We start from the raw sequence: 58544 nt of genomic DNA, 5'->3' as shown, positions 1-58544 counted from the left end.
TTTTAAAACATATTTCATTTTTTAATCTAAAATGAAATTACAGTCTTAAAACTAAGTATGAAATGAACATACTGTTTTAATACACACACATACATACTGTACATACATACAATAGAAAAATGATAAAAATAAAATACAGACATTTTACAAAGTCTTTACTCAAGCTTTTACATCATAGGATGATTGATATCATGATGTTTTGTCTAAAATGTTCATTTTGGCATGCATATTAACACAGATGCTTGAGTCTTTTTATCACTTTTCATATAAAGCACTTGCTACTGGTCTCATTGTCTGTCCTATTCACATTTGTGCATCTCTTTCTGTTATGGCTTAAGAACATACAATCCCCACCCCTCCCCATGTGCACTTTCGTTCGTGTAAACCACTCCTTCCCCGACTGTATAGTATAAGATGTTTCAAGAAGTATGTTCTTTTTTTGTCAAAAACAAGTTCACCTGAAAGGATGTGTGCCACATTACCCTTTTCCTCTTCTCAACAGGAATGCATTTCTCCATTTATAAAAAACTATAAATTCATTGTGTCAATACAGCCACCTCACACTCAAAAATAAAAAAATTAAATCACAATAGGCGATGGTCACTTTCTACAGTCCACTTTCTACAGAGTCGAACAGTGTCATGCCACAACTATGGGTCAAATGGAGAGAAACAGATGGAAAAGCATTCACTCTTTTTTCATCTATACACAAGTCACTCAGTGTCATTGATTCTTCGAGACTTGGCTCGAATGAGGTTGGTCATCTTCTTCTAGAGTTCATTTTTATTTAGATTCTTAGGAATATTTTTTCTTTTTCATCGTGGATTCAGTTGGGAATGGGATTCTGGAACAAACAGTATAAGAGGATTGTGAAAATGTGTTGATTATATGTAAAACATTGGAAAAGGCTGCTCACCTGCTGTGCTTATCTTTTAACATGAATATGTTCTGACGGACCCCGACTCTGCTCTTTGACCAGAATTGGCTGACAGAAAGAAAAATATACATTAAAAAGACAGTACTTGGGTCTGAATAGGATTTAGGAGCTGGTGGGCTCACCTTCACTCTGCACTTTCCTCAGAGTGACTGACGGAGTAGCTATGGCCGAGGCACGGAAGTTGGCAGGTAACGTCTCAGCGGAGTCTGCAGTCACCCCGCGAAGGTCCTTCTCTCGGAACATCTTCCTCCACGATGGAGAGCGCGTGAATGTTTTTGTGCCATCCTGCAGGGACAATCAGATAATACCAGCTCTTTAATAATGGGGTTTAGAGTAATTAGTACTATTTGACAAAGTAAAGACATGTTGTGACAGTGAGGCAGTAGTAGTTAGTCAAATGTAAACACAGCTGAACCACTTGGCTTCTTAGTAATGGCATATGCCACCAATTCTCTACAGACAAGAGCCTAATGTTGTTGCAGCAATTTGACAATCAAATCAATCGAATACCCTCCCCATGAAGACATGAAACCTGCGTGTATAACAAACCCCATTATGTGTGTGTGTATAACAAACCCCATTATGTGTGTGTGTAACAAACCCCATTATGTGTGTGTGTAACAAACCCCATTATGTGTGTGTGTAACAAACCCCATTATGTGTGTGTGTGTGTGTGTGTGTGTAACAAACCCCATTATGTGTGTGTGTAACAAACCCCATTATGTGTGTAACAAACCCCATTATGTGTGTGTGTAACAAATCCCATTATGTGATTTTAGTGACCACTGTCTATTGGATGTATTCGAAATAAAGTGAAAAAGACACATCCATGTGTAAAGGTGATATGAAGATTTCAATGAGCAGGCCATCATCTGTGGCCTGTATTACAGTGATGTCAGGTGAACATCAGCATTCCCCGAAACTGTGGCCTTAAACTTTTTTTTATTAATACATTTAATGATAGAGCAGACTGACATGCACCTAAATTAAAAATTAGAATGAAAAACTATAATTTGAATTGAATTTGAAATTGAATTTGAATGAAAAACTAATGAATGTTTATTTGCAGTTAGAAAGGCATGTCTGTGCTGATAGAGAGTCACAGAACTCTGGCAAAGTTCTCGAGGACAGTAAGATTCCTCTCAGATCCTAATATTCATACATTACCAACCAATATTTTATTATATTCAGCTACTGTAAATTCTAAAGAGGAAACACGTGATGCTTTCAATAGGTATTTTATCTCTGCATGTGACATTTTGGATAATAATGTCATAATCAAGATCAGGATAATCCTTCTGATCTTGATTATGTTGAATCTGAACCTCAGGCAAATAACAGTCACATTTTTTTGTGAACACCTTTCACTTACATGGAGGTCTTAAATGCTCTCCGCTCCATAGACCTAAAGAACTCCATGGGAGCTGATGATCTTGATCCAAAACTTCTATTATTAGCTGCCCCATATTTATTTGAACCTCTATTACATATTTTTTATTTGTCAATTCAAACGGACGTTACACCAGAATTATGGAAAATGGCCCATGTTTTGCCTTCACATAAACGTGGGACAACTAAAACTGCAAATCATTTCTAGCCAATATCTAAATGACCTTGTCTTGCTAAAGTTTTAGGAAAGTTAGTTGCAAATCAAGTTACAATTTATCTAAATTAATGCTCCATTTTGAAGTCTTATCAGTCAGTTTTTCAGAAAAGGGCATAGTACTGTACCTGCAACCACAAAAGTTTTAAATGACATTTTCTCAGCCCTTGATGACAAACAAGACTGTGTAGCTCTGTTTATTGATTTGACTAAAGATTTTTGCCTCAGTGGATCTTAGAGTCAACTTGAAGCGTCTGAAGTAGATTGGATTTGACAATGCTACATGTAATTAGTTCCAAAATTATCTTTCAAACAGAACCCAGGCAGTAGCAGCTGGTGGGTTTAAACCAGATTTCCAACTTTAAGTAAAGAGTGCCCCAAGGCTCAATTTTGGGCCCTCTACTTTTCAACTATTTTTATTAATTCCATTGGCTTCAATTTAAAAGAAAGCCTCATACATTTCTATGCAGATGATGCTGTTTTGTTTGCTCTCTCTGCTGATCAGGTGCTTTTAAAACTGCAACAATTTAATGAAATCCAAAATTCTGGCATAAATATTAAACTGTCTTTGAATGTAAATAAAAGTGAGTATGATTTTTTTTCTAAACATTTAAGTAGCGTGCAAGATACAAATCTTTATACATTAAATGGCACATTGATTGAAAGAGTCATCAGTTAAAAATATGTTGGATTTTGGCTTGACAAAACTTCCTTTATAAAAATCCTTTAAAAACATATCTTGGAATTATATAGCAATTTAAAATCAAAAATATCATTTTATTACAGAAACAAATATTGAATCCCAATAAATTACACACAAGAAATTGCGCAAGCGACCTTCCTCTCTGTACTGGGTTACGGGGATGTGGTACATGCAGACTTTGGCTTCTGCTTTGAAAACTGCTGGATCCACTATTTCACTCTTTTTTTTCTGCTTGTATTGCATTTTAAACAGAGCACCCATGAACAAGAAAGCCCAAGTGCTCTCATTGTGTTTCCGCTGTATAAATAAAGATAAATAAACAAATAAATGTATTCGTGTCCATACTGCTGTACCTCATCTGGCCGCCTCTCAGTTCCCATGGAGATGAGGGCATTGTACTCTTTCTCAAGGAGTTGCCTTGCCTGAAAAAAAGTTTAAAAGTATATTATAAGTTATTTATACTGGTGTTATTTGTTATGATAGTTCAACATTCAATATCATTAACATACCTGTGTATTTTGATTTGGTATCTGCAGTAAAAGTGCCAAATCGGTGTAGTCAAAGGTGTCGTCCAGTGCCAGCAGTGCCCCATGGACCCCACTCTCTAACAGGTTGTCTGCAAACTCTTTTAGGCCAATAGACTGAACCCAGCACATCACTCGCTCATTGGACCACACCATCACATCTGAGAAGGACCATAAAAGTTAAAACAAAAACAATAGGAGTACACTATAAATAGACATTGGTCAAAATTGTAGACCTTGATTCTGATGCTGGCTCTCGTCTCTTCTTCTCTCCAGCTCCTTTCTATCATAGTTCAGACGTTTCAAACACATGATGCCATAATGGAGACTGACCCTGAACATGAGGGGAAAAAAGTAGTTGAAAGCTTAAGCTCTACTACATATACAACTCATTAAGAACAAGTATGCAGCAACAACATTAGATTTGTTCTGTCGATGGATCCGGCTTGACTAACTCCCTGACAATAATAAAAACAAATTTCATTCATCCTTACCGGTGGAAACTGTCCACCATTTTGAGTTGTCCCCTCAGTTCTTTCTTTGTGAGGTGATCGAGCATGCGAGCGTCCACTAAAGATTCCATGAAGTATGAACGATACTGTGGGAGACCCAGACTGGGCAGCCATTCATTTCCAACCCATTCATGGTTCATGTCTCCATAGGCCAGGATCTGACAGGGACACAGGGGGAAATTATGACAGTTTGAATTGCCTGTCTTTCCCGCTCCCAGACTCCTGTGTACATGGTTCCTGTTATTTGGTGACTCATACACTTATTCTACCCGAGATGAAAGAAGCCTCATGTCTGAAGCCTGTGACATTTAGCTCTTTATAAATATTTGTTTTAGAGAGGCCCCAGAAAACACACGCAATATAGGTCCAGTCATGTGGTGTGAACAACTAACCTGATCCCAGCTGAACTCCTTCTGCTCCTGGTGGCCGTGGCGGAGAGGAAGAGTGAGAAAAGGGGACAAAGAGTCGCAAAGAGAAGCAAGGGTCGCCAGGAGGGCAGTGTTGTGGTGGCAATAGAGGTCAGTGTGGCACAATGTAAAGAGCAAGGAAAGCAGAAGGAGAAGTTTTGTTAGTCAAGTGAGAATGAGAAGGAGAAACACTACATCAAAACAGAAACTGAGGGAATAGCAAGGGAAAGGTGTAGCCAAACACGCCTAATCAGAGACACAGACAAAGAAACAAACTTAATCAAATGGCAGGATAGAGTGAAAATTCACTCAAAAATGATTTAAATCATTGATGAATAAAATACATACTATTACCCATAGCACTAAGATTTTATCCCAATAAAAAGATATTTATACAACATTTGAGTTTTGAGTCTTACTGGTTTGGTGGCAGCAGCGAGGGACTCCATCTCAGCATGTGTCATCCAAATATTACTTGTAGACTGCACAGACAATACACAGATGTTTTGTTAGATTCCACTTTGACACAAGAATGAATGATGTCATTGTGAATGGTCTGTGTTTATTCTGTTTTTATGAGGTGGACCCTTACAGAGCGTGTGCTTGCTGGAGCAGACGGGCTGGTGAGAGACACCATTTCCTGGATGGCCAAACGCAGTTTGAGTCTGTGCAGTGGGTTACTGATGCCAATCTCTCTCTGGATCTCTGTGTCAGAAAGGTTAGCCATGATGGCGCCACTTTTCACGTTGGCACGACATGCTGCCACATACCAGGCTGGCATCCCAACCCACAGCTAGGAAATGGAAAGCAGTGTACAGTTATAAGTGGAAAGTAATTCAAATGATGCTATTTAAATTAACCATGCAGCCTATTAGAGTAGTGCCAGGTTATACCTCAAGCCATGTAACTACAGTGGGACCGTCCCACGAGGCAAAAGGCAGACCCTGACGACAGGCCTCCTCCAGCAGATCGTGTCTGGCACAGAGAGTGGAAAGCCAAGTTTGACAGATTACTTTAAGAGATTAGGCTGTAATATCTCACCCCTACTTTCATAAATAGAACTTCACAGACCACATTAGCTGCTAAAAACTATGGTATTTGTTGGCAATGTTCATTCATATAATGTAGAGGGTTTATATAGTAACAGTAAATATTTCAGAAATGTCAAAACAAAGTACAATCACAAAAGGCCTTACTTCTTTTTGCTTCTGCGATCTTTTTCCACAGTTCCTGTCCCAAGTTTGGCTAAGCCTAAGGGGTCAGCTGATCCCAAGTCATCGGATGGAGTAGATGCTGAAATATATTTTATGAAAAATATATTTTCAATATTTCTTTTTTGGGAATTTGTAAAAAAAAAAAAAAAGAAAGGATTTGCAAACCTAGTGAGGAAGATTCCCGACCAGGGGCACCCATTCTTCCCTTTTCCTTTTTACCAAAAAGGCGTCCAATTGATGACTTAATGCTTTTCTTTTTGCTGGCTTTGTGCAGGGAATCTTGACTAGCAGTTGTAGCTCCATCAGCAGAGAGGCTACACAGAGACAACATCAAAGCCATTTCCATAAATATTTTATTTTAGATTCATATATTAATAGGTTTCCTTCATTAATTTACCTGCGAAACTCTCTGTGGTCATCTAGGCCTGCACCTGGATGAGTGTGTGTCATTCTGTCCAGTCTCAGAGCTCGGGGAACAGGTGGAGGGGTGGAGTCTATCAGGGCGAGAGCTCGGCATTCCTCACCCTCTTTGCTATTCTACAAAGGCCATTCACAGTATTTTAATAGTGAGCAGTCTTTTACATGCAATAAATCTCCAAAGCAACGTCTGTCTGTACCTGTCGTTCTGTCTCTCTGGCAGGAGAATGGGGAAGGCGAGGGGTGGAATGTCCTGAACTGGGAGGTGAGGGCGAGGCTAAGGTGGAGGAGGTGATTGAGGGGGTGATGTACCCCCTGCCGCCTAGAGAAGAGGGAGGCAGTGCAGGGGTGTCTAGAGCCACACTGCTCACACGGCTCTCTATCTCCTCTGCTCTCATCTCCGTGCTCTCCTTCTCCTCCTGGATCAGTCTGCAAGGGAAGAAGTTCAAAATGTGTTCTTTAAGAAGGCATTAAGAAGAAGAAGCAAACCCACTTAATCTCTTTGTTGATGGCCTCCAGTTGCTCCTGAAGCATGATGGCCAGTGTCTGGACATCTGTCTGTCCACTGGGAGACAACAGCTCGGAGCCGAACAGTGTCTCCCTGTCGTCCTCATCGTCAGAGCAGCCTCCCTCCACTCCACCTTCAAATCCTGGAGCCAGCATTCCACTGCTATCCCAGTCACCATACTGGAAAACACATCAACAGACCACATGGGTTCTAGAGAAGCTTATATCAATTTATCATACTCACAACAAAATAATAGTTTTATTAATGGAATCTAAATAGATTTTAGATTAAATCTGGCCTTACTGAGATTACCTTATTACTATCATCTCTGCTGCCCCATCGGCCCCGGTGTGTCCTCCTGACCACCACACTTCCTGAAGAGTTGCCATAGCCTGCCGGCAGGGAGCCCCCTCCTTGGGGGTACCGTAGCTCGGACGAGCTGCCAGGAAGAGATCTTCGGAAAAGGGTGGAGGGGAGAGAACTCACGCTACCTGCCCTGAGAGTACAAGAGCACAAAATACAACTTAAACACACATGTGGCCATACCTGCTTGTCGATGCCCAATGTGATGAGATCTCTGAAACTGAGCAAGGCCAAGCCTGGTTAGCACTTGGAGTACTTGGATGGGAGACTACTGGGAATACCAGTGGGGCAGCAGTGGCTCGAGTGTTGTTGCATCCTGAAGTACTCAACTTTTTTTTTGTTATAAATTATCATTTGTTTTCCCCTCCACAACATGTAAGCAGCAGAGGAGGGACCAAGTCCCTGTTGTGCAAGTCTAAGTTGAGTCCCGAGTCAGTGGCCCACAAGTCCAAGTCAAGTCCAAGCCCTCTCTGCATTAAGCTTAAAGTCATTTCAAGTCTTTAAACTGAAGTACCATATACAGCTCATATTTGTGCAGTTATATTATTAGTTGATTATATATCCTTTTTCAAGTAAATTGTATTATCTAAAAAAGTCATAACAAATAGATGCAGCAATATTCAAATGGCAAGATACTGGGAGAGGCTAACAGAATTGTAGACATGCTTCATCTTCTTTTTAAATGCCTCAAAAACACCTTAGTGCAGATCAGTACTGTCATAATCCAAAGAATTAAGATTTAAACATGTTAAATAACAATAATTTTATCCAGTGTCTGCACTGAAATGGAGCAAAGGATCATGGTCTATGTAGTTCCCTCTGTTTGTTATCGGTTGCTGCAACAAAATTACGCATTTAAGCAATGGATCTAATTTATTGTGACAGCCCCGACATTATTGTAAGACAGTTGACAATACAATATCACACACATTTTTTTTTTTTTTTTTAGGAGAGGTATCAAGTCTCAGGGCCCAAGTCTGAGTTAAGTCCCAAGTCAATGGCCTTCAAGTCTAAGTCGAGTCCTAACTCTTATTCCACTTTATCACCACTTTTAGATCCTCAAAATAGTGGTCAATCAAGTCCAAGTCATGACTTGTAAGTCCCAATCTCTGGTAAAAAGAATTTTGGGACATGTCAGACCACTATAAACTGGATTTGTCTAGTTAGAAAATATTTTGTCTATTGCAAGTTCCTAATAAAGAGTCATGTAAGTCACTATATGATTTTGGGATAAGATCTGATTGGCTATGTAGGGGTTGTCCACTCTGCCTCACTTTTGTGTCAGAAAAACCTGTACTAAAGCTGTGATGATCGCCACAGAATAATGCATGTAAATATTAGTGATGTGCCAAAGGGGTTTGTGAGGGCTAGGCACAAGTTAGATAGCTTTAAATGCATACTTGAAATGCATACTACCTGTCAAAGTTTGAAAATGAGCTACCCCAGCATTATCCACCTCACCCACATCATCTAGTATGAATATTTTGTGTGCATGAGCGATTTGTGGTTGAAAAGGGCTGAGATTGACATCCTCACTTCCATCAGTTTATCCCAGGGCAGCTGTGGCTACAGCAGTAGCTTACCACCACTGATTGTGTACTGAATGAATAATGCAGTGTAAAGCGCTGGATGTCTTGAAAGGCGGAATAAAAAAACAATGCATCAACATCATGAAGTCATGTTTTAGAAGATTATAGGACACCTCTCATATTTTCATAGTTTGAAGATGACATTATTTAGGACTTCTGCACCAACCTGGAATAAGAGGATCCGGGCCTGCCCCTCAGCTGGTCCAGCTCTAGTTGGATGCGCTCCAGTTCAGCGAGGAGCTGTTCCTAAAACAGACACACATCTATCAGCACATAGCCTCAGCTACATAATGCACAGGACAGGGATATTCATTAGTAACAAACAGTAATAGAAACTTCATGTGGGCTTTGGCACCTTCAAAGTTGGAAATCACAGCTAATAAGTGTGAGAATAAACAGAACATCAAGGATTTTAAAAGAAGACCTCACATACAAAAAATACAAAAAAGTTTAGATACCTTATTTGCAAGAAGATCATCCTGAATCTTCTTCATATTTGACAGTTCTTCTGAAAGTGCATTCTGTTCATGAAGTAAATATTCATGTTAGCGGTTCCCTTAGTGAACAAACAGAGCATGAATGATGAGTGAAGCACCTTCTCCTCCAAAGCAGCCATCCTCTCTTTCAGGTGCAGCTGCAGTCTCTCATTAGACTCAGACAGGAGCTTGTCCACAGTGTCTGACAGACGCTTGTTGTGCTCGTCATTCATCTTCTCTCTCTGCCTAGCCTGGAAGCACATGGATTTCAACGCTCAAGAAAGGACAGAAACACGCTTGAATTAAACAATTATGCCTTATATACAATGACGCCTTATCATTTTACCCTCTGAAGTTCCTGGTTCTTTTCCTCGAGCTGGGCCTCCATTTGTCGAAGTCTTTCCTCAAAGTTCCCATGCCGCTCCTCAGCCTAATTTATATTATAAATAAAGAATATTTATAGTTCCAATAGGTTGATGTGTAGGGCCTCTACAGCCACAACCAAATGTTTTGGTTCAGAGGGGGCTATACCTTATTGAGGGCTGCCACTCTCTGGGCGAGCTGGGCCTCGATTTCAGGCAGGGTCTCAGCCCTCTGCAGGGTCTGCTGCAGCTTCTGTTTGGCCTCATCCAAACGCTCCTGAAGCTGCCGGTTTTTCTCTTCACTCTGAGGATTATCACAGGGAACAATTGTTAAAATATCACTGGGTGTAAGATATCATCACAATATAATCAATATTTTTCTTGTGATTACTTAGCATATATGTTACTGTAGCTTACAATTAATGCATACATATTGGTAAAATGTGATGCCATTGCATTTAAGAATCTAAATGCAACCAGTAGTTTTTATTCAGATTAGTTTTGTTTTCTACGTACTACTGTAAATTCAACGGCCCTTACCTGTCTGTACAGGGATTCTTTGCTGGCCAGCTCATTTTCCAGCTTGTCTTTAATATCATGGAGAGAAGTCGCCTCCCTCTGGGCACTGAGGTACCTGCACAACAACATTTAGCAGACAATGGTTGAGTAACTAAATTTGTCTCAATGTGTAACAGAAATATATGATCGAACAGTGTCTTACATGGTGAACTCTGCCCTTTTTTGATCATTAGCTCTTCTATATTCATTATCGACAAAGTGTAATGTAATTTATGTACAACAAGATTGGACTGTATAATTAAGTGTCAAGACACCGTTGCAACATTTTGTCAGCCAACAGGTGAAGCATATGGCCCTTCTCTTAGTGCTTTGGATAAATTAAGGTGTTCAAATGTGGTGTTCATTATGTTGTTCAAATATAAAAACAGATTACAAAACAGAAAGCATACCTGCGTTCTAGTGTTGTGATTCTTTCCTCCATATCCTCTCTTTGGCATAGAGCCTGAAAACCACAGATACACATATTGCAGACATTGATTTATTTCCATACATTTTTGTAAATACACATGCCTTTACATGTACTAAATATTTAGCGTTGAAAGCCTAAATAAAAAATTACATTTGTCTGATAGATATTATCTGCCTAATTATAAAACACTGGATTTTGGCAGCATAAAGACAGACTGGCTTGACAGACCTCCTTGACTTCCCTTTGCAGTTTCTGATTGGCCTCCTCTGTCTTCGTCACTTCTCTCCTGGCGGCCGCAAGCTGTTCCTCTATTTCACCAACCTGATGGGACGCCGCGAATGGACACAAGACAGCAGTGATGGAGAATGTATGAGTCAGTGCTGTCGTAGTGTAAACACAGATGTAACACTGAGTGATTACAAAGGCCCCTGTGGTAAATCTATTGTTTCAGGGCAAAAAGACTGATGCAATAGACAGTGCACACACTGTTTTGGGAAAATTGGAATCTATCTTGTTCTTCTGCCCAGGTATTTGAGCCTTACACTGCTCTATCAGTGCTTATAACCAATATATTACCCATGTTTATAACATCCAAACATGCCCATCCCAATGCCTGAAGTTTAATTGTGACTACAGATGTAGTAATCTAAATGGCCACCAGAGGGAAGAGAAAGCCAATACCAAAAGCACGTTTGGCCTTATTACTGTTCTATCTCCTTCTGGGATCCATAGTGGTGAGGACACTCTTTCTGCTCTCACCTCACATCAGGTACAATAGGGGGCTCACCTGTCGACACATGAGGGCTAGCCTCTCGCGGAGCTGGGACAGCTCAGCTCTCTGTCTCTCTATCTCTCCCTCTCTCTGCCGCTCCAGCTCTCCATCCTCCAGGCTGGAGGAGGGGCCATTAGGAAGGCGCTGAAGTGATGACAACACACAATGAAATGCAAGTGATAAAGAGAGATAATCAGTTAGAATCAGTTGAGCTTCCACATGAATAGTGAGTATATTTAGAAGCACATTGACACACCATGATACCCATACATCTACTGCTCTACTGAATGTGTGGACGCTAACACAATACACAAACAACTGGAGCCAACATGCATGGAGCCCTCCCTTACATCTTTCCCGCCGTCCACCCCTTGTTGACGTCTTTTAATTTGGTCTCTTAAAGAGATTACCTGCAAGACAAAACAGACCATATCGATTAGTGTACTTTCTACATATAGACGTAGACTCAGTAATGCACAAACACCTATAAAATTATGTTACCTCTTGAGAAGATGCTGCAAGTTGATCTTCTAACATGGACACTCTCTCAAGGGCCACACGCAGCCGCTCTCGGACCTGTAAGTTACATTGAAAACCAGAAATAAAATACAGTGTGAGAAGTAACTCTAAATGTGAAGTTCGTATTGTTTTGTATGAGACATGACAGCACCTTTTCATCCAGGGCCTTGTGGTGCTCAAACAGGGACTTGAGGGCCTTTAGGACTTCTACCTCACTGCTGACCCCTGCTGGAGACTGGGCCTGTCGCTTCACCACGGTCATCCTCAGACTGCGCTCATGACGGGACACCAAACACTCCAGGTGCTCCAGCAACAACTAAACATACGAAAGAACATTATGACAAAGGTAGAGAAGAGAAAGCGGGGATTTCCAATTACTGACTAGAAATAAAACAAACCACTTATTACCCAAGACAGCAAATAGATTGAATATGATATCTAAAGTAGTCAAGTGAATTAGGATTTGACTAATTTGTTTTCTCAGTCAGGGTATCTAGCTAATATGTGTGACACTTTTGTAAAATTGCAATTTTCCCCCAAATCGTAAAATGTTATATCAGAATTATTAAGAGTTAAAAGAAGTGTACTAAATTTTCTAGTGTAGTGCTGCTGCTTGTCACCATGGAGATCTTGTTGCTGTTCCTGGAATATTTCACAATAAGGCATTAAACTTACTGGGTACTCCACAGAGCTGATCTGAGCATCAACTGAAGTTTAATGCCATTCTAGAGAATATTCCAGGCAAAGCAACAACATCTCCATGGAGACAAGCAGGTAGCGGACCCTCCACCAGAAAAGTTAGTGCAGCTTTAAATAAGGAGGAAAAGCACCAAGGTAAAAGAGTAGAAGAGTGTTGCACCCACACAACCAGAGTGGGTGAATAAGCTAACACTGAGGCTGTTACCGTGCAACAAAGCAAAATGGCGCCTAAACATCTTACACGTGTGTTGTTTCTCTCCGCCTTAAGCTCGGCGATCTCCTCCTCTCGCTCCAGAAGCTGCTCCCGGCAAACGTTCAACTCCTTTGTTAAAACAGCAAACTCCTGTAGAAAAGACACGTTGCATTTTAGGTGTGAACCAAACAAATTTACATTCTGCAGAGATGGGTGTTACCTCATAAGTAGAAAGAAATTGAAAAGGTTTGTATTGATATGGCAAGTTTTTTTTAACAGTGAATATTTGGTCCTTATCTAACCGCTAGGGGCATGAATCAGTGCACAACATTGGCAGTGTTGACAGAGTAAGTTGCAATTATTTTGGTAATAAATGTCTTCTACAAACAAGAAACAGTCTTCTTTAACTTGTAAAAGGGTAGATTAGATGAAAAAAGATAAATACATTATTCAATTACTTCTCTCAAATGTGTACTACTATGAACTAGGGCTGGGAATTTAATTAAATTTGAGATCACGTTATTTCAGATTGTCAGTGATCTTGGCTCTTTTGAGGCTCTTTGAGAGGTCTATGGCCAATCCACTGTCAGTAAAAGCATGTGGTTTGGAGCAAAGTTCAGTTGCAATCCAAATTAATGACTATTTTTTCCCTAAAATTGCACAGTCCTAGTACACAATAGTCACAGTCGTGGCATTTTCAACTTTGAACTACAATCAGAAGAGTGACAACAATGATGGTGTGGCCCAAAGTCCTGATGTAATGAAAAACAAATCTGTTTTTGAACCTTGGGGCTCTAGATGGATATTAAAGGTGTGCTATAAGACATACCCTGGGCCAGCTAGAACTACATACATATATTGATAAAAATATACAAATAAAAAAATCCTTATTTTCTGACAGAGAAAACTATAACCTATAAAACTAAAACTTTCTTTATAAATTTCCTACTCTTCACAAAAGATCCGTGTAGAATTTGTTGAAGATAGGTCTTATGGAAGGATTGAGCCCAGTTTAGACACTGCCTCAGGCCCATTGTGAGTTGATTACTATCAATCCTAAAAAAAGCACACTGACTGCCTTTAAAGGCCACTCTTGATTGTAAAGGGTAAGATGGAATGAACCACTGAGATGGAATCACACAGCATATATGATGTAAAGTACAATAAAAAAAAAACATGTAAATCGCTGACACACTTTCCCCTCCTGCTCATCTGTGTGTGAGCACTTGTGGACGGATTGCATCACAGTGTTACACAATGGCCCAGCTCAACAGAGCACACCGCATCTCAGCGTCATTCACATCACCACCAGGAACACATTTGCAACTAAATTAAAACAGCATCTTAACACCCATGATCAAGGATTTAAGTTTATTACTGACACTAAGCCAATTAGATGCATTGAAACACACGATATGTAAATATAAGTAAAGATGGAAAAAGAGCATTAGAATCACTGTCCACATATGGTGACACAGTGGGCCCATTGGCTCTTGGCCTTGTGGAATTGGTGTCTGGTTTGGATAAGGGTCTGTGTGACAGTTAGTGTCCCTGTCCATCCCTTTAAACTATATACTTCAGAAACTTATGGACAATAAATTGCATTGCAAGAATATTGTTCATGTGGTACATCTTTGATAAAAATGTTACTCTGGAAAAACCTAACAATATAATAAGTACTTTTTCATACTATGTTATTTTTGTCATGTAAAGTGAATTTAAACAATAAAAGAATGGGCCAATGGCAGCAGCTACTAAGACCTAAAGCAAAAGGGAGATACAAGTGCGCTCACTGCATTAGTGAGGAGACCAACATTAGTGATGAAATGTCTTCAGACATGGAGCAGGAAGTATTTAACATCCACTCTGTGTCTCAGTATGAACTGTCACTGCTGAGGCTTACTGTCTCATAATCCCCCTTCACAAGAGCCCACCAAACCAGTCAGGAAGACACAGGAGCAGGATGCTAAAGGCTGCTCTGCCCAGATTAAATGTAAGAGAGCCATACAGGGCTACCATCATTCCATCAGTGATATCCTAGTTAGTGTTTGGTCCATTTAATCAAAAAATAACTCACACCATCTTATAGACTTAAAAAGACAACACGCACAACATTTGCACAATGTAGCAGACATTTTAATGTCAAAGCAGATTGTTTTTGGCCAAATAATCTTAAAAACTCTCACAATTGAGGGACTGCATTTCTGTGACAAACATGTAATGGTTTAGGGTTTTAATTTTCAAGTTGAAGATAATAGTTTGTCATTTATTTGAACAATTCTCAGTGACATTTAAGCTTTTTAATATGAAATACTAAAGTAAAAATTCAGTTAGTCAGGCTTCGCCATTTACCTTTTCTTTAGTGCAGACTGTTTCAAATTATAATCAGGATAATTTGTAGTTCTGCTATTGGATTTAAGTTGGCTGTCCGGGCTCTTCTTGGCCTGAAAACTGCTGACAGAGCCAAACCTTTGCATCTGAATGGTTCGCAATGACAAAAATAGCCGTGTGTGCCTTCAGAGAGTGCGTACCTGTGGCAGTGCGATGGACAGCTGCCTCTGTAGAGACTCCTTCTCGTGTCCCAGCTCTCGGAGGCGGAGCTGAGCTGTCCCCAAACTATCCTGGGTCTCCCGTAGATTCTCCAAAAGGCGTTCTCGCTCCGTCAGCATGTTGACCATCAGGGACTCCAGGTTGCCTGTGCTTCCTCCTTCATCCCCACCCCCTCCTCCTCTAGGGTCCCGGCCGCTGAAGCCCCCACCTCCCCCCATGGCACCCCCGGGACCCCCACCTGCCCCGACCCCTGGCCCACCAGGAGAGGTGGGCCCGCCGCCTGTCCCGCTGCGCCCATCCTCCGAAATGGTGGGCATCACTTCGCACATCATCATGAGATCGTGGTGTTTGTATTCGTTTGTTACTTAGGAAATAAATAGGATTGGGATTGTGCGTGCAAATGTCGTGCCTTGTTTTTTCTAAAGTACAAAATATAAATCATTACTTCTTTTCAAAAATAGCATTCCTTTGGTCATGTCCGCATCATAATCTTATTGCCTTGAGACTTTTATACTTTCTTATTTACAGAACAAAAAGCTGTGTATTCCTATGTTACATAAGTATAGGACGGCTCTATGGGGAGATGGTCAGTGGGTGGCTGGGACTGGCACAGGAGAAGCAGGGAGGGGCAATGGGAGCAGAGGGGAGAGAGGAGGGAGGATGCTACTCTATTGTGTCCACAGAGCTCCTCAGTGCACCATCGGAGGGAGCTGCCAAACAGAGAAGACAAGAGACAAACAAATGTTAGGTCACTTATAACAACCAAGCCAATGCATGTTGTCTGATAGAAAATTATTTACAGTCAAACTGGCCAGGTGATTTGACATATTTCTGTATTTTTTTAAATAATCCCAGTGATCCTGTACAGAAATGATTATGTCAGCTCATCAGAAATGTGCTAAAATGTACCTTAGGACTGTGCAGTTATTACCTTTTACCTTTGCTTCTCTTATTTTCTCTTATTATTTTCAATCAGCATTTTTAATAGTACATGAGGTATTCAATATATTCATTTTGTGTATCTCCCAAACAATTGTTATAGTATCATACAAGCTGAAAACTGTTTAGATAGAGAGCAACAAATATATTAGACATTACGGCTCAAGAGTTATTTTAGTATATGTAAAACAACAATGTATACTGTGTGGGACTGGGCTAAAACCTGTATTACTGTTTTTTTACCTCATATTTTCCATTTAGATGTTCTAAAGTTTAAATATCTGATCGCGATTCAATAAGTATTCAATTAACTGCAGACACACAGCAAAGCTAAACAACAAGCAATCGTTTGACAACATGTTTATCGTCTTCATTTAGGTATTTCATAAAGCACATACCTTTGTTACAAAACTATTCTAAGCAAAACAGTGTTACTTTGACAGGTTAAAACAGTAGGTCATTCAGATTAAATTCAACCTGTGCTGCAAATAATAAGAAACTAGTGCCACAGTCATGTTTGTTTTGATTCTCCTCACTCAGAAAAAGGATTTCTAAATTATAAATCTTCTAAATTACATTTTTTTAGTAGACAAAGCATCTGTCTCTCCCTCCAAACCATGTGCCAGGGCTGTATAGATTCAGGCAATCAACATTATTATAGTGAGCTGAGCCTCTCTTCTCTCCCATATTCTTCACTGTCTAGTCTACAGTACTCCGGGGCGCATGCTGGCCTTTATACTTTTAAGTGCTTTGGACTGATTTAGTGCCCCATGCAGGCCCGGGTACGTCAGAGAGACTGGGCAGAGCTATAAAAATGCTTTGTCCAACCAAAATCATCTACTGTATGAATCAAAACTAGTTACAGAGCTACCTGGTCAGAAGCTATTATTACATGAAGGCCTGAGTTGGACATAATAAAAATAACTAGTGATTGAAGTCCATGAAATGAGCGGCTTGTGCAGGAGAACTGGCTCAAGCACTAAGAGGGAATCATCGTCCAACTAAAAACAAGGAGAAAATGGCACTGACTTTCTAGCAAAGACAGTAAAGACTCTGAGACAACTACAATGTGAGCTTCAGTTTGTAACTTTACTCTTTGTTACTTTGCAATGTAGGGTCATCTTTCATTATTCAGCTTCAACCACTGCACATTGTCATTACGTCCTTGGGCAAGACACTTCTCCCACCGTGCCTGTGTGGATGTGGTGTGCGAATGACAGGTGGTGGTGGTGAAAAATTTATTTCGCTGTATTGGTCAGACATCAAGAACAAGCTTGTGTGTAGTAATGGTTATAAGAAATGACTAATGACCAGCGTATTACAAGTTCAACAAAGCATTGTACAGCCGTGATACAATTCAAATAAAGCCAGTAAATAAAAATATAAATGTGTGTATATCAGTTGGATAAAATAATAGTTGACAGTCGATGTGCTGTTTTACCAATAAAGACTCAAAACAGGTTTAGACTTATTTACTCTGATCAGAGAGGATCAGAGGGAAGGAGCACAGAAGAAACTGCAAGGACTTGCTTCCATGAAGTCTGCTCTGTCTTCTCCATCGTTCCTTCTCAGACCAGCCTTTTTATTAACAGTTTGACATTCCAACAATTTCCTTATCTGTCAGTAGGACAACATCCCAGACCCCTCCCCACATTCACACAGCCTTTCTGTTATCTTAGGTTACTCATTTGTTGACCTTTCTCAACTAATCACTCAGTTCAATCACTTTAGGACTTGATTACTTTACAACTTGTTGAAACAGACTTATAGTTTCTTAATCACACCTGGTTAGTCTGTAACACAATATAAACACACAATTCATTAATGATAAAAATAAAAGCATCATTTCATTCACAATGACCCTCACCATTTGTTACCATTCATTTGTTTAGCTGAGGCTCTTTTAAACCCAGACTGAAACAGGTGAGCTTTATATCCATATAATCTATGACTGAAGTCCTCACAGGTCTAAGGGCAGTCAGTGGACAAAACCAGAGGTAGTCCAGGTCTGAACAAAGTCTAAACCAGTATCCAACCAGCAGAATGTCCCCTGTAGCCCTGGTTTGATCATGGTCACTGTTACTAAAGGATGTGACTAGAGCTTGTCTTAAACCAAGAGGAAGCTTCAGCTCTGCAACAGACTGACTTCAGCAGTTCTATTGGTGTCCACTCTGTTGTGTGCGTTGTGTCTGCACATGTGGGTGTTTTGATTATCCACATCATCAGTCCAGAAGCCGCCTACTCTAGACTCAACGCGCTGGCTTTACACCCTATTCAGTGCCACCAATTAATACTGTACATGGCATCCAATTACGCATGACATCCAATTACGCATGAACAAATATCTAATTCGAGTAATAAAAAAGACACTGCAAGCTAGACAGCGGGAGAGATGGCTTTGCAGGATGACAAAAGCAAGACGGTATTTGCTTTTGCATTCAGAGGCATTTCCTGCAGAAAGGGATGATGCACGCACATTGCTTGGTTATATAGCAGAAACATATAGCCACTAATGATGAACGTGCGCCTTCCCTCTCCTCCCTCCACCTCCCCCTCGCCTTAATACCACGAAACGGTACCCCCCGGGCAAGAAACGCATCATTGGAATCGATAAGTGATTGTCGGCAGCTGGGTCGAGGGGAATCGGAGTCCACAGTGCACTCATTCGGCGTAATGGCCACATGACGACGCGCATAAGACTAGCCTACTGTATACCTCCATATTCGTAATGTATGGAGGAGAGGTGCATGAGCCAGCTTTACGTGCACGCGCATATTTACATTCTCATAGTAAAGCCCCTGTGCGTTCAAATGGAAATGCAACTTGGTGTACAAAATGGAAGAAAGGATGGTGATAATGTCTGTTAATAGGCCGCGTAGTAGCTCCACAGTTAGGCCCCGTGTGACAGCAGACTGAGAGGCTTGACTTGAAAAAGCTCCCAACGGCAAATGCTTAGTTACAGCCATGATTAATTATAAGCAACACATAGTAGGCCAATGCAGAGTGGCAGCATCTTCTCCGGGCTCACCAGGACTCCCCCCCGCCCCCCTCCTCCTCCTCCTCTCCACTGCCAACCTCTCGCACCCCCAACAAACTGATTAAAAGAAGCTAAAAAGCGCGCCCCAAATAAATGATACCACCACACACCTGTCCTAAAGCCCGAGTCTATTCCATGCCATTTGCCTCCATTCAAACGCCCCCCCCCCCCCCCCCCCTCCCTCCTTTCCTCCCTCCTCATTCACACACATGCACTGTACACAGCCACCCCTGCCTCCTCGAACCTTGACAACACCACGTTTAAGAGGAGGCATAGTTAAGCGCTCCATCCTGTGCGCACGGTCGAGATGGCATCACTCTGCGTGCACTATTTTCACAGCGGCGCACGGTTTTATTTGCAATGGGGTAACTGGGTTGCATAGGAAGGGGCGGTGTGAAGTTGCATCCTTACCACAGTCATCGCGGGGAGCCCGTAGTGTCCATGTTTGATGTTAAATATTCCTCTGGCCCATCTCGGCGGTTCGTTCCACGGTGCCACTCGCTCGAGCCGGAGATAGCGCGTTGATGTCTCTGTTTTTTTTGCCCCCGTGGCTCGTCTCCACATGTAAACGGCATAGGGGGGTGAAAAACGCGAAGAGAGATGATACTCCACCTTAGCACGGGCTCCCCCCTCTGTCGGATTGGAAGGTAATGGGTCTTAAAGAAACATTCTCTCAGCGTTCTCCGCAGCTCTGTGCGCGTCCTCGACCAGGCCAATCAAAAGCTGATAAATTCACTACAATGATTAATCTACAATTTGCCTCTGATAAATCCAGGATAATATGTTGCATTTCTGGAATATTTAGATTAAATTACACAAGTGTCTCAAATGATGAATTCTAAAATTTAACAGTGTTTTAAGTTTGTTTGAATTTTTAGGTTGGTTAATTATATTCTGATTTATTTTTACAACTAGGAGAACAATTTAGAAAAAATAAAACATTAAAAATAATAGAAAATACAAAATGTTACAGTCTATTCTACTTCTTCACTGGAGATGGTTTTAATACATTTTATTGAATTCTGTTGACATACAGCTTTAAAATATGTTCTAGGCTTAACTATGTTTTGGTGTGTTCTACCTTAAAACATAACCCATTCATATTCTTGCATTAACATTATAGTTGTCGTATGCTTAGAAGTGGTCATTTACATAGTTATTATCATGCATTAACATGTCAAACATGTAAACAATTTAATTTGAGCGAGACTGCAATTAATATGCATGTGGGTATTGGTTTCTCATCTGCAGATATAACTCAGGTAGTGCAGGAGGGCAAGCCAACATAAGGTGGTGCTGTCTTTGAGCGAGAGAGGGCCTGGGAAGGGATGATGTAATGTGTTCTCAGACAATGATGTCATCGACTCAGACACGGCGAGGATTTAAAGTGACAAAGGCCTTGTGTTTTTTGTATCGAATATAGTCAGAAAGCAGTACTCCATCACCCATGGGACCTTCACACAGTGAAGTCCAGAGTATGTGTGTACATGAAAAGACTGACTATGTAAACACATTGTAAGTCAGAACAAACCAGCAGCATTTTTGCATCACTCAACAGGTTTATTGATGAATGACAAGTTACAAAACACAAAGTTTTGTTTTTCCATAAATCACCATTTAACATTTACACATTTTACTTTATATAAGATTCAAACAATACAAGGAATGAGAAGGTTAATTACAAGTAAGACAGTGCACAAGTTTTCTCTGCATATAAATATTATTTAAGACTCTCTCAGTTTTTACCTCAATATTATGGAAATGTTGCAACTTTTTACGTATAATCTCCTCAGTTACTCTTTGTTCTTGTGCGATTTTAGAAACCAACTTTACACCAGTTGGAGTGAAAAGGATTTGCTCATCATACTTGGTACTTTGATGATGCCAGCTTTAGTGAGCACTGTTTGGAGAAGCAAACAGGAACAATCATGTCCAATCATGTACTGCTGAAATGGGACCAGTGGATGAGACCAGATCATTTCTAAATAACTATGAGAAACTATGAGACTAGAGGCTACGCTGACAGATGTACCTTATAGAAGTGCTTTCACAAATGGATAGGTTCAGTTATGTTTATATATCTAATACATTTGATTATCCATTTGTATTAATTATCTTCTTCACAATAGATATAAAGTTAACGTTAATGATCCCACAGAACCCATAATAAAGTACAAAAGTAACCATTACCTTATTTTACAAACTGGTCCTCAGCACGGTCACTCTGGTCTTTCCAAAAGAGCCATTACGATTCAAACTGCCACTGTTTAAGTGTTCAGCTTGGCCCTCACAGTTGCTGCTCTCACGGTTAGTATCACATAAACTCTTGCTTTTTCTGAGCTCTCCAACTTTATCCTCATTTACCTGCTGTTCCTGGTCACCACTTGAATCTTTACTCGTCTGTGTATACTCTTCCGCTTCTATGTTGTTATTCTCACTGTCTGGAACCTGGCCGTCTTGTCTTGAAAAGTTATTTTGCACATTTTCTTCACGATCGGCTCCTTCTTTTATCTTACAATTTGTGGCTTGTACGGAATTTTGTTCATTCCATTGCTGATCAGATATCTGTGCTCTTTCCCCATCTTCGGTGATCAACAGCTCCTCTGTTATAGTCTGCATATTTGAACTCCCATCATTCCTTGTAATGTCTGAATCTGAAATACTTATGTCACACGCAATCTTATAAAACAGTGAATGGTTTTGCTTCATCTTCTCCAAGCTTTCACTGACTTCTGGAGACATCTGGCTGGATTCTTCCAAACCTGCCCCTTGGTGGTCCACATCTGTCAGCGCCTCCTCCTCGTGTGGCGTCTGTGTCTCTGAGATCTGCAGCGGTATAACGCCCTGCCACTGGCTCGTAGAGAGGAACCACTGGGCTCTCACATCACTGGATGAAAAATTACTTTCATTATCATCGGTGGCTGTGTCTTCAAGCTTCTGCTCCTCTTTGTTTTTGCTACACATAAAGTCCTCGCTTCCATTTTTCGGGTAGACAGTCATAGATGAGATATGATATGGTGAGGCTGGTCGTCTGATTTTGGACTTGGCGACTCCCCTTCGTCCGCTGTAATCTTTGAGATGTGTTTTGGTCCCACAAGGACTTTTGCTTTTGCTAAGATCCACTTCACCTGTGTCCTGACTTGGAGTTGCTTCTTTGGAACACTTGCCACTTTTGGTTTTATCGTCTAGATCACGTCCTGAAACAGTTACAAGTTATTCTCAGACAAAGGCTTTATTATTAAAATGAGAATATCAGATTACAAACTGTACAGGTACCTTTTGTTTGCCGCTGCTTCTTTGTACTTTCATGGTTCCCCTGGGAAGCTCCCTGGCCCTCTCTCCACAGAGTTGGAAGTTGATTGGAGGAACTCTCTCTGACTGCACTGATAGATTGAAAGATAGAAAATCAACCAATCCAAGTAAACTTTGCCAAAAGTATGGAAACTTTTCAGACGGCCTTTTTTATTATTTTACTATACAGTATATGGATGTTTATTTGATGTCCAACTTACAATAGAAACGATTAAGATGGTGGCAAAATGGGCATAACTTTCACTTAGAAGGTACATTTTAAAAAAAAAAAATTTTAAATCACTAAATTAGACACATTAAAGATGACCAGCTCCTATGATTAAACTTAGTTGCCAACAAGTAATAAAATAAAATAACAGGAAGAACAGAAAGGCTCCACCTTCGTATAACTCTCTCCCGAATGCGCTCCACTCGTCTTAGTTTAGCTTCCCGCTGCTCAGGGGTGAGGCAGAGGTCGGGGTGCGCTTCCAGGGTCAAAAGGGCACTGCCTCGCTCCTCCTGTTCCTATTGCAGAAGATATTAAATCAGTGCTCAACCAGATCAGTCTCCTAACCGTTAAACCTGGCAGTTCATATGTACCCTGTGTTCTGGAGCTCTGATTTCACCCCCTCCCTGCTCTTGGTTTGTTGGATGCTCTAGCTCCAGCGTTGAGGGTCTGACTGCTTCCTGGTGTTGCTGCCTGCTTGTCTTTCTCAGCGAGAGCTCCCTGGTGTCTTCAGTGAGCTCTGGCTGGACTTGTTCTGGTAATGGTACGTCTAGTTCAGGCGGGGGGTCTTCCACAGATACTTTCCTAGCCACAAGCGATGACGGTAGGATAGCTGTGACCACCCGTGTGACTCGTAAAGGAAAAGGGGCCTGGGAAAGTGTGAATATAATGTTCAATTCAGCTGAAGATGCATGTACACGTGAGTAGTTGAACTGTACATGATTGCAACTAGGGCTTAGACATGACTGATTCTCGACCTCGATTAAAATGTGATTAATTGCACATCCCTAATTGCAACCATTTTGAAACTATTACAATGATAATTTTCTACCTCTCCAGGCGTCTCTGAAGTTTGAGGCTGGTTTTGGACACTTGTCATGAAACTTTGTGGCTTCTTTTTAGTTATCACTTTCTGCTTGTTCCTCCTCATCCTGTCAATTTGCTCCTCTTCACTCATCCTAATATTCTGAGAAAAAAATAATTAGTAATGTGTCAGTCTTGCATCACAGAATTATGAACACTGAATAATTCTTTACTAAAACAGAAACGTGGCTGCTCAATAGGGTCGGAATAAACATATGTGTGTCCAATATGTCTAAAAGTGTTTCCTATTATCTGCTCCTATTCAGTAGTGTATAATGTGAGCTTGTCTGAGTGTGAAAAAGAGGACTGTGTGATAACAGCAAGAACACTACCGCCCCCTACTGTGCGTAAAACATACTACAACATGCCCTAATTGTGAAACGAAGAAGGATTTTGGCCAAACAATGAGTAAATAAAGGAGATCAGCAACAAAAAGCTTCATACCTTAGTTGAATGGTTGTTGGTGTCTGGTGTGGTACACTTTGAAGAGGTATTGGAGTCTAAGAAATCATTTAGTAAAAAAAAAAAAAAGAGAGAGAGAGAGAGCCAGTGGAACAGGATGTACAGAATTATATTTTTACATGAAGCATATTGGTTATATCTTATAATAACCATCGCCTTAGTTAGTCTCAATAAAGTATAAAGAAAACATAATTAATAATGAATAAATAGTTTATAAAATACATCAGGCTTAGTAAGTATTAATTAAAGTAATAGTATGTAATTTTCTGGAGGTGGAAAGTCTACATGATTCCAAGTTGCCATACTTTGGAATATTCTCGATGGAAATAGATATGTTTTATACCATACTGTGGAATATTATAGTGAAAGGAGCAACAATTCCATGGAAACAAGCAGGAGACAATCCTCCAGGCCAAATAAGAGGTTTGTGGAGGTGCAAGTCCACACGCAGTAAGGATGTTTTGTTTTCACGACAAACATACACACCCATAATGAAAAAACACTATTTTATTCTATTGTATTTTTTGGCAAACTTACATACGCCTCCCTAGGGAGGTGTTCTGGGCATGTCCCACCGGGAGGAGGCCCCGGGGAAGACCCAGGACACGCTGGAGGGACTATGTCTCTCGACTGGCCTGGGAACGCCTTGGGATCCCATCGGAGGAGCTGGAGGACGTGTCTGGGGTGAGGGAAGTTTGGGAATCCCTGCTTAGACTACTGCCCCTGCGACCCGGCCCCGGATAAGCGGAAGAAAATGGATGGATGGATGGACTTACATACCATGACTGTAAGGGGTTAGGAGTATTTTTTAAGAAGTTACTAAGCTTGAATCATTCTTAAACTATTTTTTTCATTATTAATTAAGTCTTTCTTCATGCTTTATTAATTCTAATTGGTGCAGGTATAATAGTGTTACAAGAATATTTATTATTTTTAGTGTTCTGAGGCACTGACCGGGTGAATCAGTGTGGGAATTCACATTGAGCAGATCAGGCTGGCTGCTTCCTTGTCTTTGTGCGGGTTCATTGTGGTTGTAAACTCCCTGTAACCCAAACGTTGGTCAGATTAAGTATTTTCACATGGTACAGACAGAGCCCTCAGCACTTTGTGGTCAGAATAAGCTGAGAACTTGTGCAAAGGACCACAGTGTACTGTTAGGTCTAAAGTGAGAGGAAATAGTTGTGGGTTGTGCACAAGACTGACCCAAGATTACTGACCCAATGTTGAACTTGAATACACATATTTCTGTATTTTTTTGTGTTTGTAATATGTCGTACCTCATAGGGATGCTCAGTCCAGCCCTTATCCTGGCCCAGTTCCTGGGGTAATGGTGGCCGCGCAGGAGGCTCTTGATCAACGTCCTAAACGACAACGTTTAAATTTCAAACTATGAAATTACACATTAATTTGTTATTTGGACAAATGAGTGATAGAAGACATGAGGCTTACCATTGGCAACCCAGTCTGCAGTCTATCAGTCGGAGGCATAGGAGAGCCCGGGTGAGCTGATGTTGGCTGGAACACTAATAAAGAGACAGATGAGATGAAGTAACTGGTTGATTACAATGTGTGATGTGTATGTAAATGTTGTGTCAATGACATTAGACTGACTGTGATGCCTTTGTACTCCCAGAAGAAAGCGGAAGTGTTCTCTGTTGGTTTTGAGCCCTGACAAAATGTCCTCCATCATCCACAACTCTCTTTGTGCATGAGACTGTTCCTGATGGGAGGCACAAGAACATATATGTCATTACCCAGTATATACAAACATAGAGCATTTGAAAGTATTTTAACACAAACCTCTGGCACTCCAAAGTTGCAGATATGCTGAAGATGTGAGCGGATTACAGACAGTTCACTCTCCATTCTCTCATACTGGCTCCACACTTTCTCCATTTCCTACAATATCAGCAAACCCATAGCACTAAGTAACCTGTTTTGTGTCACATTTTGACCATGTAATGTTACGCACCAGAGATACATCACACATTCTTGCTCGGATCGTGACCAAGTCTTCCTGAAGCAAAGCCTTCTGAGTTATTACTTCCTCGTATACCTGGGGCCCCTGACTCTTCCACTCCTCCAGCTGTAGTCGTGACACTTCTAAAGCACAGTGGACACTGTCCTGTAAAACAACACCAGTATTTAAACTTCAGAAGAACAGTATGCAACTGAGCACCAGAATAAACTCAACCTAACGTCACAAACAGAGCGTGACCACAAAATGGCTGACCTTATCTATTTGTAGCTGGGCTAGCTCCATTGACAAAGACTGTAGCAGCTTGTCACATCCACACAGCCGTGTCAACACAACCTGAAGACAGGACATAAAAGTGATGCAATGTAACATTCAGAACATATTCATAGTCAACACTTACATCAGCATCACTTTCCAGAGGTCTGATTGGCTGGCACTCCCTCAGCTCAGGCTTAGTGGGCTGAAAACAATAACAGAACAAAAACATTACATGATGTCATCAAATTAGTAACTGTCAAAAGTCGTGTCCAGTTTATCTACTGTAAAAACAAGAAAATCTGCATATCTGTTTTAACCATCAGCTGTTGTGTGGCCTGGGTGGCTCATGGCACTGTATGAGCTTAAGAGCTGCATTAGCTCAAATGACAATGACAAACAAAATCATCACATTATATCAAAGCACCAACACTTCAACAACAACAACAAAAAGTTCTGAAAAAACATAATAACATATACAGTATAGATATACGCATGGAGACATGGACAGGCAGCAGACTGCACAGAGAACGCAGAGCAGAGCATGTACCATGGCTGGCGGCAGCACACACACAGATAAATGGTTGCGGTGGTGGTGGTGATGGTGGTGGTGATGTTGTGGTTGCGAAACATGTGCAGCTCTGGAGGATGGGGGCAAAGGAGGCAGTAAGTCTGCATTTGCCCCTGTGGAGTAGCTCTAAAGGCAGAAACAGCATTTATGTAACTAAGAGGAGTAAAAAGGCAACCCCTTAACTAAATCTACATGCATATAAATTATAACGACTGCGTGCCACTTGTAACAATTGCAATTGTTTTACTGTATGCTGATGATTCCATTGTTACATGCTTACCTTTCCCAAAGGTCTTCTTCCATTTGGGACAGAATGGACTGATCCATATGTTGTCATAGGCTGTAATGGCACAAGAATGGAGGAAAATTTAAGAAACGTAAAATATGCTAAGACATTTTAGAATGTTTTACACAAACTTAAGAGGTGCCTTTTAGTTTCAGTATCATTTCATTGCACACCTTTTGCCATCTCTCTGTCACTGGTGTAGTAGGAGTGGATTTGAACTCCAGCTTTGGTGAAGCAGGAGCATAGAAGAGCGTGTGAGGGAGAATGGCCGGATCATCCTGAGGTCGGATGTCGACCCGACCTACTGGTGTGTGGGGTCTGGATCCCAGCTGCGCCCTGGAGGGTAAGCTTGTCCCCATGATGTCTGCCGGGCCGTGGAGACTGTTCTCCACTGGGACATAGATCACAGAGTCAGCCTGGACTGTTGCTGGTCTGCGGCTGCAGCGAAGCTGAGGGCTGGGAGTACGAGCTGTAGGGCTATGCAAAGAGGCAGAGTGTTGACATTTTATACATCATTAAAGACTGTCAAAGAGGTGTCCAGTCATCAACCTGCAGTTTCTGTGTCGTACACTCCTCCTTCCCCTCTGCTCCGAGTGCGATGCTCCCATTCGACCTCCACTCAGCTGACTGGGTTCACTCAGGGTTCGGGTGACGTGACGGTGGGTCTGTGGAGGGCCCTCTCCATCTGATGGGGACTGGGGCATGTCTACAGACTCACTGCTGCCCCCCATGTGAGTGAAATCCTGGTAACTGGAGCAACGTCTGAAACAGCATTAAAGCTAATTTAGATTCAAATGTATTAATAAAGATATTTTATGCACATGTTACTGTATAAGTTTGTACACACTGGGTTGCATAGCTGTGTACCTGTTCATTGTGCTGCCTGGCTCCATGGCTGCAGACTGAGTGAGGGCTCGGACCCAGCCCAGCATGTCCTCCTGTGTGTCAGCACTGAAGAAATAGGAGCGCATGCCCTGGTGCACCACCTAGTTTAGAAATAGTGACATTTTGTTTGTTTATGTCTTGATTATCTGCCTTGTCTTTGTCTATGTATGTCAGTATTATGGTTAGAAACAGCATTTTAAAATACAAAGGAAGATTTACCTTGAAGGTGAATTTCCTGTTCTTACATTCTCGTGGTGTGCAAAAGAGTATTTTATAGCTGGGGAGTGGGATACTGCCCAAAACCGATTCTTCTCTGCTGTCTAAAATATCAATAGCTTTGTATTCATTCATATGAAGGAAATCAAAATGCAACTGTAATAGTAATGTGAGGTTCATGCTGTACCTTTGTAGTAAAAGAGACAATAGTCAGAGAGGACAAACCATCTCCTCTTCCACAGCTTTAGACCTGAGCTATCCTATGAGGAAAAGATATGTCTTTTGTTTACTTTACATGTGCACATGTGCTATTAAATCAAAAGTACCTTCTTATAAAGCCATCCTCTGATCACCACAGGACAGTTGGGGTCTCTTTTGGCAGAATGGCATCTTTTACCAAATGTTTGCACTTTTCCGTTGCTGTCCTGTTGAATAACAAAATTATCAAATTAATAATTCATACTCTAATTGATAATTCATATTTTTTTGTAAAATTCAACCAACCCTTCTGACTGGGAAGTAGGAAATGGTGGCTACACTAGACGCTTGGCTGATTCGATCCTGGTCTTCCATTCTTTGAAGAGAAAGTTTTTTTTTCACTGTCAAACAATTGCCAAAGCAGTTAGATACATCTCACACATTATTACACACAAATTAACTGTCTACTATAAACTATAAAAGTATGATTACTTGTAGAATGTGGTAGGAAAAGTAGAAATGCAGAGAATATTCAAAATATGCCACTCCCTTTGTAGTATTACTACTACTATAAACCTATAGTGAAATCTAAGGCCTACAAGAGGTACATGGTGTTCTAACCATGCAACTGAGATACAAATAAGTATACTTTATTTATTACTCCTCTTACTGCTATTTTTATCTACATAGAAAGTAACATGCAAACGTGTAAAAAAGTCCATACATAGAAATGTAACTACAAACCAGTGATCACATAAACTGTAGAAGCTAGTTGTAAATATAGCTAGGCCTTACCGGTCTGACTTGAACCTTGGCTTCTCTGTGTAAGTGAAGTTAACTGTTCAGTAAGTGTTACCAAGTAACTTTACTCTGAAGTAATCCACATTTCCAAATAGCTGCTTTTTCCCCTTCCCAACACTTTCTATAATTTCTACAAAGGGTTTGTTTTGCTACTGTCCTGCTTCAGCTTTAGGAACCATGCTATCCTGTGCTATAAACAGGCTGAGCGCATCCCTGCTGCCCCAAACTGACAGGTGACAGCTGCGTCGCCATGGTGGCAGGGCGGGGCCAAGAAAGTGTGTGTGTGAAAACCAATATGGGAGCAACGGGAAGGGCTGTATGTGACATGATGAGATTTATAATGTTTCCTGTAGCTATAAAATCAAAAAGATGTACAAATTAAATAAGCAGAGTTAAGATAAGCTGAGGTATGTTAAGATGAAGTGATGAAGTGGTTTATTGAGTGTGAGGCTTGAGCTAAAGGAACATATGGCCTGCCAAAGAATTTAGCAGCATATGTGGTGCAGTGTCACATGTTTGTACACCTGCACCTCCAATACTCACTTGCAATAGTGCAGTGAAATTTCAGATTTTATTTAGAGAATGACAAAATTTGGAAATATTGGGAACATCTATTTCAGAATTTAAATTTAATTAAACTGACGATATTGTATTATTTTCAATAATAAATTCAATATTAAATTAATTGAAAAATACTTGGATAGTGAAGAATGAGTGTTTTTTTCTCACACCATGTCACATTTTAGAGTTTGTGTATTGTGGTCCCTAGTCTGAGAAAAGGCCCTTAGTTCATTGTCTGTTTACATTGACACTGTACAGTTATTGTTTTGCCTCACGCTGTAATCAGATGAAGATGTGAATACATCAATGGCCTAACTCTGATGTTTTACATACACTCGTGGGTGACCCAGACTTGCAGACATGCACAGTCTTTGTTAGCATCCACCACAGTCCCATAAACCACACAATCAGCGCTTTGTGAGTGAAGATAACAGAGACAGCATCCTCACAGCCGCTGCAGTAAAGTGGGCGTTGTGAAATATTTCAAAAATCTCCTTCTAATCAGTGACTTTGGGGAGGAGTGGAATTAAAATGCTAAAGAGCGAAGAAGGGAGGACAAACAGCGGGTCTGTGCACCACACAGAGTGGGCTTTGTGGCACCTATAAGGTCTGCATCATGCGGATCATCAAGTATGTTCAATGTATCGAGACTTCTGCAAATTTGGTAATTTGATTTTAAAACATAATTCACGTATTTCATGTTTAAATAAAGACATCATATTTGGCAAACTTTTTGCTGAGTGACTAAAACTGAAATTTTGTGTAATTAATATACTTTTCAAAAGTATTAAAAATCAACACATTTATGCAATATTTAGTCTGGTTTCTTGTATTGTTTGGTTATATGTGTAAAACTGTGCAGCTGAAGTAATATGATTACTGTTTGTTTAGGTGATATTGTCATAAAATATACATAAAAAAACAACAACATTTATATCAAAAGTGCTAATTAAGTGAGTTTCAATACAGCTAAAAGTACAATACAATTTTTTTAACAGTTGGCAAAAACAAATCAGGCTAAAAATAATCATAGTGAAGATGCCATATTGCTGTACCTGACTAATGGTGCCCTCCTGTTGGGGGTGGTATCAGGCTGCAACGCTTGGCACCGCTCCACTCAGCATCTTTCCAACTGCACACCAAAGGCTCCTAAAACCATGGACTCGTCCTCAGTGGTTCCTCTGGTCTCTTCTGAGGATCAGGACTGATCTCTGCCGCTTTCTCACAGCCACTATCCCTCACAACGCCCGCATCTCTGCACACAGAGCTCCTTCTTCCTCCTCCAGTGGCCCTCCCTCTCACCCGGCCCCTGACATCTTCTCCCCTTTTATCCCCAGTCCACTCATGCTTATCAAATGTGCTGTATAATACGTCCACAAATTATAACACAGAATGTAAGCAAAGAAGTATAAAAGTAATAAGTATAAGTCCTGGCTACAGAATCACTTTTGTCACTTCTGTTCCTGGTTCTGCAACTCCAAATGGATATCCCGTCGATGAAAGGATTAGAAACACACTATGTATTATGCCAAAACAGGTTGTCTAGACGTAAAGGACCCCACTAAAGCTCTTACAAAATCACAGTTGACACACTCAATCAGGAATTATGTGTCTAATGTGTAATCAAGAAAGCTGCAGAAAAACAAAAACAAAAAAAACAAACCAACAAAACAAATCCACAAAAATACAATTCTTAAGTCTTGAAAATAGATAATTTTAGGCCTCAGGAGAGTTGGCACAAGAGTGAAAAAGTGTCAGTATTTTAAGTGCTTTTGATAAGCTAGAAGTGCATGATAAGAAGCAGGAGTAACAGCTCACGCATCATACATTATAAAACAAACAAAACATAGCTGTGGCTACTTTGCAGAAAAAAGGTCAGACAAGAAAAGTTGGAGTTACCTATTAAAAAAACTAATATATATATATATATATATATATATATATATATATATATATATATATATATATATATATATATATATATATATATATATATATATATATATATATATATATATGTGTGTGTGTGTGTGTGTGTGTGTGTGTGGGGGGGGTGTGTGTGTGTGTGTGTGTGTGTGTGTGTGTGAAAAATTACGATATGTAAATAAAAAAACAAAACATTGCATTTTTCATTCACTCCCCACACACACTCTCTGGTGACATGCATGAGACAGAAATACCACTCACAAAACCCATTCATACAAACAGAATCAAGGTGAGTGAAGTGTCAGTGAAGAGTGAAACACACATGAGAGAATGCACTGGTTGGAGCTGCAGGGTTCAAACAACCAACCATTGATTTTTAATATTTTAGTATTGCCAATATTATAACTGCAGATCAGGCATCAGATAAGCTCTTCACTGCTAACAATGCTATTTTAAAATTAGCCACTCACGTGTCCAGCTCATTTATTTGAGATAGGGTCATGACCCTAAACCCGAAGTTGTCCCATTCTCACAGAGGCCGATGAGAGAAACTGCAAAGCTTTATGGGCTTCACTTTTAGTCCACGCAGAATCAGCCTGTTGACTGACAGGTGCACAGTTACTTAAGTTCTCTTGTTACAGTGCACAAGTATGACAGTGAGGAGGCTTATGGGATTTGGGAGCTCTTTGGCTAATAATTTCCAAAGAAAACAAACAAAGAAATGCAGGAAATTAAGGCTCAATCACTTAATATTCTTTGTCACATTTTGTATTATGTTACAAAAATATTACAGCAGCTGTCGCTCCATGCATTTTAAGTAAAAATTTAATAGATTAGATCATTCCTAAAGTCTTGGTTCAAAGATCACAGAGCACATATCATTTATGTGGTTGTAATATAGTAGTGCCCCCGAGGGCCCTGTACCCATTTTTGGAGCCACTGAATTAAATGTTACAGTATATGTAACTCTACACTAAAACAATACAGCTGTGGAAATAGGTGCATTAGTGGTTGACCTGGTAGTGAGGACGACTCACTACTATTGTTCCCCTTGCCAAATTCCTATGTGAGTATCTCAATCATTGACTCAATGAGTCCAAGTCAGACAGAAGGCAAATAAACATGCATAAAAACTGAAATAAACATGTTTAGTAAAGTGTACTGAGGCTCAATGGCAAAAAGCTTTTTGTCCAGGGTCTTTATGAGAAGGTGTTTCAAGGCGCTAGAAGAGGTTTGATGTGTATCACTACAACACCAGTAGAGGGAGCTCTTTGACCAGAATACCCCACTGAAGTAAACGCACTAATATTCAACAGTATTCAACACAATAGTCTGACATTTGACCTCACTGTAGAATGTTTATATGGACATAACACAGACTTGAATTAACAGATGTTAAACATGTGACAATATGCTTGATTTACATAGCCTACCTTTAGAAAGAAGAGGGCGCTGTTTCCTTAAAGTTACAGTATGGAACTTTCTGGAGGTGGCAGACACGTGCATAATTCCATGGAAATAGCAACTTAAAGCCATGATTCTTCTATTAGTAATGTTTTATTGTACTAAAAAACAGAAAAAAAACATGCAGCCTTACTATCTCCACAAAACAGACTTATTTGGGCTTCCTCCTGCTTGTTTCTGTACAAATGTTCCTTTGACCGGAACATTTTGCAGGATGGTGTATACGTGTCTGTTTCCATGGGATCATGCACTTGACTTTCCACCAGAAAGTTACATAGTATCACTTTAAGGCTACCTGATACTTGAACAATAATCAGTATTATGGCTGTAACATACCCAGTGCGCCCTGGCTAACACAAGTGAAAAGAAGAGGTTTTATTCTGTTTGAAGGGGACACTTCCCCTCATGACGCAGCCGTGAGCCGCAGACATGTTGAACGTGCGCCAGAAACTACACGACAGTAAATCCGCAGGGACCAATAGTGTCAGAATAAACGGGAGTCGCATATCATCAATAGGGCGTCGCAACAGCAGATGGGAATAACATCATAAGACGGTGTAATTTAGAAGCACCCTCTGAACACAAGTCATCAAGCTGTTGAACAACCGCTCACATTAGGCTCATAAATTATCCCACGCGAGAACCTGTGGATAGAAGAGCAACGCGATATGAGGTCTCCCTGTTGAGTCATGTAAGGTAACCAGCAGGAGAGAAACACAGTCAAATGCATATTAACTGTGTCCATGAATCTGCCCAGTCTTCAGTGCATCATAAATATGAGCCACCGCCTCTTCTGGCACCTTCCTCCCGCTCCGTTTGTCATGTTATATGTGTGTTACTTATAGCGCGTACCTCCATGGCTCAGACGCACGCTTGGGTTACCACTGCTCTACATGCTTGGCATAAAGGCAACACATGCCCAAACTAACATGTCAGCCACGGAGGAGTTTATTCTCGGACGAGGCCATTCCCTCATGGTATTTGCTTTGCATTAGATCATAATTTGTCACAGAATTTAAGGCGCTAAAGCGACACTGTAAATCAGGCCCACTCACTCTTTACAGAAGCAGGACTATGACCTGTGATTTCATGACCCCTGTTGTGGTTATGTTACCTCTGAGTTACAGTCAACAACGTGACTATCCGTTTTGACAAACTTCGTTTAAAAGCAGTTCAATTATCAAACCTACAATGGTCTTATAATAAGTCTAACCTAGATCCTTACTTATAAAGGTTAGATATTTGGTTAAATTCACCTGAACAAAATGTGTCACATCTAAGTTGTTTCTGTTGTTTCAGACAAGGATAATGTGTGGACACAAAAGTCAAATGGATGTAGTTTATGAGTAACGACATGATTCATGTCATGTGTGCTGTTTATCACTGTAGCTCTTGCCACTTGTTAAATGGAGCTTCATGTCACGCTGGGCCTCTAGTGAGGTGGCTGGTCTGTGTATGTCCACACACTCCCCCAGCCCCACACTTTTAGGTCCTGTAAAGCTCTGGCTTTAGGTGTGAAGAAGCTGACGCCCACCTGTCAAAGGAGGAAAGTGATCTCCGCCCGGGGCCTCTCACATATCCAAGTTCACCCTTGAACCAGAGGAGTGATTCCCACTCAGGCCAATCCATGTGGGATCAGTGATCAAGCACTGATCACAAACATGTGCTGTAGTCTGTCACATAGACCTGACACACAAAATGACAATAAGATCTAATATGTCTAAATCAGGGGTCAGCAACCAGCGGCTCCGGAACCGCATGTGGCTCTTTATCCTTATACTGCGGCTCCGCATGGCTTGGAAAAATAAAGTATTTGAAGTGTATTTTATTTGTGTTAGTTCTTTTTTAAATTGTAGTTCTAAATTGGAAGATTATTGTGATCTTGAAATATTAAAATAAAATTATATTTTATATTTTTTGTTGTCAGGCCAGGATATCCCTCTGGAGAGAGAAAAGCTGTTTCAGAAGTGCTGTGGAAGGCCGATCTGAGGAAAAATCAATTCAACGAAGTGAATGAAGTCTGCAAATTTAACTGCATATGCAAGTTTTGTGCCGCTCAGGAAATAGTCATGCATGAGAGGCAGTTCACAGACGGAGACTATATGAAAGAGTCATTCACTGAGATTTCAGAACACCTGTTCAAGGATTTTAAAAACAAGAGTGAAGAAAATCAGATACATATGTGAGCAGCTATTCTCCACCATGAACAACTTTAAAAACAAACACGCCTCACAGATGACAGCTTACAGTCCTGTGTAAAGATGAAAGTGACTTCGTACAGCAGACGCTGTGCAGAGGTTCAGGAGCAGGACCATTAGTCAAAATGCATAAAATAAGTATTTATGCAGATATTTTGCAAATACTATACTCATTTATACAAATCATTAAAAAAAACAAAAAACCAACAAAACAAACAATATATACAGTATTATCTTCAGCTCTCTGTGTTTTCTTTTCTGTGGAAACTGGGTACAAATGTCACTTTTGGTGTTGAAGGTTACCGACCCCTGGTCTGGATTATCTAACAATATATTCACACTTAAACAATTATAAATCCTGATCAATGAACCCCTACATACAAGAAAAATAGTTTATTAAAGATCACATGGTTAAATTACAGATATACAGATATCTTTACTCAAGATAAATAAACTAAATGCATTAAAGGGAACATATAGTTTTTGGACGTGACCTGAGATTCACACCATTTAACAATGAATGAATGTGGCAAAAAGGATTCAATTTGATGGCACAAGGTTTAAACACCTGTCTCTAATGTTTTTTTGAGAAGTGTACAAGCTGACTGGACTCCTATCCAAAAACCTGGGAAGATCTTTTTCTCGATGGGGGTCTGAAATCTGTACAGTAGCGTGGCCTCCTTTTCATCCCCCTGTCCACTCACCATATAAAAGCATATCACATCAGCGGGCTGGTCAATGTACACGCCAATTATGGGGCAAAATGGAACATTTTTGATTTCTGTGTTTACACCATTAAACCAGACCTCGTAACATGAGCCAGACCAGCACAGACCCCATGATTCTTCATTTTCACCCAGTCCACTAGGCCCAGAATCAGCCCTCCGCGCTGCTCCTTCATACGTTGCTCCGATGAAGACCCAGCCGGAGTACTCTACTTCCCAGTACACTCTCATATTCCAGATCCCCTCTTTGCAGAGAACCTTTAAACAAAGACATTTTGAAGAATGTATTTCTCTGACACACAACATGCAGCAATGTTCAACACTTTATTTTTTTTTTACTTGCGGTGAGAGTTCATATCTCTCAGGTCTATCCAGAACTGGGCAAACTTCTTTGGTCCTTCGACACACTTTAGAGCCACCATCTGAAATCCACAACATTTTATTGGCCGTCTTGTCATCAAACGTTAGGGAAATCCAGTCTAGTGTTGGAAAAAGTGTGAAAGTAAGTTATAATGTAATTGACTTGGCACTGTCAAAAGGAAACTAATATGTACTTACATTTTGTGAGTTCAGCTCTGCAGGTGGGTTCAGGGGCATTTGGATCATAAACAGGGGCATTTCCTGCATAAACAAAAAAACAGCATATCAGGCCAGTGTGGAAAGAAAAAACAATAACAACAAATACAACTGAGACAGAGCAATCACTTACCTTTTGTGTTGCTTGATTTTTTGCCTAAAAAAAAGTTGATCAAGGCTTACCCTTACCTATTTTAATATAATTTAGTCATGTATGGCGGGCCGGATTAATAAGGCCAAAGGGCCGTGTGTGGCCCCCGGGCCGTAGTTTGTCTGCTCTAAGCGCTCCTTTCTTTGTGGTGGCACTTCTGGTTGATAAGTGATAACTCCATCCATTTCAGTTGAGAATTTGGGAAAAGTTTCACTGCTAAAATATTATATAAAGTAGATTGATTTGTGTCAAATATTCAAGGTTTTTGTGCAACAACAAATCAACAATGTACTGATTCTCTGAGGGGTTTTGGGGATTTGCTGTCAATGTCGGCAGCCCCATGCAAACTACAATCTGAATAGCAATAGCAGCGCGCACAGCATCTTCCAGAATAAGGTGAATAATAAATATCTAAACATTTTCCCAAAGTTAGTAATAGACAACTTAAACATTACTTCAAAATGTTGAATGGCTGCATTGGACTTAAAGGTGGCAGATAAACACACTTTTAAACACAAGTTTCAAAGATTCAGAGTGGTTTACCTGATTGGCCATTTTCTGAGAAGATCTTTGTGGGAATGGGCCTGGCAGGCATCTTGAGGCTTTGTGCTAATGGCGTACTTGTTCAAAAACATTGCAGAATGCGAAGTAGGCACTGTTCTTGGCCACGGTGTCTTTTATACCACAAGTAAAAATGGGACATGCAGCTCTTAAGGCGGGGTGAAGGCATAGATGGAGGTCAGTGGAATTGGGTGCTCAGCAGGAGGTCAAGGACGGTAGGAATGTTCTTGACTTTGACATATGGATGTACAGAGAAGAGGCCAGATACCTGACACTGGGAGAATTTAAGAAGTGTGTTTGAAAAAGTTAAAGAGGGAAAGGAAACAGTGCTGAAAGTAATGTCACTGTTGTCAGCGCAGGATCAAGAGGAAGCAAAAACACATCACACATTTCACCATGTGACTAAAAGTGATCTACAACAAGCAATATGTCTGTCAATGTTAATTAGTAAGGCAGCTACCACTAAGAGTATGATTTGACATGTAATGGTTTTTGATAAGGAGGTCAACCATTATTAAACCATTATTAAAGAACATCCTTGATGACTTTTGGCCAGTTTATGTAATGAAATAAAACCTGACTAAGGCATCACAGCATTAGGACAGAGTCTATTTTGCTCACCATTTAATATTTTAATAAGTATCTTAAATACTGTATACATTAAACAACAAACTAATATATTTATAAATGTTATCAAACAAAAAGAGGAATATACATTCAGTAACAAAAACTAACAATCGGTATAGAATGGTCCGGAGGTTTTCAGAAAAACCCATAAAACTGCAACAGGAATCCATTTGAATTCCTTCTTGCACTGCTCCCTTATCTATATGTGGTATATCTACTGTATGTATGTATGTAAGGAATAGTGTGCAACGACATAGAAAATCTTAATTGAAATGGAATATTAGCATATTTGCACAAATGTGTTTTGAGTTTACATTCGTGTTTACATTGTAACCGATAAAATTGAGTTTTGTGTTGAACACTGAGTCCATTATTCCTCATTCTTCAGAATTAGAAGGTGAGACTGTGTCCCCACCCAGAAGCCTGGCAGCATTTTCTCAGTGAAGGTGCCATTGATCTGCTGCAGAAGGTTCACCTCCTTCGCTCCTGTGCTCTCGTCTCCCTCTGTCACTTCTTGCACAGAGTAAAAGTTGAGGATTCCGGCAGGCTGGTCAAGGTAGACCCCGATTGTAGAGGACTTTGGGATATCCACGATTTCTTTGCTCTGGCCGTTGTGCCAAGAATGATAACTGGAGCCACTCCAACCCAGGCCCCAGGATTCCTCATTCTCTCCAAATCCACACGGACCATCTGTGTTCCTCCGTCCAGCCCGCTCATAGGCCACTCCAACCACAACCCATCCAGAAAACTCCACCTCCCAGTACCCTCGAAAGCCCAGGATTCCCTCCTTGCACAGAACCTGTATGAAGATGACACAACACTTGATTTATAGCCTCAGTCACCGAGAAGTATTTGGAGCAGCCTGACTTTGTCTTTGTTGCAATGCCAAGATTTTTGGCATTGGAATGATTTAAAACAAACACCAAGACAGTCGCCTGGGTGGCTTAACAGCTTTACGGCCAGATCAAAAGCATAACCCTTGCACTCGCATCTTTCATTTTATCACTGAGGATAAAAGATATGCACAGTACCAATCTATAGCAGCTTAACTTGTGATTACATTATGGCAAGATTACATACCTGTGGAGCATATTCATATCTCTCTGGGCGATCTAGGACAGGACAAGTGACATCATCTGTTTTACGAGCCACTTTTGCACCTCCTTCTGTTATCCACAGAGTCTTATTTGCCGTCTTGTCATCGAGGGAAAGGTTATGCCAGTCTAAAAGAGAAAAGAAAAAACAATTATCACACTTTTTTGCCCTATCAGGTATGAAACAATATATCCCATTAGTAATTATGTCCAGGTTATTTTTACATTTGACAAGGTCCACTCTGCATTTAGGCTCCGGGATGTTCGGATCATAAGGGGGGGTTTTCTCTGAGGGATGACACAAAGTGAAGGTCAGAGGAATCAAATGGTGTGACGAACAAGCTAAAGACTGCAATTTGCATTCATGAAATAACTACTAGCATCAAAACCTGGTAATGGTTGTCAGTGTGATTTTACCTGCTCCTGTGTTTCCAGATTTGGACTTTTTGCCTATGAAGTAAAAAAAAAAAAGTTTTGATACAAGATACCAAAATACAGCAAAGCATACAAAACAGATAGATATACTATATGCAACAGTGTGTGTTAGGTGATGAAGTGGGCTTCAGAAAACGAGGTATATTTGGAAAACCATCTGCCTCTGTCAGATCATCACCACATACTTCCTGGAGCCAATGGTCGATTCATGCCAAGAGGTTGGAATTACCAAGACACCTCACATGTTGCTGCATTGGCTCCAGTCACACACTCTATTAGCGTGACAGGACATCGGAGCACGGGCAAACACTTCAATGGGTGAGGATGCAATCAAGCATCAGCTTGAATATATCTGATAAGTTAGAGCTAAGTTTTATTTAGAGGTAATCATTTAAAATCTGAAAATTACTTTGATGTTGGTTCCCAAATAAACACTGATGTCTTTGTACAATCCACACAACTAGCTTTGCCTTGTATTTTCAGTAACTAATACTATAGTATCGCATGGCTGATCCCAAGGCATTAAGATGTCAATGTCAGTGGATGTTAAGTAATGCGTTTTCATCCCCCAAAATAAGCTCCATATGTCTCCAACAGTTTTAAACCATCTTCCATCATAAGAGGGCAGAACCTGTCAAAAATGACCCTGGCAAAGGCCTAGGACACATTGTTTGGTTTACAGAGGTGCAAGATCAAGGGGCAGCAGCATTCTTGCACCATATGTCTCCTAAATCTACTTGTCATCATTATCACAATTTTGATGATATTTATCTCTGAGAGAGAATGTTAAGCCACCTGTCTGGATTTAGAACAAGGTGATGAAAATAACCACTTTGTCTAGACTCATTATAATCTGATACCACAAAGCTTTTTAGCTGCAGAGAGCCTATCCAGAGGCCTGTGTGAAGGCCTGTTATCGCCCATCCGAAAGACAAAACATTGAACAGACAAGTCAGATCAGTTTATAATGGAATTACCATTTAAAGTTCTGCATCTCGCATGCATTAACAAAATAAGAAATTATATATATATATATATATATATATATATATATATATATATATATATATATATATATATATATATATATATATATATATATATAAGGATAAATCGAATCCAGGAGAAGGCTATAAAACAATTTCACGGTTTCACACACAAACACACACACGCCTCAAAAAGTACCTTCTTAGTGAGATAATTTGCCTTTTTACTCAAACCGCTTAGTTGTAGATGCATACCTGGACATTTCCTTCTCCTTAAAACTAGCAACACAACTGTTATAATGTTAAATAATTAACATTACCTTTGACAGATTTGGTAGAGTCAGAAAGAATTCGGTTGGTCGTGGGCATCTTGGTTTGTTTAACCTTTCTCAGTCTAATGCTACTTGAATCCCGAGGGTGATGAATGGCTGTCGCCTGTACAGTGAGACAGTCTATGCAGTCTTATATACCTTATAGACAGGACGGAGGTTTAGGGGCTGCTGGCATGGACACGTGTGGGACAGAACAGTTGCCAAAAGGGCCTGGGGGTGGACAGTCTCCTGTCATTGGCGCACAGGATATATGTTTTTTCCTTAAAAAGGTGTGGTGGATACTTGGATGTATGTTAAGGCGCCTCCTAGAAGTGTACAAACCCCGCCTACTTTTTGTAGATGATGACCAGAGACATGTTCACATTGCATGTATGGTATATGGGATTGATATTTGTCAAACACACAAACTGCCACCTCCACATGCATGAAAGCACACATGCAGGTGCACAGACACACTATGCAGCTGCAGAGACCAGAGCAGAAGGCCAACAGGTGCAAACACAACATGTGAGTACTTCTGACTTTTCACAAAAATAGATAATACAAGACACAATGTATTGGTGCCTATATGTTGTTCATATATTATTTTCACCAAAATGTGTAAAAATGATTTTTTAGAGAGCTTTGCAGCACCGACATTCAGATAGACTAGTTGATAATGGTAAGAGCATCAGCTGGCAGACAGGACAAAGGAAGCAGTAATGTTACTTCGTGATTTATGTAACATGACATGACAGCCTCACACATGCCTTTAACAGAGACTTTTTATCATCTATATGTACTACTGATAAAATGGCTCATAAACAGGACATTTACACGGTACTTCAAAAAGATTTAATGAAGCCAATATTATCCTAAATACTAAAACAGATGGGAGTTTGAAGGTTGTTCACTTTGTCATATTAGGCTTAGTCATGCTCTTGACCTGTATTAGCACGTCCACCATTTACCATCGCAAACCTCCACACACAGCTTGGAGGAAAAGACAAAGCTATGTGTCTGCTCATAAACCCTCTCCTGTGATGTGCCCTGGGCTGCAGGTGGTTCCACAGAGGTGTTTACAGTGACGGCTTGGTGCCAAAGGCCCAGCCAAGGCTGTGCTGTCCTTCTAGTGTTCCTGCCGACCACAGTTGACTGACTACGGCACGGACTGCGGGGGAACTGACATACTAAACGGGACTTACCAGGAATTAGGTGCTGGAATGGAACCAGAACTTCCTATGGCATTTATTAAAATTAAAACAGGGGGAAAGGAATGGCCATGCATGGCTAAATTGTCTGAATTCCCTTTAGATGTACTGGAAGTCATTAAGCCTCTTAAATCAGCAGTAGGTCTGTTTTAAAAGAGCAGTAACAAGAATGATCTCTACAAAATGACAAGCCTGCACTTCTGTGTCAACTGGAAAGTTAGACACAGCACGCGGAACAAATGCAGCGATAAGTGCCTCACACCTGCGTTTTGCAACTGTTTATGTAAGAGATGTTCAGTCTGTATGTGCACATGAGCGGTACTATAAGGTAACAAGACCATTTTTCCTTAGATCAACAAAGAACATAGTCAAAAACATGCTTTCAGTCTAAATGCACTTCATAGAATTATGAATTCAACTAAATGGTATTTCGCCACCTGTGAGTAGTTAAGCTCTGTGGATCCTCTCTTATGTAACGCTACTGTTCTGTATGGAAGAACCAGATGCCTGTAAACAGATCGATTTCCAAGATGTGCATTTAATTACAAAGAGATGACAGGATAATTATGAGCACAAAGTGCTGTGATATGGGTCAAGAGATCAAGCACAAATACGTATCCTGCTTTGGCAAGCATCACGACACGCCCATTACTGAGCTCATTATCTCAACATAGCTTACCTAAAACTTCTCATAGGCAGCCCCTAGGGCCTCCCAAACCTTTAATGCACTCTTTCATTGGTGTATATAAAGAAACCATTGGCATCATTGCTGCAGTATTTGCTGACAGACGTGCACATTTTGAAAAGCTCAAAGGTGCGACAAGCAATAAATATGCCAACCACCTCTCCCAATCAGAGAATCATGCCTGCCACGGGACGAAATGGTAAGACCAAAGCCTTTCCTTTATGAAAACTACCCACACTTTGATACTTTTAATATTCAATTTTTAGTTGTATTTATTTAATTACAATATAGTTTAGCTATTTCAAGGTAAAGTGTAATGTGTTTTCTTAGGATCAAAATCTCAAGGTGCTGCTTCACCAGCAGGTAAGATTTGTGTAAGATTTGAGCATGGGGAACATCAATCCACATCATCTAAAAACAATGTTTTTTTTCAGAAAATATTCCAGACTATGATCCCAACATGCCGGAGCCCACATGTAGAACAGAACTACTAAAACGTAAAATATATCATTCTGCTAGTTGCTCTAAATGACTGTTCAACTGCCTGTTTAATGTGTACTACTATTTTTTTTTTTTTTTTTTTTTTTACAAAGATTGGATAAACATTTCTCTCAATGCAAAAACGGCAAATAAATTACTGTGGGTCGCAGATAATGGGGCTACAGTGTCGCGCAAGACTGATGACCTTACTTGCCCTGTTTTGGAGACACCAGACCGATATGAGCATGTTCCACAGGCAGGTTTTAAACAGCAATAAGCAATCATCATTTAAAAAAAATAGGATTACTTAAAGTTGTCTTACCTTCTTTTTTAGATTTTGTGCAAAGAAGGCATCGAAGGTTTCCGAGCGTACTGGGAGGTGAAGTGCTCTGGCTGGGTGGTAGTGGGAGTCACATATGAAGGAGCAGCGAGGCGGGGATGCGGAGGACCCTGCGGTCTGGGGGAAAACGAGGACTCTTGGTGTCTGGGCTGGGGCGGGTCGCACTATCAAGTATGGTTTAATGGAGTTAGCCAAGAATTATGGGACATGCCTCATGCTTCTGTGCTTGGTGTTTACCTGGACCAGCCGGCAGGAATTCTGAACTTCTATGGAGTCCAAGATGTGGTCCATGCAGAAGACAGCACTGTGATGAAGGAGGTGCTCTTGCTATATCAGATTAAGGGCTCTTTTAGGGGGAAAATGTTCCCAGGCTTCTGGGTCGGTCAGAATTCATCTTGTGTTATGTTAAAGAAAGATGAGTAGATGTAAAGTCTGAAAAAGCTCCAACATTTCCAAAACGTATCTATTGTGTACACAATTATATCATTCTATTGAATATTGAAATGTGTAGATACTGCTGTTATGTTTTTGACAAAATAATAAGCTTTAATTTTATCTGCATAACACTAAAATATTTTTAGAAAGTCGCTGGTGGGGCAATAGATCTGTAAGGACACTTATGTAATTTGTAGTCCACGTTATGAAAACATGTATTTTATTGTGATGTGGTCATTTTTTATAAAGAAAGTGCATGCATAAATACTGATCAAAAAGTGAACTTACTCTTTTATTAAAGGCTAGACATTCATTGTATGAATTTGTATTATAGGCCTAATAGTTTAGGTGAACATTCAGTACAAAGGCCTTCAGACCATAGCAAACACGGAACAGAACTGTGAAATTGAATGGTTTAGTCCCTTAAACTGTAAATCAGTTTTACAGCAGAAGAAGACCATCAATCTGAGGGTGCTATGCGAAGCATCTACCTTAGGTTCAGCTGTTGTGGATCTTTCATTCTTCACCTCAGCCTGTTAGTGCTTTCAGTCCAAGCCAGAGGATTACGTTGACATGAGAGCATGTCCTGAGAAGTAATAAACACGATCACATGTGAGTGTACAAATGAGGCAAATAAGACACACAGCTGAAAGGGGCTGCTGACATAATAGTGGCAATTACACAAGTTAGAACTGCACCATAATCAAGACAAATACTACATTTAAAGCATTATAAGTCAAAATATTAAGCAGTGCAGTGTGTTAAGCATCATTGTTTAAGTAATCTAAATATGGAGAATAAATGGAAACAATGTAAAGTAAGTGTGTGGTGTAATATTCTGCTATGATAAATATAATATACAGGGTAACATAGGCGTGGTAAGAATTTCTACTCTACAGGACTCGTGTTTCTATTATACTAGTGGAATTTCACAGGCTGTGAATGAAATGTTCGTCTTTGTCTCCCTCTTGTGGCTATTAACACACTTAACGTAAAACAAATATACATAGGCCTAATAATAATAAATAAGACGCTTATCTGAACCATTGACTCAAGCTTAAAGGCGTGTTCACACGTGGTCCTGGTTTGAGTCTAGTTTATGTCCTGGTCATATATACAGTCTATGGTCTTGGTGTGGACTTGGTTTAGTCCTGTTCTAGTCTTGATATAGTCCTGGCCTTGTTTTGATGCGCTCCATGTGCAAGTGTGAACCATAAGATCGTACGATACTTCCATGGTGTGAACGCATCATATCCGTTCCACTAGCTCTAGGCTAAGAGCTTACTTATTAGAAGTCAATTAAACTGGACCAACCATTTCGAATATCCTCTTCATATAGACTCATAGTCTTCTGGGAAATCCGGACAGTTACAGTTTTTTTATTATTTGGCTGTGATATTTTTTAATCTATTTTTTTAGACTGATGTTCTCCCATGTGTCATGTGTTTAGGTCACTGTGATTTCCTGCCTTTCCCACAGTCGGTGGAATGATTACACCGTCCTGCTTAGGTAGTGTTCCTGCAGTTTAGCTGCTGTACCCATCTTCCTAACCCAAAGTGTGGAGGCAGTGAAGACTTAATGTTTGGTCTTTCCATAGCCGCAGGAAGGTCATTTTGCATGTGTTAAACGCCTACTTATTAATAGCCATCCGGCCTTTGTCACCTGCACAAAAATAAACAACAAATACAGTGAAGACGAAAAATATAATTTGGCCCACACGCACACTCAGCCTCACTTTACCACACACACAAGCAAGGAGGTGTCGGAGTAAGATCAGTGGCGTAGTTATGTGGTGGCCAGGGGGGCCATGGTCCTAGCTGCTAACATTAAACCACAGTACTTACGGTGTTATTGTTAGTCTTATAGAGCCCCATCTGGTCATGGACAAGGACATGTTTCTTCCACAAATAAAATACACAGAAAGTATCACTGTTGGGAATAACACCATGTAAGTATAACATTGTTAGTAAAGGCATTATTTTTAATGGTAATAAATCATCTAACAATTTACTCTTTCGTCTGTGTAACAGGGCTCACTATTTTACTGTGAGTCTCAGATCAGACTCAGGCCGTGTCTCATTCAGAGGAAGTTTCTGGGAAGTAAACAAGACCGAGATGAGGGATTAGAGACAGTGATTGGCTAAAAAAGAGACTGACCATAAAGCTCACCAATCAGAAGCAGCGCTAGGGGGCCGTAAAGAGTTTTTCAACACATGTGAGGAAATATGCCGATTCTTGTGGATTGTGTAGAGATATACATTGTTATCTGGCGACTCTCTGTGATGGCAGCATAGACGACTACAGCAGGATGGACACGTGCAGCTGGAGATCACAGATCACTAAAAAGTGTCAGCAATACGATAGTGGAGTCCTCTGCTTATGCTGCTTATCAAGTGCAGCTGATCTAATGTCTGTTTACCTCTGGTTTAGTGTTTTTGAAGTGTATTGGCGCTGCCATGTGGTGTGCACATATTTGTAATGTTCTGATAACAGTGCGTTTGGTAAATGCTCTGTTTGACCACAGTCTGTAAAGGTAGTTTGCTCTGGTTGTTATGACTTTACAGTTGTGAGTCCATTTTGGGGATTTTGAGCACTGTGGAGGATAATATCTTATAATTTATTTATTTGATTTATTTGATTGGGACAATGCATGTTACTGAACAGACATAATAATGCTGGCTCTGGGTGCATTTGCAGGACAAATAAGGCTGAACATAGTTTGTTTTTACTTGAAAAAAGTTTTTGGCAATTAAATAGCTACTATAGAAAATAATAAACGAGATAGCAATAGTATGTACATAACGTGAGCACTATTACTTTGAATTTGGGAAGTGCAGAGAGCACATGTCGGTGTTGACCAAATGTCAGAAAACACGTGCACAGCTCCTCACCTTGTCCAATTACAGGGCGGACTACTGATCCTGGGACAGTTTTACTCTATAATAGAGAAAAGAAATAAGAGCAATGGGAATATGGAGGGTCAGTCTGACTCCAGCAGAAAGGAATTAAATAATTTGAAAAGCGTCATCTGGAAATAATTACTTGTGGTTTTTTTTTTTTTTTTTTTTTAAAGGAATCAAAAGAGTTGACCTACTTCTGAGACAATTGTGGCTCATACAATTGATGTGTTTTATTTATTTACATAGAACATAATAAACTCAAACTTCTTCACATTGGTATTTTTTGTCCATGTGGCCTGTAGTCTGTTCCTGCCTCTATTTTATTTTTATTTTTTTGTAATTCTCTCACACAAACTGTAAGAGCTGCAGCCATTTAATTGTTGCATTAAAATGATTAATGTTTATTTATTTATTTATTTAGATACATATATTGCTAAAGATTGTGAAATGTGTTAAAATGTAAATTTGCTGTTCATATTGTTGCTCAGGCAGCTTAAATTGTATTCATGTTTGAATAAAAAAAGTGCCACCTCAGAAACTTCTAAAAAAAAAATAAAAATCCTGGCTACGCCCCTGAGTGAGATAAATAATGAAAGTCGCCCTCTACACGTGGAAACAACTGTCACTTAAAAATAATGACCTCACACATCTGATGGTGGTCAAGGGGAATCTGTTAAAGTAAATATCATTGTTTAACAGCACAGTGTTATGGCAGCAGCACGTAGCCTGGTCTGAATCAATCTGACCCCCTTGTCCTCGTGTGTGTGTCCCTGCTGACCACATCTGATGTCCAGCAGCACAATCTGCTCTTCAACCACAAGCAGCGCCTCTTTACGCACGTCTGTGTCCGGCACATAAACTTTACTCACCGCGATGCTGTCCTGCTCAGATGAAGACAGATCCATGGCTTTGAGAATGAGGACACGTGCTTTTGTCCCGCGCTGGTCTTCTCTCAGCGTGTAAACAAGGACAGGTCTGGACGCATTAGTCTGAAACAAACACAACCTGTAAACAACTTTTAATGATCCACGCTGTTGTTTTTTCCTCTTAATCCAGTCCGTGGTCGTCCTTTTCTCTGTTTTTTGTTTTATTTTTTGCCAAAAGTCCTCCACAAAATAAAAGAGTGTTAGTCTGCTGTCACTGTCTCTGCTCAGAGGTCAGTTTAGCGCGCACATATTCAGCTTTACTTTACCCACAGTTTAACCTTCAGGCGACAGTTTATTGCAGAATTAAATAAAGTGAAATATAAATCTATTTAAATACAAAATGTGTACTTTTAGAATCCAGATCTAGTTTTGCTCAGGGCAGATAAAAACAACCTATGGTCCTTCTTGTAGCTCCAGCAGGAGGCGCCATTGCACCCCCAGCACACTTACTTCCTGCAGTTATGGGGATTTCTAATTATTTCTTTGTTGTGGCTTTGTTCTAGACTTAAGTACGTTTACCTTCCAACAATAAAATGCTAGTCAAGTTCAAATCCAGTGAACAACATGGCGGCACACACACACACACACACACACACACACACACTAACCATCTCCAGTCTTAGTATGGCATTAAACATATTTATTTCCATGGAGACAAGTAGGACATCTGGGCAAATACAGGCTAGATCTGTGGGAGGGGAGTAATTGAAATCAGTTAATGCCATACTGTGGAACATTGTAGATAATGCAATAACATCTCCAAAAGTTGGCAGACCTCTCACCAGAAAAGTAGCCTATAGTGCACCTTTAACGCAAAAGTGTCAAGATAAAGATGTAATGAACCCTTTACACATCCCTTGAGACTTGTACTTTGCAGCTGTAAGTGTTGCATGATCTTGTTGTTGCTATGGTAGACTTTATTTATCATGATCTGAAAATGGTGTGGGGTTGGAGGAGAGGGATGTGGGTGTCAGGAGGTGTTTAAGGGGCAGTGAAGTTTACATGAGAAAGAAAAGTATATAAAACTGTTCTGTATACAACATAATGCCCCTGATTCCAGTGTTACACCCAAACTCATACAATCAGGCCAGAATAGGCAGCTTTTTTAATCAAAAGCTCATTTTTATTATGATTGCTTGAAATTTACATTTGGATATGAATAAGTAAGTAAGCCTGTCACAAACAATATTTATAGTTTGCACATTTTCTTTGCACTACTAGGAATTTTGTGGTATTTTTTTTTATGAGACTGAAGCCATAAAAGGTTCAATTAATAACTTCTATGAGTCATTACACAAACAAAGTACTAAAGTGTTTCATTCTTCCATTTATTTATTGCAGCTTTTTTTTTTTTTTTTATAATATTGTAGATTTAGAATAGATTCCATGGTTAAATCTGCTCTTGGGTTGTCATGTCAGTGGCAGTGATTAGTTTCAATACTATTGTTTATTGTCTATATTTACTTCAATGATACATAACGAACTTCAGAATTTGTTATTGTGACATACCTAATAAATAGCCTAATCGCTCATTCCTACATTACTGAGTTCACACTAAAGTTTGCACGTTTAATCTACAGTGACAATTACGTTTTAGCTTATCACTATTACACGTTGAAATGGACCTAAGCAAAATATATACAGGGTGGCCCAAAAGTCACTGACAGATGAAATCATAACTTTTTGTTTCTAAATATTTTTATTTTATTTTTTCAGAGCATTTAGAACGACCCTTCTGACATTAATATGACCAAATACAGCACCGAGGAATGAACCCTGTCGTAACGGGTGAGTGTAGCGGACCAAAGGATGCAGACTCGGGGAATATTTACAGGATTTATTGTAGGAATAGGACAAGTACAAAAGAAGGTGATCCGGAGGTGAGCAGGTGAGCAGGAACACAGGGACACAGGCACGACAGGAAAACAGGAACAGGCAGACCAGACGGGCGTAGGGCAGAGCAGGCAGGAGACATCCAGGGCCGAAGCACGACAGGAACACAGGGATGACAGGAACGCAGGTACGACAGGAACAAATGAGGACGACACAGACAGAGTGAGGACATGCAGACGATCTCGCACTGAGTGTCTTCCCCCATCTCCTCTTATCCACGGCAGGTGTGGTGATTAGCCAGATGGGGAGCAGGTGTGCGCGGGAGGAGCCGAGAGCTCCGCCCAGCTCCAGGTACAGGCAGGTGAGAGAGGGGGAAGAGCACACAGGGAGGAAAACCAGGAGCGGACAGTGCGGATCATGACAAACCCTCATTGTACAGTGGTACTTTGAGTCACATGGGTCAAATTCACAAACCCAGGGGTGTTACGTCGACATTTTAATACCAGAGATGCCCCGAGTGTAAATGCCATTAAAGGAATAATAAGTGGTTTTCAAAGACAGGGGGCAGTATGTGATCTCCACAGACCTGACTAGTCCTGATTTCTTCCTGTGGGGCGATCTTAAAGAAAAGGTGTTTGTGCATAAACCTCAGACAATAAACAACTTAAAACATAATATCGACGATAAGAGACATAAGCCAAGAGATGCTTTCAAATGTTATGCAAAGTGTGTTGGATCGGGCTATCCAGGGCCAAACCGAAAATGGTGGACATTTAAAAAACATTAGGTCACTTTTACTTCCTCTAGTTTAAGTAGTGATAAGTTCAAGTGTAAGTGAACAATTATAACGGTATATATTGTGAAAAATCTCAGAAGGTCCAGTTTTACCTACTGCTAAAATTTGGTGAGTATAACTCAAGAATTATAGGAAGATTTAAAAGTGTCACTGTATATATATGTTTTTTGCTACTTACCTATATATATGATGTTTGAAGAGCAGCATCTACTGTTCCAAATCATGTTTTGACAAGTATAGTGCAAACTAGGTCAATTTGCAGCTTTGTGATAAAATATGTATGCATCTGAGTTTGGCTTCATTGGCTTCTGCAACTACTTGTTGAAGCCAGTGTATGAGCTGGTGTCATGGAGGACAGCAGGTGAGAGGAGGAGAGGTCACAATGAAACAATGAAACAATTTCAAACCATCAAACCATTTCTTTTCTCTGGCTAAGATCTGTACCTCATTATCTTCAAAGGAGTGGTTAGTGTCTTTGAGATGGAGATGTACAGCAGACTGTGGTCCAGAGGAGCTCTCATGCAGTGTTGGTACATCCTCTCATGGAGTGACTGTTTAGTTTATCCAGTGTAACGCTCACTGCACTCTTCACTAATAATAATAATAATAATGACTTACACTTGTAATGCACTTTACAGGCTTGTCAAAGCCTCTCAAAGCGCTACACTATAGTCATTATTCATTCACTTCCACACTTGGTGATGGTAAGCTACTATTGTAGCCACAGCTGCCCTGGGGCAGACTGACGGAAGCGAGACTGCCTATCTCCACCATCGGCCCCTCCAACAATCACCAATCACACACACACACACACACACACACACACACACACACACACACACCACTTTCATACTAGACAATGTGGGTGAAATGTCTTGCCTAAGGACACAACGACAGGTACCCACTCCACTGAATGGAATAGACACATTACTTTGTTTATGTCTCGGGGTTTTGTCCTTTGGGTGAACCAGTAAAAGTCTTGAAGTGTTTGTAGGTTTGAAATATCAAACTGTCTGAAAATTCTCTGAAGTTTTTCCGACACACCCACTGTGAAAGGAATGGTAACACCTTTCCTTCTAGGTTCAGATTCCCTGTTGTCCTGTTTTTTTTTCTCTTTGATCTATTAAAGGCCCATTATGGATATCCACAAGCAGAGAGGGCTTTCTCCACGTGTTGTTCCTCCTTCACTCTGAGTTTGTGCTGCAGTGGATGGTGTGAATCAAACAGCAGGTATTGGTCAGTGTGTGCGGGTTTCCTGTAGACTTCTACCTGGAGTCACTGGTCCTCTCCTATTGTTACTGCACAATCTAAGAAGGCCAGTTTGTTCTCCTTGGCTTCTTCTCGTGTGAACTTAATGTTTGAATCTACAGCATTACTATGCGCAGTAAAGGGCTCCAGATGTTGAATTTTGATTTTTGTCCAGGTGTCAAGTTCCCTCTAAACTGGAAATATGTGATAAAATTCCAGCAGTTTGCAGATTTAATCCGGTGTCAGTTTAGTTCTCTCTTTTAGCTTAGTATCCTGCAGGAGCCTCCTCTTTGCTGCCTCCACCGCTACTGAGGTGGTGATACAAGTGAAAAGAGAGTGCAATTTTTTTTCATTTTTTTTTTATCCAAATAGCTTGTACTATGCAGGAAATATGTTTTATTATTATTGAAAATATTTATTATTTTATTATTGCAGTTTGAGGTTTATAGAGTTTATGGCATATGGATTGATTTAAAGGGTTGAAAATATATCATAAAACTTGTGTATTTTTTTTAAAGGTGAGCATAAGGCTTGAGTGGTCCTTTTTAAGCCCGAGTAAAGCAAAAATCACATGTACCAAAACGGTACAGGTTGAAATTGTTTACTCTTACCACACGAGGGAGCTATTGTATTTCTTCTGAACAGACCAGACCAGGTCTCATTTGAAAAGCGTAGTTACAGCACTTTCCTCCAAATAGCAGCTTGTTTCAGTATCATTTAGCAACAGCCTGACCACCTGACCATATCTTATCTGATCTCAGAAGCTAAGCAGGGTTGGGCCTGGTTAGTACTTAGATGGGAGACTGTTGGGAACACCCAGTGCCACAGTGGGGCAGCACTGGCACTGGTGCAAACTGTTGTTGTGTCCTTAGGCAAGACACTTAAATATGCACATAATTGTAAACTTTTGAGCATCTGGAAAAGTGCTATAAAGGAATATTGCATTGTTATTACAGTAATAAAATAAGTTTGTTCAAGGCAAATTTGTGGCAATGACATTTTAGACTGTAAACTATTTCAATAACTTTTATTTAAAAGGCTAATTAGATCTTATCACAAATAAACTAAAACAATGATCCCCAAACTTTCACACCAAGTACCACTTTGTTTTTAGAAATGTTTAGGGTTGCACATCTTCAGTCAATAAAAAAGATTACATTTTTATGAAACTGTCTCAAAAATGTGCAGGATTTCAACATTAACCCTATGACTACAAATGGAGTCAATGATGACTTCAACTTGATATGTTTCTTGGGGCAAAATTATTATTATTATTATTATTATTATTATTATTATTATTATTATTATCATCATCGTCGTCATCATCATCATTATTATCTACACAGTGATTGGCCCACTTAATTGGGGTTTTAGTCCACCTGATAACTATATAAGCCAACCCAGCACAGAAGATTAGACACTCTGAAGAAGGATATATGCCGAAATGAGTCTTTACTTGTATGTTATAGCCTAATAAAAAACCTATGAGATTATTGAAAATCTGCAGCTTTAAACATTTGTAATAATTGTTACCATTGTTGAGTTTAGCACTCAAGACCTGAGGATGTGCAAACTTCACCCCTTAAAAAGTTATTTCTTAGTTTTATTTGGCCTTCCCAGTACCAGCTCTAAACCTAGTCTATCACAGGACTATCACAGGACTATCACAGGACTATCACAGGACTATCACAGGACTATCACAGGACTATCACAGGACTATCACAGGACTATCACAGGACTATTACAGGACTATTACAGGACTATCACAGGTTAAGGTTAAACCATTTTGAAATAGGACACCTCTGCTATAGTTCTAAACATCTTCTCAAGGACTAACTAACCCAAAGGAGGACAGAAAAATGGATGAAATTGACTTAAAACACACTTAGAACTGTGTATTAAGATGTTTTACCGCATGTACCACCAAAAGGACCTTGCAGACCCCCAGTTGTACTCGTACCACAATTTGAGGACCAGTGAACTGAAATCATAGATGCAGTTTTTAAAAGCAATGTAAAACCATTACCATAAAAGAATATTTTGTGCACAAGTCTTATTTTGTGTGCTCGCTGTACACCACACTCAGCTCTATAATCAGAGTAAAAGTAACAAGCTTCTGCAGTGTAAGCAAACACAGGAGCTGGGTTTCCTGTATAAATGAAGACCTCTAATTGCAGATGTAATGACTGAGTCCCAGAGCTCTCGTTAAACTTTCAGTCTTTGCAGTCTAAAAATGTTCATCTTTCAGTACAAGGCCTTTACATATTTAGAGTGTAACGCTGCTGTCCATGCACTCAAAAAGCAAAACACACTGTAATAAAGTGTCCTTATGTTTCAGTTTTTATTCTACAAGGAAAATAAAAGCATTCACATTTTACCATCACATACAGATTTGCTACTTTAGGGCTGCCAGAAGTGTTGAAAATTTGAAATCGCAAGACAAAATTTTAGCTTTTCTGCACAGTTTTGGTATATATTTTTATCAGAGCAAGTGTAAGACCTCATGGTAATATGAAGAAAGTACTATTGTTTTGTGTTGAAAATTATATTCTGTTATTAAAAGTAGTATTTTTTTTAAAATCTCAATTCTGGTATCATAGTCTGTATAAAGTATTGAGTCAGCTCCTTAGTTTTGATTTTGAACTCTTAGTATTGTAATATCATTAAGATCTACTGACCTCCATTTCAGATCATGTAGTGGTTTTAGAGTAAACTGCAGTACAGTCAATGAGAACACTGTAAATCAGTGGTCCCCAACCTTTTTATCACCGCGGACCGGCCAACGCTTGAAAATTTTTACCGCGGACCGGGGGGCGGCTAATGCTAATGCTAATGCTAATGCTAATGATTGCACATGATACACATTTGACCCACAATGAAGTTAATAGCAGAATAAACCACGCTTACCGATCAGGAACAGCATCCAGTCCATCAAAACATAAGGTCCTCTGCTCCTGAGTCCACCATGAGATCTTCACTCGGTTCCACGAACCGCTCCAGGTCCGAGATGCCTCTAGTTTAACTTGTACAAACATCCACAGTGTTCTCGGTTGCGTACTTCCTTTGTTTTGTCCGTTTCGTCATGTTTAAAACGCAAAACTGCTGCGTAAAATTACGCAATACGCGCGCATAATTTTACGCGCGGATCTTTATATCCAGTCTCGTGTTTTTACGCGGAGAAGTGACGGAACAGATTTCACTTTCCTGCAGCAGATTGGACATGGAGGCTCTAACATCCTTTGTGGACATAATTTCTTGACTGGATTATATTCTCTGGACCTTTACGGAACGAATGAGACCAACTTTGTGTGAATATGTTGATGTTTGACAGAACCAGAGCCTCAATGGTAAGTGAAGTCCAGATTCACATTTCTGACTTCTCTGTAAAAACGGCTTTCCTGTCAGCACTGTGGTGATTCGAGGTGTAAATGGTTTAGATATTCAGATTGTTTGTGTGGGTGACGCAGAAATACACGTACATTGCTAATGTAAAGTTGTAACGTGTAACGCGGGCGGGCCGTCGGAACGCTAAGTGGTTAAGTTGTCGGCGCTCAAGTGACGGAAATGTAACCGAGAGAATTCGGTCATTTTTCAAAATAAAAGATTTTTCAAAATAAACGATTGTTCAGACTCAGATAATAAATACAACAGAAATAATTAATTATTTCTTGGACGGCCCGCGGCCCGGTACCAATTGATCCACGGACCGGTACCGGTCCGCGGCCCGGTGGTTGGGGACCACTGCTGTAAATGATCCAACAATACTTCCTCAATGATGGAAGAATTTGCAGAAAGATTGACAAAGATGTGGTCACAGCATGAGGATTAGAAATGATAATGTGCACTGGAGTGGAAGAATATGTGACACAGGGACGGTGAACTGAAACTGACAGAACAGGAAGAATAGCAGGTATAATATGTGAACAACTGAAGCACTCCCCAGTCCTAATGTATGCCACTGCACGCTTATGCCAGTATCTCAGCTTCCAAATGCCACTAAAATTGAAATTTCAGCATTTCTTTTGAACATACAACATCAGCTGGATTCATTTCCATACAGACTAAATGTGTGTATATAAATTGAATTGAAATCTGTAGGAGCAGACTCTCCATTAGAGCATATCCACACAGATTCTGGACTAATCACTGACTAATCACATTAGCTACAGGCAGTGCTGATGGAACTGGAGTTATTTTCATGTTGCCAGAGAATCTTTCTCCTGCAGACGTTTTACTCACAAACCCAAAGCTATAACTCACTGTATACGCACACTAGAGTCACTTCTGTACTTTGTCATTGAAATAATGCTCTATTGATACTTTGCAGCTGATGTCATCAACATTCTCAGGAGGTGTGATGCTAAATGTAGGCACTGCTGTGTCTGAAGCTCTGTTACTCAAGTTAGACTTTAATCTGAGTTTTATTTGAACAAAATCTGACCAGAAGGAGCTGGCTTAGTTGGAACTACAACAAGTGATCTGATTCTGTACTTTCATTCTAACTAAAACTGCATTTTGTTTGGTAACTTGTTGGGCAGTGTTTGCTAATGTGTCAAGTGTCACCACAGTAACAGCTTAACATTCTGCCATAGATATACATGCGGAACAGCCTCAGCATGATGTCACTTCAAAGTATCACTAGGCATCATCTTCATTTCATTTTTGCTCCTCTATATTTTATTGGAACATCTCTCATTTCATATTTTATTAAATTAAGTCAAAATGTATGCTGTCATTCTGTCAGGATTTCAGTTTTTCTCTGTGTGTTTTTGTACTGTCTGCCCCCTCCCTTCTGTGTCTGTGTGCCTGCAGCTGGGTGGAGAGTTTGGCACCACCCTCACCTATGGCACCACCCACTACTCACCTGCAGCTCATCACCAATCAAGCTTCTACCTCTGGACTACAAAGACTCTGCTCATTTCTCCACATGTGGGCAGATCGTCAGTTTTTGGACTCTCTGATCACCTCAGCCTCTGACCCAGCTCCCAGCCTTTGCATTTTCTTTGTTATAAACCCTGTTCACTTTTTGAGTCCCACGTCTGCCCCTCTTTAATCCATCAGTCATTACGACACATTCATTTTATAGATTTTTGTTAAACTTCTACCCAACCTTTCCCTTGCTGGTGGGTCTACAATGAACTGTGCAATGGTCTGCTCTGATGTGGCAGCACAAGTCATCGTGGGTGGGTTCTCTTCCTCAAGTTACCACATTTTTGTCCTGCACAAGAGGTACACAGACACATATATTTCAATTCCCCTTATATTCCACTAAAGTCAAATTGTGCTTCCATTCTGTCACCCCAGCATCTTTTATTTCTCATAAACTGTTATCTACTGGTATAAACTAGGAACTGACAAATGAAATAAACATCTTGGTTGCATCTAAATATGAGCTGTAAGAATGATGACCGTCTTCTGAAGTGACCGGTGCTTCTCAGAGCATTCCTGTGCCTATAGGGAGATCAGATGCACTCCACATGAATAGTCTGGATGTATATGCAGTGAGTAGGTGTAGGGTGACTTCACCGTGTTTACCACAAGGCCCGGATTTGACCTCGACTTCACTACGACTTGGGTGAAATTTATTATTATTATTATTATTATTATTATTATTATTAGCTATATTAAGATGTATGTGAATACAATACTAACTATATTAACATTTTTATAGCAGGCTCTGAGTGGAGAGGCAGGTGAGCCGTCTGTGGGGAGCCTGTGGTTGTTGACACATAAATGCTGTTGACAAATAATTCTGGAGATCTGGACAGACCTGCACGTCTGAAGATGTCTTCGATGTGGAACGCACACAGATCCTAGTGTGCTCAAGACAGCTGACCTTAAATGTGGCTTTGGGCTACAAATAGGACCCTAAAAGAACCCAGCTGTAATTTGGGAACAACTCCAAGGCAAACTACGCACACACACTCACGCGCGCAAACACAGTTGTTGGGTTTCCCTGTTTCTTGGGGACATTATGTTGATTTACATTCAATAACTAGAGACTGATTCAAACCTTAACCATAGTCACTACTTGCCTTAACCTTAACCTTAACCTAAACCCTAACCCCTAACCTTAACCTGAACCTGTTTTCACCCATATCTGAACTTTAAATAAGGTTGATCTAATAATCAAGGATTTACAGCATGGCCTGAAGGGAGGCAGGGCCCATGTACTGACTGTGTGTACAGATTTTGATCTCCACAATGTGAAGTACACAGTGAGTGTCAGTGACCTTACCAATGGTTTTATAAATACACATTTTATATAATGTTGTTTGTTATTACTTGGTGTTTTATTAAAGTAAATTTTGTTGTTTGTTTGTAAAGTCAAAGGTAAAGGAACAAAAACAAGACTTCATAAAATTTTTTAATCATGCTCTGGCCTCCAAAATTCCAACTACTCCACAATTTGTCTCACAGAAGTCAACCCTTGCATTGCTGTAAACATGTATAAGAAATTATGAGCAAATTAAGTCAAAAATGTGCTTTTAGTGTTTATATTTTGTTTTAGTCAGCACAAATATGGCCTTGGTGAATATTATGACAAAATTAGCACTGGCTCTTAGCACCAAACATAGTCAATTCAATTATGTTTAATTATAGTTAAAAGTACAGTTGAAATGTTACACCATTTTATCAACATCATCAAATGGCGCTCATAGAGCCAGCACTGCTCTCTATAGTCAGTTATATCACATTTAATCCTAACACAGTCCTTATAATAGGTGTC

The 58544-nt window shown here is 40.2% G+C and overlaps 4 protein-coding genes across 9 annotated transcripts; all 4 read right to left on the bottom strand.

Annotated features, from left to right (window-relative positions):
- Positions 1-824: 824 nt before the first annotated feature.
- On the bottom strand, positions 825-19913 carry LOC117387444 (liprin-alpha-3-like). 2 transcript variants are annotated; one of them, XM_033984952.2, is made up of 32 exons: positions 19724-19913; positions 15318-16046; positions 12835-12936; positions 12046-12210; positions 11877-11951; positions 11726-11785; positions 11391-11519; positions 10832-10924; positions 10584-10636; positions 10156-10249; positions 9785-9919; positions 9600-9683; positions 9373-9504; positions 9236-9298; positions 8944-9023; positions 7138-7321; positions 6811-7004; positions 6518-6746; positions 6298-6437; positions 6066-6214; positions 5883-5979; positions 5580-5661; positions 5279-5479; positions 5106-5168; positions 4672-4698; positions 4262-4437; positions 4004-4101; positions 3753-3928; positions 3597-3665; positions 1060-1222; positions 917-985; positions 825-844 (listed from the first exon to the last, which is right to left on the bottom strand). In XM_033984952.2, exons 2-31 carry the CDS (start codon positions 15669-15671, stop codon positions 933-935), a joined length of 3720 nt encoding a protein of 1239 aa, XP_033840843.1. In that variant the 5' UTR covers positions 15672-16046; positions 19724-19913; the 3' UTR covers positions 825-844; positions 917-932. The 2 variants fall into 2 exon arrangements, with proteins under 2 accessions (XP_033840843.1, XP_033840846.1); XM_033984955.2 differs by lacking the exons at positions 825-844; positions 917-985; positions 1060-1222; ... (2 more) ...; positions 4004-4101; positions 4262-4437 and having other exon boundaries at positions 4678-4932.
- A 943-nt stretch (positions 19914-20856) lies between these two features.
- Positions 20857-31434, bottom strand: si:ch211-234p6.5 (pleckstrin homology domain-containing family A member 4). 4 transcript variants are annotated; one of them, XM_055229863.1, is made up of 24 exons: positions 30962-31434; positions 28851-28920; positions 28673-28771; positions 28534-28606; positions 28350-28450; positions 28113-28231; positions 27795-28007; positions 27419-27722; positions 27240-27299; positions 26939-27085; positions 26534-26593; positions 26389-26469; positions 26128-26280; positions 25956-26054; positions 25767-25875; positions 25605-25678; positions 25433-25516; positions 25110-25197; positions 24138-24193; positions 23662-23796; positions 23204-23479; positions 23004-23128; positions 22589-22695; positions 20857-22509 (listed from the first exon to the last, which is right to left on the bottom strand). In XM_055229863.1, exons 2-24 carry the CDS (start codon positions 28917-28919, stop codon positions 21509-21511), a joined length of 3633 nt encoding a protein of 1210 aa, XP_055085838.1. In that variant the 5' UTR covers position 28920; positions 30962-31434; the 3' UTR covers positions 20857-21508. The 4 variants fall into 4 exon arrangements, with proteins under 4 accessions (XP_055085838.1, XP_055085839.1, XP_055085840.1 ...); XM_055229864.1 differs by lacking the exon at positions 30962-31434 and adding an exon at positions 29340-29545 and having other exon boundaries at positions 21419-22509; XM_055229867.1 differs by having other exon boundaries at positions 22421-22509; positions 22589-22690.
- Positions 31435-35988: 4554 nt separating this feature from the next.
- On the bottom strand, positions 35989-37793 carry LOC117387643 (tripartite motif-containing protein 16-like protein). 2 transcript variants are annotated; one of them, XM_055229870.1, is made up of 5 exons: positions 37490-37793; positions 36929-36952; positions 36778-36840; positions 36559-36698; positions 35989-36477 (listed from the first exon to the last, which is right to left on the bottom strand). In XM_055229870.1, the coding sequence occupies exons 1-5, from the start codon at positions 37539-37541 to the stop codon at positions 36055-36057; spliced, it is 702 nt and encodes a 233-aa protein (XP_055085845.1). In that variant the 5' UTR covers positions 37542-37793; the 3' UTR covers positions 35989-36054. The 2 variants fall into 2 exon arrangements, with proteins under 2 accessions (XP_055085845.1, XP_033841074.1); XM_033985183.2 differs by lacking the exon at positions 36929-36952 and having other exon boundaries at positions 37490-37790.
- Positions 37794-38163: 370 nt separating this feature from the next.
- Positions 38164-43746, bottom strand: LOC117387642 (stonustoxin subunit beta-like; the record flags this gene model as incomplete). The annotated part of the gene is made up of 5 exons (XM_055229872.1): positions 38164-38933; positions 39215-39357; positions 39454-39516; positions 39646-39678; positions 43659-43746. Coding segments are annotated over 5 exons (756 nt in total), but the record flags the coding sequence as incomplete, so codon positions are not given.
- Between the last annotated feature and the right edge of the window lie 14798 nt (positions 43747-58544).

Source organism: Periophthalmus magnuspinnatus, chromosome 19 (assembly GCF_009829125.3).
Source record: "Periophthalmus magnuspinnatus isolate fPerMag1 chromosome 19, fPerMag1.2.pri, whole genome shotgun sequence".
NCBI lineage: Eukaryota > Metazoa > Chordata > Actinopteri > Gobiiformes > Gobiidae > Periophthalmus > Periophthalmus magnuspinnatus.
This window is presented reverse-complemented; position numbering and strand designations above follow the sequence as displayed.

Bases quoted from the DNA above. Each gene is read 5' to 3' on its own strand.
- LOC117387643 (XM_055229870.1), bottom strand. From the start codon at position 37,541: ATGCCTGCCAGGCCCATTCCCACAAAGATCTTCTCAGAAAATGGCCAA. The intron at 36,953-37,489 runs GTAAACCACTCT...ACTTTTTTTTAG, and splicing joins CTCAGAAAATGGCCAATCAG to GCAAAAAATCAAGCAACACA. The intron at 36,478-36,558 runs GTAAAAAAAAAA...CTTTGTTTAAAG, and splicing joins GATATGAACTCTCACCGCAA to GTTCTCTGCAAAGAGGGGAT.
- LOC117387444 (XM_033984952.2), bottom strand. From the start codon at position 15,671: ATGATGATGTGCGAAGTGATGCCCACCATTTCGGAGGATGGGCGCAGC. The intron at 10,250-10,583 runs GTATGCTTTCTG...GTTGTTGTGCAG, and splicing joins ATCACAACACTAGAACGCAG to GTACCTCAGTGCCCAGAGGG. The intron at 3,666-3,752 runs GTATGTTAATGA...ACTTTTTTTCAG, and splicing joins TACCAAATCAAAATACACAG to GCAAGGCAACTCCTTGAGAA.
- si:ch211-234p6.5 (XM_055229863.1), bottom strand. From the start codon at position 28,919: ATGGAAGACCAGGATCGAATCAGCCAAGCGTCTAGTGTAGCCACCATT. The intron at 27,723-27,794 runs GTTGATGACTGG...CTCTTTGCATAG, and splicing joins GTACGACACAGAAACTGCAG to CCCTACAGCTCGTACTCCCA. The intron at 22,510-22,588 runs GTACCTGTACAG...TAACTGTTTCAG, and splicing joins GAAGCAGCGGCAAACAAAAG to GACGTGATCTAGACGATAAA.